The sequence below is a fragment of the Onychostruthus taczanowskii genome, unplaced genomic scaffold (genome assembly GCF_017590055.1).
Source record: "Onychostruthus taczanowskii isolate IOZ18803 unplaced genomic scaffold, ASM1759005v1 scaffold60, whole genome shotgun sequence".
Classification (NCBI taxonomy): domain Eukaryota; kingdom Metazoa; phylum Chordata; class Aves; order Passeriformes; family Passeridae; genus Onychostruthus; species Onychostruthus taczanowskii.
Window position 1 is genome coordinate 1441876 of NW_024503680.1, and position 72089 is coordinate 1513964.

The window sequence follows — 72089 nt, forward strand, 5'->3', positions numbered from 1 at the left end:
CATAGAGCTGAATACAGGTGGCAGAAGAGGAAACTCTTACACCTGCAGTTTGTAAGGACCTGTTCCTGTCAGAAATCTCTCTGCTCTTCCGTTCCTTCCACTGATAGCATTCTTCATGCTGATGAAGAGTTGCATAAATCCCTCCTAGTTCTCTTCCGTATTTTCAGGTAATTTCAGCTCTGCTGGAACTTTTCTGCTGCTCCCATCTTCCATTTGGGATCTTTTCCTTAATTTCTCTTCACACCTGCTGATGTGCACTATTCAATATTCTCTCAGGGTCCCAAACACTTGAAGCATATTGTCTGTATGCACTGTCACATGTGCAACTGCTTCTGTTTAAAGGAGCATGAATTTCCTCAGCATGTCATGCTCCAAATCCCTGTTTCTGAGAGCCTTTCTTACTTACAGTCCCCAGTGCTGTAGTTACTGCCTTTAATAATTGTCTTTCTCCATTTTTATGTTGGGGAGTTCTTTTTAAGGCTCTCCTGGGGGGAACAAAAAGGCCATAAACTTCTTTAGTCTCAGGGTCATTTCAGATCAGGTACAAATTTTGTAGGCACCAGACTGGTGCCTTATTGCTCCATCTGCAGAAATTCACTGAGGTAATGGGTATAGCTCAGCCTGAGATCCTCCTGAGATCAGCTGAATGTCCTACAAAGCTCTGTGACACTGCCAGGAGGAGCTGGGAATTTGCCATGGGGTGGCAAAGCTGCCCAAGCTGCCCTGCATCCATCCCCTCTGGGCTGCCTTGCTGCAGGAACAGCCCCAGCAGCTTCCCTGGGCTCTGCTGGGATTGCTGTCATTCCAGAGGCTGGGATAGTGACAGGAGGTGGGAGGTGCTGGTGACCACCTGGCTGCCCAGGGGCACCGACCCCCGTGCTCCCTGCCCAGTGCAGCTCCCAGGGAGGGGCTTTGCTCCCTGTGAGCTCTCCATGGAGCAAGAACGGCACCGGGCACTGCTGTGGCTGGGATCCCCTGATGGAACCCAGATTATTTACTCCATAACTTCTGGAGGCCACAGGGCTGGTGAATCCAGGCTATGAGTGAGCTGAGAGAATCACAGAAACACTGAATCGTTTGGGTCGAAAGGGACCTTAAAGCTGAACCAGTTCCTCCTCCTGCCACGGTCAGGAACACCTTCCACTATCCCAGGGTGCTCCAAGCCCTGTCCAGCCTGGCCTTGGACACTTCCAGGGGTGGAGACAAACCACTCATTGCATTTCAGTTGCCCTCTTTGTGCCTTTAACAAAGCCTCATCCTTGGAAATAGCTTCCTCCCCTGAATCCTCACAAAGCTCTGGTTGAGAGCAGAGCTGGAGACCCAGACAGTCTCTTGCCTTGCTCTGCATGGGCTTGGGAGTAATGGAATGAGTCATCAGCTGGGAGCTTAAAATTATGATGTGTGGCACCGCTTGTGAAAACCTAAAGAGATTAATATTAAAAAAAAAAAAAAGGATCCAGTTCACTCAGTGCTGTAATGAAGAGGTATTATACACACCAGGCACCTGTGTGAAGGTATCCCTGTAACAATCTATTACCATTTGAATGCAGACAGATTAAATACACACTAGAAACTGAGCACTGGGGAATTTATAATGTTTTCTCCAGGATTGCGCCATGAGAGAAAAGAAGCAGCAAGGAAAAATGTAAAAAAACCCCAAAATGCTTAAAAGGGTATTGCTGCCCTATATTTTGTGTCTCCCTGCTGCTCTCAGCACTAGGGATTTTTGTGTAAAAACCAAAATACTTATGCCAGTAGGAGCTGGGTCCACAGTCTTCATTGCACACGCAGGGACTGGTTCTAATGATCCTTAATGAAGATGCTCCCAAATGAATTTTCAAAGCCTCAGCTTTCTAAAAATCCTTATCCATGTCACTGATGGTCATGTTTTGTTGGAAACAGCATTCAGAAGGGAGTTCTGTAACAAATAAATTCCTGCCAAACTCCAAGAAACCAATACTTCACACACAAAGTCATCTTAGTACACGCTTTCAAGCAAGTACTTCACTTGCATTTTCCTTCCCATCATTGCTGATAAATAAAATAATGTTACTTTTATCTGCTGCCTTTGTGAAGTGCTGCACATGTTATTTGTGCAAGGAGAATGCCAATGAACTCATTCTTTTCTCCTTTACTTTCATGAGAATAAAGCTCAATTTCTCAATAGAGGCAGCATCAGATTTCCAGTTGCTAGACGAGGCAAACCAGAATTTGTTTGTTTTTTAATTTTTTACTTGAAATATAGCAGAGCTGAGTTTTCTAACACCAAGCAACAAAGCTTTTGGGATAAACCAGTGACCTAAGGAAGTGCTGTCATTGCTCAGGTGCCCTGCAGACCCCCACAGTCCCACTACTACCCCACATATAGATGTACCAAAGCATCCTGCAGCTCAGGATAGGTTTTATTGGTGGTTCTTTATGTTCTGCTTTTGTTGATGTTGTGCCTGACCCACTAGAAGGTATTTCAAAGGAAGCTCTTAGTGTCTTTAATGTGTTTGCTCTATTTGATGCTCCTTTGACTGCCAAATTATAAGAGGGTCTTCTTTGGAACACAAAAAAAATTTTGTCACATCTCTGTTTTACGTCTTAGAAACTGTGGATGCCGATCCAAGCTGAACTGTGGCACTAGGTGAGGCAGAACCTTGGGATCACAGCTATTTCTTGGCCCTTTCTACACCTGTGGTTTTGTTTATACCCCCTTGTCTTGAGTTCTCTTTGTACAGCAGAGTTTTATCAGGATATCCCCAAGCTCTCCTGCAGATTTGTTTTGTTGCTTTATTTTCATCAAGAAAAATGGGTGGGTGAAGAGGGAGGATGTTGATTTCTCCTGCATTCAAGCTGGCAAAGAAAAGCAGAAAGGATCTGAAACCTAAGGAAATTGCACCACTAATCATATTTTCGTAAAGCCGTCCTCTGTAGCATTACAGTCACAGAGTATATTTATAATTTGGTTTATATGAGCAACAGTTTAAGTTAAGGGAAATTGGTTTCCTTTTCAAAATGTCATGTTTCTCATTTCGTTGCCGAATCTTGGGCTGCTCTGAGCTCATATCAGACTTTAAATAATTCAAAACCACACTCCATAATTAAAACGCCGTAAATCCTCATTAATCAATTTAGTGGCTTTGATTTGTTCTAAAACACATTAAAATCAAGCTGAAAGCTCACTAAAATTCTGGGTAGCACATACACAAGTGCAAAGCAAAGGAAAGATAAATCCACCACTACAGGAAGGCTGCGCAGTGGTGGGATTGGACTTGGAATTTTTTGTGCTCTGTCCTGACTAACCCTGGGTTAAAGGCTTCAGTTCTCAGCTTTGTAGGGTTTGTTTTGCTTTGGAATTGAGCTTTTCTTTCTGGAATATTTAATGCTTTCTCTAGCACTCACAGTGTCCAAGCACTCTCCTGACTCCTCAAACTTCCCCATGGACCATATTTTATTCCCTATTTCAATCAAAACCTTTGTCTTGATGGGTGAGGGCTCAGGGACTCTTTGTTGGGTGGAAATGGATTCAGTTCTGCCACAGTTCACAGATGTGAGATAGATATTTTGGACATTCCTCACTGTGAGAGCCAGAAACAAATCAGTGATTAACACAAGAATCTTGCACAGCCTTGTGACATTTGGTCTGGGGTTTGGACTTGTCCCATTAGTAATTATAAGAATGTGATAAAATCACAACATATGAGAAGACATGGAGACAAAATCTGTTGATTCATGGATCAAAAATTCAGAGTTTCACAGTGCACTGTTGGTCAGCTGCCCCTTCCTTAAACCTGCTTTATGTGAAATCAAAATAGGCGGGTTTACAGTGTTACAGAAGTCCCTGCTGGGGCTATATCCAGCTACTGGTAATGGTATTTAGATTTATTCAACCAGAATAGTTGCCTTCAGATCTCCATAAGCGTTAGAGTAAGGGAAAATAAATTAAAATTAAACCAAAGAGAAATGAAATAGGAAAGAACTGACCCCTGGGCCCCAGGAAGATATTTGCTCACTGCAGGCCTCGTTGCAGAGGCAGGTACAGTAACAAACTGGTTGCATTAGAAACAGCAAATAAAGGTGCCACCCTAGAGGGAACAAACATTAGTATTTCAGTAAGGATATCTCCAGAAAAAAAATTACATTGGGACTTTTTTTTTGTTCAGAGTTTTCACGCTTATTGTTAGTGCAGGTAGAGCCAAAGCCAATAATTACACCTTATGTAAAGATTTAATGCCTTTGCTAGAAATTTAACATCAAGAAAATGTGGTAAGGGAGAAGCAGGTTGTTGAGGATGAACGCTATTAATACAACACTTCACAGAAGAGAAAAATGAAGTTTCTTGGAAAGGGAGGGAGATCAGGGTCCTTATATGTTTCTATTAAAGAGTGATAAAGCCCTGCTCTCCCAGGTTGTGGGACGTTGGCAGGCTCCTTGCATATAGATTTCCCTTTTCCTGCCAGCACTCAGCTGGATGAAAGCCCAGCAGTGCATTCTGTTAAGGAGCTTATTCATACAATTAAGTTTAATTGTCAGCAGTTTTGATACTTCAAAGTAAAATGAAACCTGGCTCGCTTTCTGCAACTTAGATTCACCTGCAGCCTGGGAGAATTCTGATGGCATTAAAATTAGAGTCTTGCATTGCTCAAATACCAGCCTGCTGCAGGGATGAATTCTGAACAAACAGGTTGTTTCCTCCCAGGCCTGGGGAACAGAGCAGCAGGTTCTCAACAGAGTCTATTTATTTTTCTTAAGCAACATTTTCTCAGGTACTGGAGCACAGGGAGTGTGTCCTTCCTGCTCGTGTTGGCTGTGTGGTCCTTCCCCAGCTCTGTGGGCTTCAGGACAGGTTTTTGAAAGACATACACACCGTATTTTATCTTTTCCTTAGGCTAAAGGATGTGACATTCTGCCATTACCACCAGACTCATCACAACGTGCTAATGAGCCTGAACCTCAGTGCTGCCCCAGTGCTAGAACAGAAAATTTAAGGAATGCTCTACTTCTGCTGTTGCTTCCTCTGACACTTGACCTTCCTGATCTTTGACTCAAGAATTCTTGTGCTTTGTTTCTCTCTCATCCCTGGCCAGGTTGGACAGGGCTTGGAGCAACCTGGACTAGTAAAAGATGCCCCTGTCCATGGCAGGGGGGTGGAACAAGGTGGTCTTTAAAGTCCTTTTCAATCCAAATGATTTGGGCATTCTGTGTTTCTGTGATTCATTTTAAATCAGGATCAGTGTCTGTGGTTCTCCAGTGTCAGTTTTTGGTTTAGGAATCTTGCTTGTGCACATTCTGAGCTGCCTGGGATGAGGATTTTACACAGTTAAAAACAACCCTGGCTCCCACACCAAAACAGGTGGGTGTGGTGACACCATCTAAGCTTTACTTTCATGGAAGCATCAGGGAATTCATTATCTATCCTGGCCTGGGTGGTAGGGAGAGGCTGTGACCATGACTGGGCTGTTTGGCCTGGAAGATAAAAGCTGAGTTAGGTGTTCTTTATTTGAACACTGATTTGAACCAAAATGCACTTTCTGTGCATGAGTGCCCAGCCCCAGGCTGGAGCCATGGATGGTGAGGGGCACAGAACAGTGGCAGAGGGTTTGTCAGTTTTATGATTGGGATACTCTCACAGAAAGCAGGATTATTTGGGTAAAATTGCTGCCTTAAATCAGTGCAAAGGAGGATTTGAGCCTGAAATTCTGTAATTTTGGTTGAGGCTTTTAACATTTGGTATGTAAGACCGGGAGAAATGCATTCTACTTTCCCTCCTTCTTTGTAAATGGTGGCAAGGTCCTCTGCTAGCTCCACCATTCTCCTTCTATTTTTCCTTCACCTTTTAAAGTACCCAAAATCAAAACATTGCATTTTGTTTCATTTAAATCAGTTGCACATATTCATACAAATTGCTTTAAATGCTGTCTCCAGGTGATCTTAATGGACTGCTCCTTTTCCCCCAGATCTCTCATTATAATCACCTATCACAGCAGTGATCATTTACTTGTTCTTTACTCAACATTGACAGGAATACTTCAACGAGCAAGAGTTTGGTGCACAGCCCAAGTCACGTTTCTGTGACATGAGCAGTGATTTGCAGAAGCAGGATAGCCACAACAAATCACATTTTGCAATTCATGGAAATTGTGACATTACTTAATTAGCTGCTGCCACAAACACCAAAACCTCTGTCCTCTTTTAGAAACCAAATTACACGAGAAAGAATTTCATCCGAGCTTTACCTGTCTGTTACAGTACTGCTGGATCATTAGAGAGAGTAATTAAACATCAAGCAGAAATAATTATTATAATTATAGGACATTTGAGATTTCATTTGCTTTCATGAAATATGAGTTACATAAACTAATTCCTTTTGTAAGATCCTCTCATAATAGCATTGAATGTCCAAACAGCTCCAGTCCTTGCCTGCTGATTTTGGCAGCACTATTGGGCCAACCTTATAGTAGCTATTAAAAACTCAAAAATTACCAACTATTATGATACCAGGATAGCCAAATGGCCTCTGTGTAGTTAGAAAATAGCAAATTACCATAGTAATTGTACTTGTTCTTTCTGTTCCTGCTTTCAGAGTGAGAAACGCTGGGAATAGTCCAATATTTTCTCTACCACACTGATTACAACAGAAAATGTTCAGTTCCTGATGGCAACAGCCACTGCTATTTTTTTTATTATTTTATTCTATAATTTGTTTACAGCTGGATTTTGGTGGTGTGGTGACTTTGTGAGGGTACTGAGCTAATTCAACACCCAAGCCCTGCAGCATCATCTCCTCTGCATCCTCAGGTGCAGCTTGCTCTCAGACTCCAGCTGAGCTGTGTTCACTCCAGGATTTTGGTTGAGGCAATCTAAAGCAACACCAGGGAAATTATGGTGAAGGTTTGCTTCCTGGTGAAGGTTTTGAGAGAAGTGAGCTGGCTCCTAGTGAAGTGCAGGGCAGCTTCTTGAGGGACTCTCAGGAGTGTGTTCTTCTGCAGCTAATCACGAGGTTGCTCTGACACATTAGACTAGTTTGAAAGCAAACCAGTGAGAGATTCCAAGTCAGAACTACAATTTAATAGGAAAATCAAAATAAAGGCAGACAGATACTGGCTTAAAGTGACAGTCAGGATACAACCTGGCACCCTGTTGGTTAGGGTGGTGGTAGCAGTCCCATTAAGTGGTGGCTGCAGTCCTGTTGGAGTGATGGATGTGGTTCTGTTGGAGCAGGGATCCTGGAGAAGGGCTGGGTCTTCCTCTGAAAGTCCAGTGTTGGTTATGGAGCTTTTGCCCTCTGGGAATGCAGTGGGCAAAGGCTGCTGTGCTGTTCCAGGCTCAGATTGTATCCAGGTAGGAATGCTTGGCTCCTCCCCTGGGCAGAGCATCTCCCAATGGGATGATGGAATTTGATCAGCCCTGCAGGGACACTCCCTGGCCATGAACAGAAGATATTCCTAGGGGGAGTTATCAGGGATGGGTCATGGAGGAGATAAAGAACACTGCCCCAGCTGTTCTTAACACCTTGTGAAGATGGTGACAGAATATATACTTTTGGTTACACCTTACATTGAGACCTAAGACACATGTGTACAGAAAAATATAGATTTTGCCAAAAGACTGCATTAGGTCTGGACACTCACACTTACACCTGTTACTTGCCTCTCTATTTACCTCATACACCAGGTGATAATGTGCTGGACAAGGTATCTCATTCACAGAGCCCTGCCCTATAAAGGCACTCCTGGTGCAGTAGCAAGGGGTGTGTGTAGTTACAAAAAGTGGAAGAAGTCACACAAATATCAAAACTACTATTTTAATGCTATCTTATAATTGAATTTCTCCATGAAAGGGAATGTGTCAGATTAGTGGGGCAATGTAAATGATATAAATTAACCCAGAGAGATTGTATTTATGAAAAAAGTTTAAAATAGGGCTGTGTCTTGGTAAAATAAATGCTTTGGACCTACATTCAGAGCACTTGCAAGCAGACATTGCTATTATTTCTTTTAAACTCCCTTCCATCAGCTTGTGGTTGGCAAGTACTTTACATGCAGGGTACAGGGAGAAGGACACAGGCTTGAAAAAATGGCCAGAAAACACCACCAGCAACGGGGCAAAGTGACTTTATGTTGTTTAATTTCTGCTAGACACATTAGCAGCAAATGTCCCCAGACTCTGCAGGATTTCCTTCCTAATTTGAAGCAGCAGAGCAGAGCTCCAGGGCAGGGGTGAAGGTGTCTCCCTGTGAGCTGTGGCAAACTGGGCAGGGCTGGGCAGTGCCAGCTGGGGATGGAGGAGGTTTTCTCTTCCCTCTTCCCCCTGACCCATGAGCATGGATACCTGGAATGCATTTTCAGTTTGAGCCAGCCTTCCTACCTCTTCCCTTTTTTCCTTTTCGTGACCGAAACTCAAACCAGCCATGGCCACCCCACGGAGCTGCTCCAGCCAGGATTTGCACCAGCTGCCCTTTCAAATGGAAATAAGTACAGAGTGGCCTGTGAATACAGACTTCTTGAAAAGGTTCCAGGATTACATTAAAGTGAGCAATTTGGGCACAGAAGACCAAAAAGAAAGTCATAGCCAAAGTTTACCCAGGTTTCCAGGGAGCAACCTAATAAAGAAGAATGAATAATACCCAACGAGAGGCTATGACTCCTATTAATTCATTTGTTTGCTCGGCTCCCGGAGAGGTTCCTGCCACATTATCCTGCAAAGGAGGCTCAGGTGGCTTTTTATTTGCTTATTTAAACACCTTCCCCACCTTGTGCCAAGTCCCGGTGGGTTGTGAATATTCCAGGCTGATTCTGCTACTGTTATTCCCTGGAGTGTCTGAGTTTATTCAGTTCTCCATGGGATTATCAGGCAAGGAAGGAGAAAACAAAAAGATCCATTGTCTACAGGTAGGAGAAGAGACACATTTAAAATAAGTCCAGCTTCTCCACAAAAGTATTTCGCTAAATGTATTCCTTTTCCTCACACAATGGAACAGAAATTAGAAATCATCATAGAAAAACCAAATTAATGCAACAAGTTACTGTTAATGCATAAACTTGGCAGCCTGTTTGTCTTGTTTCCTCTATTCAGTTTCAAATGTACGTAATTAATTATTGCGTTTAATCTTTGTTCTCCTTCCAGTCTGCAGCATCAAACCAGCGCTTGATGGTGTCAAAGCTCATGTCACCCTGAGAAAAAAAATATATGGGACCTTGCTGTACAGCTTCTAGGACTCTTTGGAATAGCAATTAAGATGTAAATGGAAAGGAATTAATTGATATAAGTAAGTTATTATAATCACCATCGATTATGTATAATCAAAATTAGTGTCTACACGAGCTATTGATTGCCACTTGCTTTTGTAAGTGTAATTGTAGCATGAATTGTCTGTGCATGGCTGGGCCTTTCATTGTTGTAAATATCCAGGCAAAGCAAGAGATTAAATTCTGTACAAGCTCTAAAGCACCTGCACTAAGTGTGAAACCTTTGCTTTCATTCGTTGCCATGAAGATTTCAATAGAGTATGAAGGAATATTTTTCGGTTCCCTCAATTGGATTACAGGTGTCACATTTGTGTAAGGATAACAATCTCTAGCTGTAGCTAGAGGTAGCTTTAATACCAGACCCAAACCAGTCTGCAGTCTCTCAGGCCAAATCTGGCGCTGTCCACCAGCCTGGGCTGCTACAGAAGAATTCAATTCTGCAAAACACATGGGCAATGACATATGCAAAATGTAACTTCTTGCATAAATTCTCCAATTTGACCACAGGATTTGTCCAATACCTAATACAGTAGGATTTCAGTCCCAGTAAATTTGGAAGTGCTTCAAGTGCAAAATCACTGCATTTCATTGTTGCTTATGGCACATTTTGGCAGCTGTGATCAGTATTGAGCGTTTTCAGTCACGTTACTTGAAAATCTGACTCCCTGTCTCATCTGGGGTGTTTATGCCATAAGGAAAACAAAGACCTTATTGTGCTGATTCACCCCTTTGAAGGCAATACCAAGAATTCTGATATAAATAGCACAATACAGTAGGTGATCACAATGGTTGATTAGAAAAGTTACCTAATTACACTTTTTTCCCCCCCTAATTTGTCATTTAAAATCTGCTTCTGCTTTTCTTGCTTTGCACACAGTATGGGGCCTTTACTTTCCCTTTGCAAACTCCATGCAGAGGATGGGAAGAGGTGGGGGCTGGCAGTTTTAGGTGAGTTTTCAGTATCAGACTATAATCTGGAATTATTTCAGTGTGACCAAAGGCTCCAGAATTCCATGGCTGAGCTGCTCCACTTCACCCAACCACTGAGCCACATTCTGCAGTGAGAAAATTAGGAGCAAATATCATGATTCCAGACAGGTAATATCACTCTCAGATGGCTTATTAGCCACACTAGAAGATAATTTTGTAACCTTTTATCTTCAGTATCGGTTTTCAAATGACAGCTGAAGTTCACTGGAGAGGCAAGGCAAGGAAATCTGCCCAGCTACTGTGGGTGCTGCCTGCTCTGTGCATGGGAAATTTCATTCTCCTGCTCCACCACAGCTCAATCCTCCTGCTTAATTTCAATAAAACAAACTTTAGATATTTATTTTCTTTGATGATGTTGCTCTTATCCGTAGCTATTACCAGAGTGGCAATCATTTAAGCTGGAAAGGGATGGACATTTGTTTTTAACATTTTTTAGGGTGCTGGTTCCTGTCAGTCCAAGCTGGACTGAGCTTCACAAGCAAAGAACAAATGTAGGTTGTCTGAGAAGGGTTTCCAAAGCTGTTTCTTCACCCTCATCAGCAAATTTAGAAAGAAATTTGAACCGAATGTGCTCAGCTCTGGGAGTTGCCATGGTTGCAACACAGACGATCTAAATGTGGGAGATTATATAATCAGACAGAATGACTATTTATACAAAGAGTTTAATTTAAACAAAAAAAGGGAGAGAAAAGCAAATGTGCTGTACAATACCTGACTCTGTCCCTACGGCAGAGCTGCAGGAGCACCAAGGTGTTAAATCCCAGTGCTCACACTCCCCTTCTTGGCAAGGTGTTTGTGATGTGCACGAAATCTAAAATAAAAACAAGAAAAGCATGAAGCAGAAAGTAGTGTAGATTACAAAGATCCATCCAGGCCAGAAGGTAGCTGTTTATTACACCTGGGTCAAAGGCAGTATCTTCTTTATGGAAAGTCCTGTAAAGATTTAAAGCACAGTGGTGTGGATCTCCTCCTTTGGAAGGATTATTCTGTGTAATTCTGTAAATCAGAGGGACTGATTTATCTTCCCTAGAAGTGATTAAACATATGGGAGCAGATTCTGTGGCTCATAAGATGTTACCTATACATGGTCATGTAATTCTTTCTGGTTCAGCTCTTGTGCTGCTCCCTCAAGGCTGCTTCCTTACAATTCCCTCTCCTGCACATCCCGGGTTCATCCCCACATCAGAGACTGGCTGGAGTGGGATTTCCCCCCTATAGATTTTCCCTTTAAACAGGTGCTTGGGGGTCTATAAAAATGCTGGAGCTCAGTGTGGATCTCCCCACAGCGTGCTGTTACCCGCAGTGTGGTGAGGAGCAAGGTGATAATCAACATTCCCTGCAGACAAAGTGGGCAAAGAGCTGCAGCCCAGCTGTGAGCAGGGTTGTTTTCCTGGAGCTCAGTCTCACCTTTGCTGCTTACAGATTAGACAGATCTGAACAGATTGCTTTCATATTTTAGCATTGTAGGACAAATGCTCCCACAAGATCCCCTTTAATGCCCACTGATGGGAGGCTGGAAGGAGTGGGTATTTATAAAATAACTTTTTGGAGTGGGGGAACTTTCTGCCCAGTGACAGCAAATGCTGAAGCAACCAAACCAAGCTGATTCTGCATTCTGGCATCAATCAGCTGAGCCATTAGTCTTTACAGTGGGTGTTTCTCCTCCCTGCCTTTTACTTTCTGGTATGATAAACTTTCCATGGAAGTATAGTTCTGCTCAAATGACAATGAGAAATGGGCTGGGGAACTGCAGGGAGCAAGGACAGAAGAAAATCTCTATTGCAGACACAAAAATGTTAAGGTTGCACAAGTAAATCCATTTAGAGGAGAGAGATATATACAGCAGAACCCATCTGTCCATCAGACCATGGAGGAAAGGGCAGATCTTGTTTCATCTTCTACTGATTTTCCAGGTTTTTTAATTACTTTGTAGTATAGTGTGGACATACAAAGACTGGGGTTTGAGTATGAATGAACTCTTTTCAGTTTTAGGGGAGCTGGTAGCTGGCACTTGATCCCAAAACCCAGTGCTGGGGCTGACATAACTTCCCATGATGGGGAGTGCTGAGCTCTGGCTTGCAGAGGGAGGGTTGAGCTCCCCATGGGTGCAGGGCAGGTCTGTCCTGCAGGGCTCTCTGGGGAGATGGCTCTGAGGGGAACACGCAGTCCTGCAAGGAAAACAAAACTGCTGTCAGGCAGTTTTCTCTCATGCCCTGAGCTGTTGTGGAAGCTGGATCTTGTCTCACTGCTGGGAGAGACCTTGGGTGGCTGCAGAGTACAGAACTCCACACAGTCCCTTTGGTAGGACACCCTGCTTTTTTCTCTTGAAATCTCATAGTGTGTGCCTCTTGCCATTGTAGGACTCACCTCTTCTATCTTCCAGAGTGAAAAAAGGCTTGCATATGTTGGCCCACTTCTGGGAAATTCTTTATTTTCATTTTAGAGGAGTAGAAAGAGAAACCTTATATTTATAAATCAAGCAGGGAAGGCAGATTCTGCTCTGTGTTTCTAAGCTGAAAGCAAGGTGTGAGAGAGGCCTTGCAGCAGCCTGGAGCAGGTTCCTGCTGCTCTGCTATAAATCTCAGCAAACAGGGATGCTGCAGCCAGAGCTCTGCTTTTGCACAGCTTGTTGTCACTAGAAAATATGAGGATTTTTCAAAGGTGATTAATGCTGCTCTCCCACACCCTGAGGAGCCACCACTCACTGTCTGCAAGACTTGTTCCAAAGGAGGGGATAGGTGAGAGCTGGAGGAGGTTATCAGGGGAACAGGACACCAGCACCTTCCCACGGTCAGAGAACTGGAGGTGTGCAGAACTCGTGTCCAGGTTAGACATCTGCTGCTTTCATCTCCTAAGAGATGGGACTCTTAGCTGAGAGCTTTAAACACTGCTGCTGCAGGCAGACTGCTCTGTCCACCCTTCTGCCACCACCATGGGTCACAATAAATGTGAGAATTGGGCTTTCAGAGAGGTGGGAAGGTTGTGGGAAGCATTTCCCATTCACTTTTGTCTCTTGGGCTTCTTAACTCTCAGTCTGGACACAATCAAAGGAGAATGCCCTTGCTGAATGTGATCTGTGATCACAGTCTGCATGGGGTGGTTTTGTGTTGCTGTGTCTTGTGCACACCCTGAGCACAGACAGCCCCTGCTTCCTGCAAACCCTGTCTTACAGGAGGATGACTCTGGTGCTGCTCCCCTGCCTTCCAATCTCCCCTGAGCAGCAGCTATGGCTCTAGAAAGAGGAAAGGACAGATGAGACAGTTTTGAAACTCAGGGAGGCTTGTAAGCTTGTTCCATCTCCTGTTCAGATCCCCATGGCCCAGTCTTTGACAAGTGGTGGGATGGTCAATTTGGGGGTTTCCCCCTCTGAGCTTCAGAGTCCTTTTGCATCTTCCTGGACTGAGTGAGTCCGGTTCCCTAGGGAGGAGTGGGTGCTTTTCCAGGCTGATTCACCTCTCTGCTGTGTTAGCACCCTAAAAATAATTATTTCTTTCCCTTGACTTCGAGGTGGCTCACAGAAATGGAGACATTTATTTTTGGGCAAAGAGTCCTACCGTGATGGATCAACAGGTCCCTGAATCTGATGTGTGATTGTCAGAAATTTACACAGAGATCCCAGGTTCAGTCATTTGAAGGTGTTTTGGTTAGTTTTGTATTGAGAGCTAAGACAGTATGCCTGGCATTGATTTAATTTCAGACATTCTTTTTCATTGGGAATCTTCCCTCCAAGCTGTCATGTTTATTTCACCACTCCCCAAATCCTATTCACTTATACATGTTTCCTTAGTGGCATTTCTGGGATGACATGGGATTGTACCAAGGTCTTAAGAGGTCTTTTTTCATCTAGCCTTTTATCTTTCTAAAGCTCCATGTTATCTGAGAAGTGCTTCAAACTGAATCTCACTGTCCTCTCATGTCTTCTAAGTAAAAAGTATGAAATAAGCCTAGTCCAAATCTCTGGGGGGATTTTTTTCTGATTGACAAGTCCTTGCAAATATGTCCTGGGACCTGTCTGTTCTGCCTAATAAATCATCATTAACTCTCAGCAGATGAAGAGAGATTCTCATCATCTGACAGGGTATCAATTCACTTGCCTTAATGTATGGAAGGTTTTAGGTCTCTCCCCCAGCGGTCTCCAAGAGAGGCTTTCTGTCAAGTGAAAAAATGGGATTTGGGCAGCAGAACTGAGCTGCCAGGTTTGCCAGTGATGGACGAGGCAGGTGGGAATGAGGCTCTTTCCTCCTCTGCTTTATTGATCCTGTGGCTCTGGCCGGTGTAGCAAAGTTTCTACAGCACTAAACCAAGCAGGCAATGAAGAAGGGGGAGATGATGGCCTGAAGTTGGAGTCACAGCCTGGATGCCCCTGGGGAGAGCTTTTGGGAGCACATCAGCAATGCCACCTCTAACTTGGGCCAGTGCATGACTCACAGGACAGAAAGTTAGTCTGGCACCACCCCACTGATGGCAGCACCACGCGGAAAGCAGTTTTCTATTTTCTTGATCATCATGTTAATTAGGCACATCGACAAAGAGCTCTGCACAGGCAAATCAAGAAACCAATATATGGCAGGCAAGCCATGGATTCAGTGCTCAGTGTTGGCCAAACCTTCCCATGCTGGAATTGAGAGGCTTGCTCTGGTGGAAGGGATGTGCTTCACCTTATCTGCCATTCTCTCCTGGACTTCCTCACTTCTGCTGTCCGAAATGTTCAAATAAACCCCCCAAAGCCCCAACCCAACACATTATCCTCCTCTGCCTTGGCCATTATTCTGAGGGAGACTTTTTTACATGCTAATAAATTAAAAGTAATCTCCCAAATGTGCTGGGACCTTATAAAATAACAAAAACCAGAATAGTTACAAAGTGCACAAATTCCTGCTAACATTAAATACAATCCAGTATTTCACTAAGGCCTTCGTTTTCTTTCCTTATCTTCCTCTTTCTTAAGTATTTGTAGATTAAAAAAAAATACTGCTATGTATAGCTGCAGTTTATATTCTTTTGCATTTTTCCACATAAATACCAAGATTTAAAAAAAAAGAGAAAGATTTAAGGATTTTTCAACTTAATCTTTTCCCTGCAAGAGCTCAGCTATAAAGAAACACACCAGACAGAAGTGTTTTAATGCACTCAGAGAAGTGGCAATACTGAAATCTCTGCAGTTTTTAGTCATTCTGTTTGAATACCAGGATCCTGCTTAGAAAAATAAAGCAGTTTATTGTCTGTTTGTTGGCTGAGTTGCTATGGCAGAGAGTTCAGTGTGAGTGGCTCTGTGGGGAGGCAAACACCTTCTGGTATCTGGGATGGGGCTGTGGCCCTGGAGGAACACGACAGAGTTTGTGCTGCCCATCAAAGGAGATGTGCAGGGGATATTCCAAAAGAGTCCAGGAGATTCCCAGCATTCCAATATCCCAGCAGAATGTTAGTGCTCCCAGGTCCACCATAAGAGGACCAGGGAAGTCAGATAAACATGCTGAGGTTGTTGAAATGAACTGTCTGGAATCAAGTAGACACAAGTCTGTGTCTTTGCCCAGCTGGGGGAAGAAGTTGGGGTGGGGAACAAAATTCCAAAGAAACACATAGCAGATGCCACCAACCAGCTGAAGGAAAGTGGAAGAAAGGAAAATTATTATGGTTGAGGCTGTTATGAAAACAGTCTGAGTGTCCAGATAAAGGAATCTACTGAAAAGTAAAAATCCCAGAATAGTTTGGATTGGAAGGGACCTTAAAGACCATCTCAATCCAAACATCTGTCATGGCCAGAGAGAATTTTCACCAGAGAAGGTTTCTCCAAGCCCTGTCCAACCTGTTCTTGAAATAAATTGTTTTGTTCTGTTAATCACTAAAGTTTGTGCCATAGATTGCAAACAAGGTTAAAATATCTCTCAAATATTTCCATTCTGAATATGCAGCTATTTGAGTAGTCATCCTCTTAAGACTGTCCTAGAGGTAAATCAGGTTCTTTTTAATGCACAACTTGCTTTTCTGTCTTCTCTATTCCACAGGAAAGCTGAGCTTTTGAGTCTGTTCTCCTTCCCAGCCTTGACTCTATAAAAAAAGAAGATAATTTTTATTGTCTGGTCCAACTTTTCAAGCTTTTGACAAGGCTTTTGAAAACAGCTACTTGAAATCTGTGCTAACACAGAAATTAATAGTAAAACACCTATACCCCCCAAAATTTTGCCCAGTGTTTATGTTGTGAGAGCATAGCTACGTAAAGGTGGCATCTGGGGAGCTGCCTCTGGAGATTGAAGGAAAAATGAGGGTTGGGGCATGGAGCAAAAGACCAAAGCAATGTGCAGCAAGCGGCCACCAACCAGCAGAAGATGAAGGAAGGAAAATTCAGCTACTCATGTGGTTTAGGCTGTGCTAGAAAGAGCCTGGGTGCCCAGATAAAGGAGACATCAATGGACAGTTAAAATAAGCAGTAGAATCAGCCATCACTAAAGCATCAGTGTCAAGAGTCACCAAACAAAGAGCAGAATCCTTTTCTTTCTTATGTCTGGCAAGCAAAGGAGGTGTTGGCTTATAAAAAGGAAATTTCTTAGAGTGCCTTCCAGCACTCAGCCCTGAACCACTCAGTGCTTGGCACTCCTGCAGCACCTCTCACCTGGGGAAACATTGAGTGAGAGAACTTGTAAGACTTCTGTGGTGAGAGGTAAATCACATTATCCTGGACATCATGAACGTGCCCCTCTTGTTGAATGGACTCCGAGCTGCTGGAGTGCCAGAGGACTGGGGTTTATTCAACTCCTCAGTCGGAAAAAGCAGAAGGAAACAACCCTGTGGAATAGAAAGTCAGGAGTTCTGCTGCTTTTTTATATTTTTATTATGGCATGTGTCATAAATTTACAAAGGGTTCCCAACAGCACAAACACTGTCAGGCTGGTTACAGCATCACGGTTTGTTTATGGCTTGGTTAACTTCACACACACATAAAAATCTACCACTGTTGTGTGGAATCCATAGCAGAAACTGACATTAGTTGCCTCATGAACTTTGGTTTATTGTGATCCTAAATTAGGCCTCTTTCTGTAGGTAAGGAATATTCAGTAATTTGCAGTGTTCTGGAAGAGGTTAACCAAGTGTTGGTGTCTCAGTGCAAGCAGGGGCTGTGTTTTCTCATGGCCTGTTACTGAAACACTGCATGTATTACCTTTCTCTTGATAGCAGCTTCAGAAAACCTGGCCAGCTTCCAGAGCAGTACCTTTTTTTCATCACTGTCAGCTTCTGTCAGTTCATCTCTCAGTCATAAAATTTTTAAAACAAAGTCTACTGTCTGTTGTCTAATATTCCTTCCATTAGCCATGCCCTGCACTTTCATTGCAGGCATCTGACATTAACTTTTGGCACAGATAGTGTTTCACAAATCTAAAATACCGTGCTGACACTACCTGACCCTCTGAGCACGCTTAGGAAATTGCCATAACTATCTCTATTTTATAGAAAAGCTTGAAAGGAGCCTCAGACAGAAGTGATACCACAATTTTTGTTCAGGGACGGTAATTTAGGTGTCTTGTTAGTTGTGCTCTCAGCACTTCAGCCTGAATTTCACTGCTGTTAAATAATCAACTCTAACAGGATATGTGTGTAGTTTATTCTCCTGGAAACAAGGCATTGTGAGCAGGATGCCCTAAAAGGATGTGCACACAATAGAAATTTTGCCCCTTTAAAAACTGAAGTTTCTGTCTTGAACAATAGGCAAGGACTTAAGGAGCCTTGCAGATCTTCTGCAGGAATTTCAATGTGCTTACAACTTCTTTATTATCTGGCCTTCATATCTTTTATTTTTTTCCCCCTGTCCTTCATCTGTGCTGTTTTCCTGCAGTAATTTCACGACCTTCTGTTGAGGTATGATGTGTCCCAGCTAGTGGAGGTCTTGTTCCTTGGTATTGACTGTGCTGCATTATTGGAAACCTGTGGTTCAGTTTATAACCCATCATATTGTCCCTGGCTCTCTCCAGAGGAATAGTGCTTCTGATTAATTTTATTAGTGGGTTTATTTCAGTTCAAAATGAGGCGTGGGTTTCCAAGTGACAGAAAATAGTCCTTTTCTTAGAGTATAACAATGTAGTTCAGAAAGGTATTATCCAGAGAAAATGAGAAGATTTTAAAGGTTTCTTTAAAGGGAGAAAATTTCAGGCTTGATTAAAAACAGAACTAAAGGGGGAAAGAAAGGTTCAGCAGTAATTTCAAAACAGGAGTTGCAAAGATTTCTTCCATGGGTGACTGCTGTAGTCTATTACCCTCACAGCAACACAGTGCTGAACACTGGGTGGCAAAAATTTCATTAGACTAGGCGCTAGTGCACAAAATTTAGAAATTTCTGGATAAAAGAGAGGGACTGACTGAGGAACTAAACCTTAATACAAGAATAAAAGGGAGGAACCACAAGTTGTGTGTCAGTCTCTGGATCCAAGGGCACTAAATGAAGTGGATTTCATGACCTTTTTATGAGTAAGATTATTTGTTTTAATTTCTTCCCCTTGCCTTGCAAATATCTGATGCAATTGATAGGAAATGACCACTTCTGGAATTCTATCTTGTTCTCCCAAGACAGGCAGCATTCTTCCTCCACTGAGGACCACATTCTTCACAAAACGTTTCCTCATTTTTATTCCAGCTTCCTACCTTTACAGCCGAGCTCCTTTCTCACCTGTGAATCATCTGCCTTGCCTCTTGATACCAGAAGTGAAGTGAATACTACATTTTGCTTAAATTCAATGATCTTCTCTCCCAGCCCATCTCTTTTTAAAGCATTCATCAAGCAAATTATGGAGTCTCGAGAGAATGAAGCCTTCCTGTTCAACTCTTTCCTCCCATTTAAAGCAGTGAAGGCAGGGAGCAGAAATTAATGTAACTTTTGTCTCTGTCTTGACTTGAGAGCTCTTAAAACAGAGCATTTCCTTTTATCAAAAGCTCTCTCCAAGGTGGTGCTCACTTATTCAGAGCCTCTGTGCATTCATCTTCCCCCATGCTTCATTAATCACACAGAGGGGGTTTGTTGTGGAGGATCCTGGCTGAAATTCCACCTGTGTTCTGGTTTAAACTGGGGGTTAATGGTTTCATACCTCTGTAGAACAAGCCCCTGCAGGGCAGGGAGTGCTCTGGGAGGACTGGGAGCACTGGGAGGACTGGGATCTCAGCCCATGGTTGTTGACTCTACTCACCCCTTCACAATGGGGCTTTCCAGTTGAATTTTTCAGGGTTAGAAAGTCCAGCATTGTTTGATTCTAATGTCCTTTATTGTACCAACAGCAGTGACTTACTTTTCCTGGCTGACATTTATACACTTTAGTAAATGAATGCTTGCACTGCCTGGTTCATGGTTATGCATTTGTTGACAGCTACATGTTTGACTTCATTTTTATGAGTTATTTACAAGGGCTGAGTTAATTACAATTGCTTTTTACCCAGTTTGCATAGAGGGTATGCACAATTCATGTGAAATATTTCAGATATCTGTGATTTTTTTTCTGAAATGATAAGGCTGAAGTATTGCAGAACATTAAGACCAAACAAGTAACTCCTTTCCCCAGGAGCTCTAATTTAGAATAAGCTTCCAGCCCAGCACTTACAAATCAAATAAAGATTTGTTGTGACAGTATTTTGTACTTCCAGGTGTCTTTATATTCCTGGTATGCCCATTCCCCCTGTATAAGATATTCAAATTTTCATCCTTTACGTAAAAGCAATTTCATTTTACGTCACTTATTGTTGCACAGAGTAAATCTATAGAGGTAGGTGGTTTTTAGCAAATTTATTTATCCTGTAAGTCTCCTTGGCAGATCATTGGTGAGCCAACATGTCAAGACACACCTTGAAAAGCAGAAGGAGTAATTGAGAAAAGGAGAGGAAGATAAATGGGTTCAGAGTTGGTCATAGTTTAAAAATGTTTGAAAGCATTGAAAGGAAGAAGGAAAGGCTGATGGAATTCCAGAGCTGGCACAAAGATGGGCCTTGCTCCCCCTTACCCCACTACCCATGGAAGGGAGTAATGCAAATCTTCAGTGCTGAAAAATTACTTTGAATCAGTCCCAAATAAGGAGAAGTCTGATCTCATCAGGAGACATTCTGTGTTCTCATTTCTTCTGATTTTAATTTTTTAGGATCCAGAATGCAAACCTTAACACAGGCTAACAGACAGAAACCCCATCTGTGAACTCCAGTTGAATTGGGAGTCATTGGGAGTGGCCCAATTATTTTCCTTGAAAAGAGGGCTGAAATAAGAGTGTCAGCATGGCCCTCACAGTATTGCACACTAACTAGTTACACAAACATTTGGGATTTGAATTAATAATAGACCCCAGGCTCCTTAATCCCATGGCAACAATCAGCCTTAAGGATCTTATAACCTGTCATTACAGATATGGGAAAAAGAAAAAGTAGTTAAAGAATGGAAGATGTTAGGTATGAAGTAAGGTTTTAATTTTAACAATATTCCTTAATCCTTTTTCCTTTAGCTATTTCTAAGGACAAGTCAGGTTTGGATACTTTCAGGTGGTGCAAAAAAAAAAAAAATTAGGAGAAGAGAGCCATTAATAGAGATAAAGGAGCTGATGTTACTGCTGCTGCAATTGTTCCTGTTGAAATCTAATTCTAATGCCTGAGGTAAAAAAAAAAAAAAAAAAAAAAAAAAAAAAAAAAAACCCGGAAACCCCCCCCCAGGGCAAAGAAAAAAACCCGAGACACTCACACCAGGAGCAATAAGAGATTAGCAAAGAAAAGATGCATCCTCTGTCTTTTGTGGGACAGATTGTTCCTGGCAGTTACACTTGTAGAGAAGCAGAGAGAGCCTGTGATCTGATCAGCTTCTCCAGCACTGACTGGGGCTACTGAAACTTTGCTTTTAGCTTCACTTCCAGGAGAAAACACAGCCGTGCTGCAAAGAGATAGTGAAGTCTTGCCTGGCTGACCCTGTGTTTTTTGTTCTAATAGAAGAAGAAAACAGAGGAGGAGAATAGAAAACATAAGTACATCTTTGAGGAGTACAAATTATTGAAGCCTTGTTTTCTACAGATGTGTGTCCGTGGCTGACTGGATTTCCTGCCTGAGAAAATCACAGTGGAAATTCTTATTCCCCTTATCTTGGGGCTCTCAGCAACCTGGTCTAGTGGGAAGTTTCCCTGCCTATGGCAGGGGGGTGGAATAAGATTTAAGGTCCCTTCCAACCCAAACCATTCTGTGATCTACAGCTACTGCCTACCATTTCTAGGGGCATTATTGTGTTTGTATTTCTCCTTGCCTCTCTCCCAGCTGCCCATCCTCAGCACACTCGTGAGGATCCAGTTGTCTCTGAGCTTTCCACTGTCAGTTCTGCTCAAGACAGAGCTGCAGGCTGAGGAGCTGTGTGTGAGGTGAAGGGATGAGAAAGACAGCAGGATCACATGAGCCTTGTTTCCATAGTAAATGAGGCTGAGAAGGTGGAGGAAGAAAGAGGAGCCATATGGCAAGTGGTGATGGCAGGAACCAGAGCTCTCTTCTGAGGGTGGCTTCAGGGTTTAGTCATGTATTGGAGCCAGAGATATAATTCCTCTCAATCATCCAAGATGCTTTAGAGGATCACGTGGAGTTGCAAGAGCATCAGGGATCCAGGAAATGATAAGATTTTTTAAGGTAAACACAGTTCTTCTTCTTCATGTCCTTTTATCCAATGTCACAATAGTTGGCTGCGTTCCCTTTTAGTTTATTTATTTGTTTATTCATTTTATTTGACAGAATACCCAAATTCTAATGGCTCACATTGTTTTTCAGGCCATTTTTTCCCTTCTGCTAGGCCAGGTTTCTTCCACCCAACCTGGCAGGAGCCTCTGTTGGGGGCTCAGCCACGCAGTTGCTCCTCAGACCCCACACATCTCTTAGAGCTGGCAGTTTCCACCTGATCTGTAATTCCTGACTCCTCTACATCCAACCCCAGCATCAGCTCAGACTATGGGGCACCATGGAGCTGCTGCCAATTAATAGGACAAGTGGAAAGGACAGGAACTGATGCACAGCAAGTTCTACCTAAGTAAGAGGAAAACCTTCTTTGCTGTGAGCTCTGGAAGAGATTTTCCAGAGGATGTGGAGTCTCCCTTGATGCCTTGGGTTTTAGCTTTGATATTTTCCAGATTCTCTCCTGCCTGGTGTGTAACTCTGAAACTTCCTATTAGGTGTTAGCAGGTTCTCTTCACAGGGTAGTTAAAGACAAAGCGATCCCTTCCCAGCTGGAGAATCAAGGACAACCTTTACCCAAAGAACAAAAAGAATGCCAAGAGAAGGGGGCAAGCCGGGGGGCTGAGACTTCATCATCTGGAACTGCAATTGGACAACTGAACACATTATGTAGATGAACCAAAACTGATAGAAGTGTAAAAGCTCCTGACCAGGATCCATCTTAAATTCAGGCTGGGTGCAGCCCTGGCCAGGCTCTTGTGCTGCCCAAGGTGTGTCCTTTTAAGGCCTTTCAGTAAATACCTATTTTGTCATTTAGCTCTGTCTAGTCTCTGTTCCAGATCAGCCTCTTAAGGCCTCACCCTCACTGGAGATATTCCTGACCCATCTGGTCTAGTCCTGTGCCATGTGCTCTGAGCAGGGAGTTTGGCCTAAGTGACCCTCTGAGGTCCCTTCCAAGCTGAACCATGCTGGGATTCTGCAATCCTGGGGTGGAATAATTCAATGGCAGATGTCCTACATCTTCCTCACGTGCTTGGAAGACCATCAGCCTGGGAGATGTGCTCTTGGTAGGACAGGAAATGTCCCCAGCAGTGGCGACAGTGCCACTGCGGGTCCTTCAAAGCAGCTGCACGTGATCCTCGTGCCAGAAATTGTGCCACAGCCTCTGGATGGCTGATTGAATGCAACTTGTTTGCCTCTGCCTGTCTCCTTCCCTCGTGCTCTGAATGATTCACTGTCAGAGCGAGGATGAAAGAAAGCAGAGCACAAAGGCACCTTTATCTGCATCCCTGCTCTCCGCGGAGCGCGGCCGTGCAGGGACCGAGCTCCGTGCTGCGGCCTTGAAGATGCTGCTGGAAATTAGGGGCACTTCTGCACCTTGTGCCAGGTCAAATGCAAGCTGTCCCTGCCCCGTGGGCTGTGCTCAGCCCCTGGGCTGCAGGGCAGAGAGGGAGGGCGAGGCTGTCCTTTGCCAAAGTGGCAAAGAGTGAATTAACACAGCAGGTGACGTTTGGTTGCTTTTAAGAAATTGTCAAACATAATGGCAGTTACCTGCCTGTTTTCTTGAGGGATTTGTACTGAACAAGGGGAAGAGCTGCTAACAGGATCCCAGGGTTGAGGAGAGATTTGAGAGGAAGGATCAGAAGAATTAAATATGTGACATGTAGCGAGGAAAGATGATAATGAATGGGTATATCTGCCTGTGCTGCTCAGTGCCAGCCACTTGAATGAATTTATTTAGGGAACAGAAGCAAAATAGCTGAATTGCTGTGGTCCTCCATCCAGAAACATCCTTTTTTTCCCCCTCAAAAATGTCAGTTAGCTTAAGGAAAACCTTCTTTCCAGTCACATGGGGCTGAATTGTTCCTATAGGCACACTTTTGGGATGATCCAATAGCCATTCAAATCAATGGAAACCCTTTCTTGGATCAAGATTTTAAATCCAGCTGTTTGAGGAGCAAGGGATGTGATAGAGCTCTGTATATTTTGGAGGCTGTAAATGCTGAGGTGAGAGGAAGGGATTATTTCATGTAGCACAAAGAGATCTATTTAAGCACAGAGTTGCACTAAAATAGGAATTTTTATATGAGCCATAAGAGTGTCAGATGGCTCAGATAATAATAATATCACATAAAATAAAGTAATTGTATTGTATAAAGGTTGTCAGTTTATTTGCAACACATCTAGTCATAAAGCTGATCATTTTCTGTTAAATTAAAGTTGCACAACTTGCCTCTGAGCAAGAAATAAAGGCCTGGTGCTCTTTATTCCATTTTTGTAATTTGGCTTGCTCTGTTTATTGGATTTTTTTTAAGTCATTAATTGAAAGACAGAGGGCCAGACATAGACTCACTCAAATCCAGTCCATTTCAAGTGAAAAAGTGAAGTCAGCCTTGGAATATTGCTTTTAAAAAAGCACTTGGATGATGGGAGAGTGTCTCTATGAAGGCAAAATGAGCATCAGGACTTGGCAGGGTTAAACCAGGCAGGACAGAGCAGCAGGAAAATGTTGCAGTGAGTGCACTCAGGAGCATAGACTGGAACCTAATGGGGCTCTTACCTTGCCTGGAAACCACTTGTGGCAGAAAACTCTCTGTTGCAGAAAAGCGTGGGGTAGGAAAAATTAGGATGGAAGCTCAGATTTTTATGAAGAGTGCCAAAGTGGTTCCAATTCTGTATTCTCAGCAGCAAGTCTTGTACATCTTCCATCACAGGGTATCAGTTTGGTGGCCTGCATTAAGTGGCACAGCAAATAGCACTCATATTTTATTTACTCTCTGGAATGGGACATATATAATTGTCAAAACTCATCATAAAACCCCTTTTTTCTGGTCCTTGATAAATGAGTTTTAAACTCCAACCCTTCAGAGCAGTGAGTAAGGAAGATGAAGTAGTAAAGCAGAGAAGATACTTATTGCCAAATGGATTAGGAATTTGAGAACTCCCTCTATATAGGCTATAAGTCCCAAATCAGATTTGATAAATCAAGTGATATTAGAAGAGATCTTCAGGGCTCAGTAGACTTAAATATTGCAAGGAACTATTACTGTCATATCCATCTCAACACACAACAGTGCTGTATATTAAATGGCAATGGATCAGCCTCCCTCTGCCTCTTACATATTCCAAAGACAATAGATCAGTAACTTAATTAAATAAATAAAAAAAAAAGCAGTCCAAGTGGAGCTGCATGAAGGACGATTTCTGGCTATTAATTTTTTTGCACATTACTTGTGTGCAGCAAAATATGCTTCCCCTCCATGGGGGCAGCACAGCCACAGCTGGATATACCAGAGACATGGCTCAGATCTCTCAGACTTGAATGTGATTTTCAATTTTTTATTAAACTTATTCCAGCTAGCAATGAAAGCAGGGTTAGAGAGTGGCCTCCACCTCTCACATGTTTGGACAGCACAGTCAGGGAATCTACACTAGACCTTTAATCCCTTCTGCTCCAGAGCCACATTCCAGCTCTGTCCAGAGCCATGGTGAGCTATTGCAAAATCAGGCGAGCCCCGAGGCAGGAAATGATTGGCATCTGATTCCAAGGCTTTGGAATGCTGAACACCCATTTTATTAAAACTATATTATATCACATTATACTATACTATAATTATACTACAAAGAATACTAAAGGACACCAAGGAAAACTCGGGACCATCCCTTGACTGTCAGGACACAGCTGGGACCTGATAGGTAATTAACATAAACAATTCCACCAGAATCCAATCAAGCAATCACCTTGGGTAAACAATCTCCAGAACACATTCCATATGGGCACAAACACAGGAGCAGCAAATGAGATAAGAATTGTTTTGGTCATTCTCTCTGCTTCTCTCACAGCTTCTCTCTGTTCAGAGGGCATGTGAATACCACAGTGAAGATCTTGCTGAGAGACCAACTCCTTTTGCTGGTGGAGAGTCCCTTCAGGTCCAGGTCAGTTCAACAATGGCACAGGTGCTGTGTAAGGAGTCCCTGGGTTTTGACATGCTGTACCAAAAGGACAAACCCTGGGAAAATGACTCAGTTGAGGTACCAAGGTGCTGCTTCAGCACACTCAGTTTACAACACACAGCCCCAGTTTAACACGCTCTGGGGAAGACTCTGGAGCAGTAGGGAAGGCACGTTTGTTCTCACCTGGTTTAGTGTCTGGTGCTTCATGGAAATAAAACCAGTGGCATAAATCTGCTGTGCTTCGTGCCAGCCTGTCAGCTCCATGGCTGTGCAGGCTGGAGGCAGCAGCTGATCAGGGGAACAAAGGGTGCCTCCATGGGATCCACCTGTGGCAGGACATCCCCCCTAGCACAGCAGAGCTCACCTGCTCTGTCCGTCAGCTGCTGCTGCTCAGGACATTCTCCCCTCACGTGAACCCATGAGATAACCCAGGCCAGCTCACTGGTCCCACTGGTAAGTTCCCCCCTGGCTATTTCTCCGGTGCCAGGGGTGGAATTCCCAATAAACAACTGGCCATGAGAACGAGATGTGGGGAAATAAGCTGGAGTTCTTGACTGAGAGACACTACTTTTACAAACTATAAAAGCTACACAAACTTTCACAAAGGCAGAAGCCTCCTACACACATCCAGGAAACATGTAGGATTTCTCCTGCAGAGTTTGGGCACAAATTCCATGGATACTTTCCTGGGAATTGAGTGAAAGAATTCTATGTATACTCCATCAGTTTGGTGGTAAATTACATTGAATCCTGGTCTATGTTATTTCTTCACTAGCTGTAATATAGGTATCTTTATTTTCTGTAATTTTGCAACTTTATTTTATCTACGAGTAGATAAAATTTTTGTTTAATTCTGTGTAGTGAGTAGTCTGTTCAAAGTCTTACGTCTGTTAAATTTGTCTAATCAATAAATAATTCATTTTGCAATAGACCTAGTCAGCCATTATTAAGAACTTGTGAATGAGAGCAATCTGGGGCACAGGCTGCCTCAAACAGAGCTGCTGCCAAAAATCTGAGTCAAGTTTTGCCCAAGCTCTCGCCTCCATTTTTAACACCACATCCCTGCACTCCTCCTGCCCTCAGCTCCCACGTGCCCTCACTCCTGGGGAGCTCCTGGAGAGCCCAGGAATGTCATTCAGCTGCTGGGGATGGCACGAGCCAGCACAGAGACAGAGCTGGGCTGAGCACCTGCCACGTGCCTGGGGCTCCTCTTCCATGGAAGCACTTCCATGTGGTATTGAGGGGAACCCCCAAGGCAGGGAGCAATGCTGCATCTGACTCCATGGATATTAGAAGGCTAATTAATTACTTTATTATACTATATTATTCTATATTATATTACATTACATCTAAACTGAATCTGCCAAGCACTCAACCCTGCACACAACTGCACAGAATCTCGTGACTGTCCCGACAGTCTGACACACACACACACACTCTTGTCCCTGATAGCCAAGGAAACAAAACCCCATCACTTTGGATAAACAATCTCCATATTGCATTCTACACTGGCACAACACTAGCACAGCAAATAAGAATGTTTTTCCTTTCTCTGAGGTTCAGATTTTCTCTGTGAAATGTGGCTGCACTTCCACAAGGTAGATGTTCCTTCCCAGCCACCAGGCTTCTTCCAGAAAATTTTAAATCAAATGCAAAAGTCCTTTAGAGCAAGAAAAGGGAAATGGGTAATTTTGAGGACATTCATGAGGTTTGTAGAGTAGTTTCTTGGAGCAGTTCTCTGCAGGTGTCCACATTTCTTGGTAGGCAGTTTGGTGCTCTAAATGTCAGCTTGGGTACCCACAGCGTGCTGAAGTTGTGGCTGTTAGTACCATTCAATTGTCTGTGTCTTCACAGCCAGTTCACTTTTTGCTTTAACTGGGGCCTGACAGCTCCAGTCCTGCTAACTCCTGTACAGATATCAAAATAACAGTACTTATCCCTGATAAACTGAGGATTTATTTCACATCCACTTTTTTTTTTTCCTTCCAGCCTCCCATGAAGTGTAAAAGTGGCTGCTAGGGAGTCAGCTCAAAAAAAGAGCGGTAAAAGCACTTTCATTGACTTGCTCTATAACCTACCTTAAAAGGCTGGGTTGAATTCCACAGACAGAATATTTCTCCCTGGTAATTATGGCCATTTTCCATTATTATCACAATCTGGATCCATTTAATAGAAGATATTCTCTTTAGTAATTCCTTTCTATGCTATTTGCCAGTGCATGTGCATTGCCAGCACCTATTTTTGCATGTCCAGGTTATGGAATGACAAGCAGAGATTGGCCAGGTGCAAAATAGGTGTGTGTGTAAAGAGATGAATTACTAAGATTTGGAAAGGAACCCTCTATAAAATCATCTAAGATAGGGAAATGGTGGTGTGATGTCCAATATAATTGAGCAGTAGGGATGGAAGGGCTTGTCAGAGGATGAGGCTCCAAAGGAAGGGAATTCTGTCCAATTGGACAGGCACCCTTGGCTCTGAAAATCAGGCCTGGACGTGTACAAATGTGTAGATTTGATGAGCCTATTTAAAGGGAAACTAATTAGAAGTATAGACAATCCACCTTTCTTAAATGGAATTATTGTAGTCTCTGATCCATAAATCTGACATTTATACACATTTATATGCTATTGCTTAATGAATACCTGATTAAGGAATACAGCTGCCAAGTGAATTAATTTGTTGTTAATCAAATGATCCCATAAAGACAGATCATCAGACCTATTAGAATATATTCATTTGGCAGATAAATCTGCTTGCTGCAGCCTGTTAGTGCAATGTGTAATGCAAATCAAATTGTTCTTTAGAGCTAAACCTTCATCTTTGCCAGAATAAAAAAGACTTTGCACTGAGCAGATGAGATGAAATCCTATATTTTTATGGAGGGTGTGAAAGCCCTTGGCATTATGTCTTGTATTGAAAGTAAATTTCACCCTAATTGAACACTAAAGACTAAGGAATGCTTAAGTCTGTGCACTGAAGATTTTACTGTGGTATATAATTGCCTCTCTCTTTTGTTGCTGTATCTAATTCAGCAGTATAAATTACCAGCTTAATTTTTGTCTTATTGTGTGATGTACTTATACTATTATTTTGTACTACCAAGAATTAGCAACTGGCATTTGTGTTTATAGATCCTTTCATCCAGGGAAAATCTAATAACAACATTGGTCTAAATATTACATTAAAGGGCTGAAGCATGTTGGAGATGAAAAGATAGCCTGAGGTAACTGTGAAATGGCCACAGTGTTTACAGGGATCTGTCAAAACACTACAGTGACTCTCAGCAGCTTTGCAATGGTGGCACATTTTTGAATGCAGATTTGAAGTGCTGTTTGCAGGACTGGGTTTCATGCTGAACCACGAAAAGTGTATTTATGTTTCAGATATGAAAGGAAGGCAGACATGGGGCCTCTAGTCCGTGCTGAGAGCTGCACCCTCCTCCATCAGGCACTGATTCCATCGCAGTCGGCTTGAGGAGTTCAGTCTGTGGTTTCCCCTCATGAGGAACCTGCTGATGCCTTTCCTCCAGTCCCTTGCCAAGGCTGGGCAATATTTTGAAGAGAAATGCTGCACCTCTGCACAGCTGAAGTGTTAAGGGCAGGTTTATATCCAGCACAACCCTTTTTACCCTGATCAACATGCAAAACTCCTGGCTGCCTTGCATAAAACATTAAATCAGGCACTTGCTCCATTTTTCTACCTCCAAACAAGTTTTACTGCCCCAGCTACTTCTCCTCTTCAGCCTACTTTTCACCTGAGGAATATTTGCTGGTGACAGTAAATATAATAGTTCATGTTCAGTCAAAATTATTCCTATTAGGTCTATTAGTATCTGTGAAGGAATAAGGGACATGAGCAAAAAGTTCAAGAAGAAGGGGCAAACTTTTGAGAGGTTCTGGTTTGAACCAGACTTGGTCCAGACTGTAGATGGGAAGAACAAGTCATTTCCCCTTATTATTTTGCTTCCTCTGGCTGTGGAGAAGTTGCTGGGAAAGTGGAAAAAGCTTGGAGAAGAGCAGAGGAGGCTGGGCTGCAGTTTCCTCCCAGGCCACTACCAAAGGAGCTGGACTGAGGCAAGGCAGAGGCAAGAGGAGACAGAGTGTCCAGGGAAAGGCTGTCCTCATCCTGGAGATAACTCCAGAGCAAAGAGAAGGAAAGCACCACTGCTGCCCCTTGTTTGCTGGTCTGCTCCTGGCACTGAACAGTTTCCCACTCTATCTACTGTGCAAGATTGAATGCCAAAATCTAATCTGGTGCCTTATTAATTGCATTTATCATGTACTTTGACCATCTCACATGAAAGTTACCCATTAATTTGTCTCTGATGCCTTGACTTGCTCTTAAGAAACCTTTGGAGCTGCTTCAGAAAATGTTTTTCAAGAAAGATACTCTGGGTAATTTCTCCTTAAAACCCAATTAAATCTCCTCAGACTGCTCCAAGCATTGCCAATGTAAGTGTATGGAATGCAGGTCAATCTACTTGTTTGTGCTGGGAACGTTTCCCTGGGCATGGACTGGTCAGTGGGCCAACACAACCAGTCAGGAATGCAGAGCTTGAGCCAAATAATCCAAAAGATGCAACAAAGAAAACTAAGACTGAAGTGTATTGGATATTTGTCTTTTATTTGCATTGTCATCCTTGCATACAGATGTGTACAGATGTGTGCATTTCAGTGCTCAGAGCTGCTCCTGGTGGGTTCCTGCTTTTGGTGGGGAGCTAGGTGGCCAGAAAGGTGTGGATGCTCCATCCCTGGCAGTGCCCAAGGCCAGGTTGGGCAGGGCTTGAAGCACCCTGGGACAGTGGAAGGTGTCCCTGCCCATGGCAGGGGGTGGGATCAGATGAGATTTAAGGTTCCTTCCAACCCAAACCATTCCACTATTCCATAATTCTATGATTTCTTACTCTACTCCAAGCAAACTCCATGTCCATAACTAAGCAGCTTTCCAGTATGATTAATGGGCCAGATGAAAGCCTCAGATATTCCCTTTTTTCCTAACATACAGTGTATTCTTCTTTCCTCTAGTATGAGTTCAGAAGGAGTCTTGGTGTTTTTTATTCTGGAATTTGTACAGAAGCTTATCTTCACTGTGAGAAGTTTCAAGTGAAGTTTCAACTGAGATTTTTGCACTCATCAGCATTTCTCAGGTTTGTCTTGAATAACTGAAATGTTGCTGAGAACAACAAATATTGGTTTTGACAGAGTCCCAGAAGTTTTGCACACAGTGGAATCCACACTTATGTCTCAGTTGTGTCAAAAGGTCATTTTAAATTATTTTTTGACATGCTTTTTGAAGTTGACAAAACAAACTGAGCACATAGAGGCTGAGCAGTAAGAAATTTGGAAATCCGTATTGAGAAGCAACAAATGTGTACAGACCTAGAAAGAAACAAGGATTCACCTGAAAGTAGTGAGATACAATGGGACAAGGGGACAAGTGTGATTTTTTTTTTCCTTTCTATTTTGCTGGTTGCATATCAGGAGGGAGAAATTGGCTAAAAATACCTATACAATTGAGAACAGATAGTAGAGGAAAGATTAAGCAGTGATTTTAAGCATGCTGTCTGAAGAATCAGGTTGTGCATATGCTTAGGGTATGCACAGCTCTGTGATCCCACATCACTCCCATCCATCTCCCTTCCTGTTTGTTCCCTTCCTTTGTGTCATCCAGAGCTAAATGGCAGGAAATCTGTGAAAAGGTCTATCTGCCTTGCAACCATATAGCAACCAAAGCAAAGGGTTTCAATAGTGACAAGTTTCTGAATAGTGCTGTAATAGAAGCTCAGCCCTCCTTCTCCCTGTCCCATAGTCAATATGCATAGAGATGAGCACTGCAGCTCTTCACCAAAGCACACACATTCTGACAGGGTTGATACTCCAATTTTCTGTTTCATTTCAGTGCTTCTCAGAGGTTCCTTTGTGCTGAGCAGGGCTATTGTAGTTGTTGGGAAATGTCCCAACGAAGGCAGGAATAATGCATCCAACTCCATGTTCTCAGAAGGCTAATTTATTACTTTGTAATATTATATTATATTAAAGAATACTAAACTATACTAAAGAATACAGAAAGGATATTTACAGAATGCTAAAAGATAATAATGAAAATGGTGACTCTCTCCAGCGTCCCGACACAGCTTGGCCCTGGCTGGCCAAAGAGTGAAAACAACTCACAGCAGAACCCAGTGAAACAATCACCTGTGGGTAAACAATCCCCAAACACATTCCACATGAGCACAACAGAGGAGAAGCAAATGAGATAAGAATTGTTTTCCTTTTTCTCTGAGGCTTCTCAGCTTCCCAGGAGAAAAATCCTGGGCAAAGGGATTTTTCAGAGAATGTGAATGCCACACAGGGCAGAGATTTGTAGCAGCTGGTGCAGGTCCTGGCTGGGCAGAGTGGGTGCTCTGCTTCATTTAGCCAAGCTCCTCGTCCCCATCCATCCCACCCCAAGGTCACAGCAGTGCTGTCCCTTGCTCTCTCCCATGGAGAGGAAGGTTGTGTGGAAAGGCCTCTGAAACTGCACCAGCAGCAAGTTGGAGTGGATGATTGAATCCACAGTGATGGTAATCGTAGATTTAGCCAAGTGACTGGAATTAATGCACCATCTGAACAGCTCTGTGAGGTCTGCCTTGATGTTCCTCATTTCAAATGAATCTCTCCAGACCTGAAGGCTGTTTGGAAACAGCTGATGGTGCCCATAATGAGGATTCCAATCTTCAAGTCTCCAAACTGAAATTAGACATATGTCCTGACATGTTGACATTAATTTGAGCTGTTATAGCTATAATGGGTTTATTTGACTGGCATTTTTAATAGAATTTCAAGGGAGACAGGCTTTGCTTCATGAGTCAGGTTGGAGAAAGGCCATGAGCAGCCATAATTTCAAAGGTTAATTTGAAAATGCTTTTCTCAACAGGACTTTTCTGAATTGCAAGGTTACTTGAAAATGTGGTATCATAATAGCTGGCGCTATGGCTGGAAAAAAACAGGCTGGGGAATTTCCAGTGGGAATTTCCAGGTATCAGTTTTCAATTCCATCTTGACTCAAAGGGAAAGGCAATAATAAACAAATGCAATAGAATAAAAGTGATAGATTTTATTTCCTGTATACAATATTGATGTACAGACCACAAAGCCAGCACCAAACTTCAGGTTTCTACTAAAACTTGTAAGTGTTGACTGGAATGAACTGGCTGAGTGTGTTAACCCCACACAGTGGGGCTCAGTTCCTGCTTTATGTGATTTTTTAAACCCATGAAGTAGTTGGGTGGGGCTCCGAGCATCCAGGAGGTGCCCATGGCAGGGGGCTGGATGTGGGTGATCTCTAAGGTCACTTCCAGCCCAACACAGGATGTGGCTCTGTGGTGCTTCTGAGGTGACAGGCCATGGTGGCCCTTGTCCCCTGCAGGAAGCAGGGCTGGGGGCTGAGTAGAGATGGTGATGAGGGGCTTTTGGAGGCCATGGAGGAGGGCCAGAGGTGTGGTACCATGGGTACACATGGTCCCATGAGCTGCACCTCAGTCCCACAGCTCCATCACAAGCCACCTCAGCTTCCCCAGGGCAATCACTTCCAAACACCAGCTGCTTTTGGCAAAACTGCAAATGAGAGGCAAATTCAGGCATGAACGTGGCTGAGTTCAAGCTCTGTGTTTGAACTGAGGTGAGATGGAGACATTTTCTGGACTGTGATGCTCTGGGGCTGGCGAATAATTGGTCACTTGAGACGTAGTGTTTTAGTGATTTAATGAGCAGCACCAGGGGAGGAGAAGACAACCCATCAGGGAGAGAGAGCTCTTGTTCTGACAGTTTCCTTTGGGCAGAACAGTTTTGCCTCCTCCCCAAACCCCCCTCACCACTGCAGGGACCCCCATAGTGATGGTGAGCCCCTCTGCTGCCTCACACCCCACAGAATGTCCCACAATGAGCCACAGCTGAGCCAAAACTATTTGCTTTATTAGATCTCATTGAAATCTCACAGTCTTTCTAGGGCCATTCTGTGGAGGGGCTGTCTGCTACCATTAAAAGAAACTCAATTTAGGAGAATGCTGGTTTTGAAGGGTAAAATGTCACTGATGGCAGATTTTTTAACTCAGTGCAATTTAGCAGATATTCGATACTTTTATTTCCTTCTGCTGACTTTATACAGTGGAACAGGAGGCAATTTGCAGAGATTAAACAATATTCTGCTCACAAATTAAAATCAATAACTTATTTATAGGGCTGCTGATGCTCCCAGAACAAAACAGGCCTGCCAAGAGGCTGTGAAAGTCCTGAATCAAATGTCATATATCTCCAGCCCATCTACACAGCTGGCTGTCTGTGAGTGCAGATATAACACAACCCACCCAGCCATTCCAGCACTTGATAATCACAGTACATAAATAAATATCATTCCTGAACCAAGCAGTGCTGGTGGCTGCTTTCAGATCTATACACTGCCTGGTTATTTCTCCCATATATCATTGATAAATTTAATATTATTCAGTGGGATTTTTCAGGAATCCATCTCTTTTCATGAAAGGGGGCTGGCCAGATGCTACACTGGGTTTTAAATTTCTGTGGATGCTCAAAAGAGCAAATCACACCGTGATAAAGGAAGCATGACAGAAGATCAAAGCTCTATAATTATTTTATTCCTTTCAGCAAACCACATTCATGTGACTTGACACTAAGTCCCTAATTCATTACTTTTGCATGTCTTTCTGGTGACCACTCCTCTTCCTTGGGGTGTTTTGGCTCAGAGTGGTCTTTGTTGGGTCACTGGCACCTCTGGGAGTCTTCACCACAAACCTCCTGGGGCTCTGATCTCTGAAGGCAAATCATTACATCAGAATTGTTTGGAACAATTTTGTCTCTGAGCTGTGACAGGAATACCTTGGAAAGGGGAACTGTGTCTTCAGAGAAGCTGTTTCAAATGAGAATCATATATTGAGGTGATGCTTTAGATGGGCTTGATGAGATTTTTATACCTGGGTCTGCAAAATCTCGTATTTCTTAAAGAAAGAAATCTATGCTTTTATTGGCCTGAAGAAGTGATAAGTGCTTGAGCATGCAGGCTGTTCTGGGATATAAAAGTCCAAGATTTTAGACTTCTTCTCTCTCTTTCAGTCTGGAAACCCCGTAGCCAAAACTTTTTGTGAGTTGTAGCTGAAGTAGATACATATCCAGGTTCTTGTGCATCAGGACTTTGCCTTTTATTCCCTTTATCTCTGACTATATGAGACCTTTGGGTTTGCATGTCTGTTCTGAGAGTGGTAAAACAGAGTAATTTTCCCATCCTGTTTCCTTCAGATTCCTGCAGGTTTCTGCCCTTTCCTTTCCACCCCTGTCTTGGTGCACTGGGCAGCCCTGGCACCTTCTCCTTTAGCAGCAGCAGGGCAGGGATGCAGAAATCTCCCTGCTCCTGCTGAGAAAATCGAGGCAAAGGGAATGGGAGGAGAGATGGAAATAGATGCGACACAAATTGTCATTTTGCAAAATGACTTTTTACACGAGCACTGCTCTGAATGCCCAGTGACATTGTACAGATGATTCTTGGCCTCTTAAATAACAGTTTTCCCCATATTTATTGCTCTCGAGCTGTGCCTGACAGCTTTATTGCATGCAGGCTGGCACATTATGAAAAGAAAAGTAAATAGGTCTGTGCAATCATGGCTGCAGTATTCCTGTTTAAGGGGAAAACAACTCTTTGGTTTTACATGTTTGAAAAGAGGAGACAGCTCTCCCTCAGTGTTTTATGGCAGCTCCCCCTCTCGCCTCCCCCTTCTACCTTAAACAGTCTGGGTTTGTTTTGCTTGTATAATTAGGCAATAGCAGCTGATTGGCTTGGAATCCATGGCATTCTATCATTCTGAGAGCTGCCTCAATTGATGGACAAGAGAGGCAACAGTCTGTTTGCAAAGGCTCCAAAGGGGCCTGCCTGAGCCATGCACACAGGAAAGTGCATTAGTGCAGCTTTTTTAGAATTCTTTGAGAGCAGATATCCTGCTAAGGCACTTGAACTCTATTATGATGTCAAGCTTCTGCTATTTTCTATTATCCTTAGAAAGACAGCAGAAGAAATCCCCTATATAGTTTCATGAAAGAGAATCTATCATTTGAGAATAATTGTGCCCACAGCCCTTAATGTGCTGTTGAACCTGTACAAATTAAAAGAACCATTATCAAAGTCAGTGCAGTATTTATACACTCAACCATCTCTTTGCTAAATAACTGCAATAATGATTCACAGCAGCAGTGCTGAAAATGTGTTTTACTGACTTGTTTCCTTCCTGCAAGAAAAGATACAGCTATCTTCTTCTATCAGCCAAGATTTGGATTTAATGGCTTGCCCTCTTTCCTCCCAGCCTTCTCTGTCTGGTCAGTTAAGAGCCGAAACTCTTATTTCCCATATATCCCACCCTATTTTTGCCCTCAATTGCTTGCCATTATCTCCTGCTGGGAACATTTTCTGCATAAAGTTGCTTGGTACAGTTGGCAGTGTGAGGCACCCCAAGGATGGATGTACGTGAGGATGCTAAAAAACCCAGGGAGGAAATATCCCACAGAGCCAGGAGTTTTTTTCACTGATTTAATTGAGACTTAGAGACTTCACTGGTTGCCTGTAAAGCTGTGCTTGCTAGTTCACCCATACCCATACTCTTTCCAGCAAAGTAGTTTAAATTTTCTGCGGTAACTCCTGTGGAATAGAGCTGAATAATTCCATGAGTGCTGATTCAGATTAGAAATTAGGAAGAAATTCTTCCCTGTGAGGGTGGGCAGGCCCTGGCACAGGGTGCCCAGGGAAGCTGTGGCTGCCCCTGCATCCCTGGAAGTGTCCAAGGCCAGGTTGGAGCTGGTCAGTGGACAGGGCTTGGAACTGGGTGATTTTTAAAGTCTCTTCCAACCCAAACCATTCCGTACTTCTATGACTCTGTGATATTCGCAAACAAGACATAAACTAATGTACCCATGCATTTGTTCACAGCCAGATCAATTTGCCACCATACTTCAAAACATTTCCTTCTTTTTGTAGTGGAAAGCGAAATGGGGTTTCCTTGGTGCCTAAGCCCTACCACAAGTGTTTCAGTGTCCCTGCAGCCTTGTTTTCAGTCCCTCTGGTTTGGTGACAGGGCAGCGAAGGTGGCTCAGGAGGGGCAGGCTGAGGCTCTCCTGGGGAGGATCCCCTGGTGCCTGACCAGAGCTGAACTCAGGGTGCTTCAGCCTCAGCTGAGCTGCTGGGGGATGCATTTCCTCACCCTGACTCCCTCTTTTAATGTGTGATTTAGGAACTAATGGGAGCTTGTCACACTGGGTGAGGTGGTCGAAAGTCTTGAAGGGTTGAGTGTAGGGAGGGATCAGCGCTGGACAGAAGGATCACAGGAACTTGTTTGCTGTCACTACAGGACATGAAATAACAAGGACACGCAGCTCTCCCGAGGTAAAAAAAAGCACTTTTAATTTCTGACTCCAACATTTATAAATTTCCAAAAGTGACAGTGGATTGGAGGGTGAAAGTGCCACCTCTCCAATGATAGACAAACCAACAGTCCATCAAGTTTCTCTTCCTCATAAAAGAATGCAAACCAATAGGCTATTTGCAGAAAGTGTGTGAGAAAGTTCATTACAAGAATGTAAACATCAGAAGGCTTAGAAAAACCTAAAAAATCAGGGTGACAGTTTGCTTAAGCACCTCTCCTGAAAACAGGACAACTGAAAACTCCTGAAAACTCCTCTTCTCCCTTTCATTCTCCTTGCTCTTCTACCTGCTGTGCAGCCACCCAGGAGCTGAAATGAGACAAGGAATGAAATGTGTGTTTGAATGAAAATTTCTGTGGTCACTGGAGTGCCACAGGTCACTGTGGTTCCCACCTTCAAAGACTGCTCATGTCTCTATCAAAAAGCAGTTTATTTGTCTCTCAGAAGGTACTTTTAGCACCAAATGAGGCAGCAGAGCCATGCAGGCTGTGCTGGGAAAGGGGCTGCAGGGCTCTGCTGGCTGCTGTGCCTCGGAGCAGGGACAGAGCTCTGATGGAGAGAGATGTGCAGGAAGATTAAATTGCCTTGGGAGAAGCTGTGCCTGGCCTGGCTGGGGCTCTCAGGCTCATTTTCATAAATACCAGATTTATTGTGACATTACAGTGAGTATTTTTTCTCTTGCCTGAGATGGGGGAATGAACCAAAGAGCAGCACTTGGCTAAACAGGTTCTTTCCACTCAGCTGTGTAAAAGGTGTCTGCCTTTTACACTTGTAAATATGACAGAGAAAATGGTGTCATCAGCTTGTAATAAAGTATTCCAGTCTCAGATTGCCATCTGTCAACGATATTTTAGCTCATTTTCTTTCAGGGAAGAAAGTGAGCTTGTTTTCTTTAATCTCCTGATAAAATTTTAGTTATTTACAGCATTGGATTTTCCTAAAAAAAAAGATTATGCTGCAGCCAAGGGAATTATTTGACCAAATAGGGGTTTTTTTTGCCTTTGTTTCACTGCATTAGTTTATTTCAAAGGAGGAAAGAAAAGCATAGCTGGTGCTTTGTGGAGGCTGCTAAAAGTTTTTTACTTGCCAACTCTTCTGTCTCTAAAAAAAAAAAACAAAAAAAAAAAAAAAAAAAACCACAACAAACCCATGATACAGAATTATCAGCCTCACACCCTTTAGAAGTTATAAAACCCAGACAACCCAGGACTGATTTTTTTAAAAAGTTAGTTTTTACACCATATTTTCATGCTTTTATTTGCTCTCTGCTTTGAGCTTCAGCTCACTGAAAATGCTCTATCATTGGGATGCCACCAGGATGGAAACTTTCTGAGGGAAATCAGAGCTTTGCTATCACCTCCAAGAACAGAGACTCCAAACAAACCCCTGAGCAGGTACCAGTAATGGTCCCAGCTTTGGGAGAGATGCCAGGAGCAGGAGTGGAGAAACGAAAAGCAGCTATGGGGAAGAAGAGGGATCCTATTTTGCCTTCTGATGGTCAGGGATGCCTCAGCGATTGACAAGGGGGGTGTGAGTAAATAAAAAAATGTGGAGTGGGCACATTCCTGTCCATCATTTCCAAGCCCTTCTCAAGGAGGGTGATCCTCACCCCACACACACAACCTGCATTTAGCCAGCTGAGGCAGGAGCAGGAATTCAGCATTTTAATTAAACTCCAGGGACTCTGGTGAGATCAAATCCCATCTCCTGGAAGGAGGCAGGGAATGCACCTGGGGGCAGCCACGTGCAGCTACTGATGTGCAGATTTGAAAACTGGGAAACAGTTCCCATTGGAATTACTCTTTCCTAAATATTGCAAATTCCATTTACTAAAGCAGCTGGTGTTGGAAAGAACCTAAAGAACTGGCTCTAAAGCCCATTATTCTTTTCACTACCAGCTAATGAATTTTCCCTCTGCCCTTCTCCATCAGTTTTCTTTTAGTAAGACTTTTTTTTCATATTACTTTCAGCTATCTCTGGTGTTGGAGCTTTGATATCTCGTTAGTACAATCTGTAAATACGACTCTGCAGACATTGCTCAAGGGCAGACTTTGACCCTGAGCACTCCAGCAGCTCCTGCTTTAGAAAACACATCTACAAAGAGCTGCTTAAAGCTGGGGCTGAGGGCTGGGGCTGCAGCAAAGAGTTAAATGTGAGAAGTGAGAAGTGGAATGTGATGGTGGCCAAGTTTATCCCCGTCACACACAGTTGTTTTGGCATAAAAATACTCTATTATGTCAAAGTGTTGCCAACTCTTGCAGTTTAATACGGTTCACACGTTGTATTTGTTTGGGCTTTTTCCCTTAAAGTCCTGGTTCCTGGAGTTCTGCCAGCACAAGAAATTCAGCTTTTTTCCCCCTAAAAGTAAGTTTCTACTTCATGGTGAAGAACAAAGCCTTGAAAAGATGATTTAAATTCATTTCAGCAACTCAGAAAAGCAGAAGATAAATAACTGAACACATATTATTTTTCTGAAAGATAATACCTCATGTTTTTGTGAGGGCTGACTCGTGACTTTTAAATACCGGTGGCTGGCAGCACTGTTGTTGTAATTTATTACTAAGTTTGATTCTTTTTGGGTTTTGTTGTTGTAATCAGTCATATCTCTGTCTACGTACTATATACATTCCAAAATAAATGCATGTAACTCCCATGTTTGTGCTGCAGGAAGGGGTTTCTGTTTACCTGATGTGAGAGCTATATAGTTCGTGGAATAATTAACACTGGAAAAGGTCAACCACATCCAAACTTTGGCCAAGTTCTACGGTGTTCACTGAACCATACTGTGAAGTGCCACATCTGCTTGTTTTTTGAACAATTCTGGGGACTGTGACTCCACCACTTCCCTGGGCAGCTTGTTCCAAATTTTCACCACTTTTTCACTGAAGAAATTGTTCCTAATACCCAGCTTGAGTCTCCCCTAATGCAGCGAGGCTGTTTCCTCTTGTCCTTTTGCTTGGGAGAAGAGACAGGTCTCCCTTCTGGCTCCAACCTCCCTTCAGGTGATTGTAGAGGTGATAAGGACCCCCTGAGCCTCCTTTTCTCCAGGGTGAACAACCCCAATTCCCTCAACTGCTCCTCATAGCTCTTATGCTCCATAATAAATCCAGATATATCCAGATATGCAGTCCAGACACAGTCTGAATTTCAGGAAGAAGAAAAAGCCAGCACACTGTGAATTTCAAGAAGAAGAAAAAAACAGCAGTTTTAATTTGAGAGTGGTGTCTCTGTAAGTGTGTGGAAAATACGTGACACCCAGCAAACATCTTCCTCCTCCTCACATCAAGCTGATCTACTTCACACTTATCAAGGGGGGTTTTTTGCCCTCCTCATACTAATTTAAAGATTTACCTCATTGGGAGTTGGGGATGTGCTCGTGCAGAAGGGATGCCATCTTTGGCACAACACCAAGGGCTGATGAACAGCTCTGGAAAAAAGAGGCAGAGCCCCTCAGTCCCAACATCTGCCTCCAGGACTGGGTGTTTTTACACTTTTTTAAAAATTAAATGACCTTGTAAAGTCAGGTTTTGTCTAAAGGAGGTGCCTCCATCATAAAACCTAAATCTTGACATCCTCAGTTCCAGGCCAGGTTGGACGGGGCTTGGAGCAACCCAGTCTAGTGGAAGGTTCCCTGCTCATGGCAGGGAGTGGAATGAGATGAACTTTAAGGTCCTTTCCCACCCAAACCTGTCTTGGATTCTAAGATTATGGGGTTGCAACAGCCTTAACTGCCCCAATCCACAGCCAGCCATTCCAGAGGGAAGATGCTCCAGGGGTCTCAGGTTTGGGAAACCCTCCCTGCTCAGCCTCCACTCCTGGTGCCATCCTGGCTAAAAAGGCACCCAGACATGAGAGTTAGTACAAGAAAAATAGCATTCAGTCTTGGCTTTCTTTTTCTCAGCTTCTCCTTCCTTCAGCCCCAGGAACTTCTCTCCTCCCCATAAAAACTCCCATACAAACCCATATGTATGATAGGCATATTTATTTACTGATGCTACTGCAAAGCAGGACATTCTATAATAAAATATATTTCTGAAAATTGCATTCTGAGCAGGATGTTTAACACAGAGTCTCTTCCCTTCTGAAAACACAGAATTTCCTGTGTGAGTGAATCTCTTGCTCAGTTCAACATTTAGCGAGGGCTTGATTTCAGCAAAGCCTTGGTGTTGCAGCAAAAATCTACTCGGGACTCTATTCAGTGGGCAAAATCTATTCAGGAAGCACAAGACAATGAATAGAAATAGTAACATCTTACCCCCAAATGTGCTGAACAATCAGGGCAAAGCAGCATTTTACCTGACTGAGAACTTTCTGTGAGTGGCCACAGGGAGAATAAAATGGCTACAGAAAGTCCCTTGGCCCAGGATATTTCACCCTGCCCATCCCAGCAGTTCCATTTTCAGGTGGGACCAGGCTGGGAAATGGCCTTGGAGTGTGTCTTACAGACCCACTCTGCAATTAGCCTCTTGTGTTTTATAACCACACAGCTCTCAGTCACCCCTTCCAGTTTCAGGGCTCCTTCCTGAAGCCCAACTCCAATATTTGCCTGGCTTTCAAGTCTCCTGAGAGTCCCCCCTTTCCAATCCTGCTGGCACATGATCCATCAGCTCTCCACGTGCTCCTCAAACAGGGAGCTGGTCCAGTGCTAATAAACACCCTGCCAGAGCCAGGAGAGGCTGTTTGAATGCCTGCAGAAATAATATTGGAAATTTGATTTACAGTTTTCAGAGCCTCCTAAGGATTGCGTCTCAAAATTAAGAAGGGAAAACTTATTTTTAACATCTTGGAGGATGAATAGAAGGCAGTGAGTGCTTGCTTTTGCTGCTTAACTTACACCTTTGCTCCTCTCTGTCTAAACATAGGCTTGGTACTTCATTATTTCAGCCTGGAAAATTCCTGAAGGTGGACTAGTTGGAAAAATCTGGGGTAACATTTAGTTTAAGCTTTCAGACTGAAAGGTATTTACGTTGATTTCATCCTACACAATTAACACACTTTTCTCTGATGCTCTTCCTTTGTTTTGGTAAAACTCCACAAATTTAACCTGTCTGCATGTAAAATTTGGGGCCAATAAAGAATTATTTCAATTAAGTAATTTCCTCATTTTCCCATTAGAGGCATTTGGTTTTTGTTGTCTTTTTCTTAGGATTTATTTTCATGTAAACATCTCGATTAAAAAATGTTATGTAATGTCAGTCCTGAAAGGTTAAACAGAATTATGTTACTTTGCATTTTAGTTCAAGAGACCCCCTTGCATGAACCAGAGCTGGTTCCCTACATCAGACACCCAGCTGGAAAATCAATGTACAGGCTGCACAACATAAATATTTGCACTTTAGGTGTTTTCTATGAGGGTTTTATTTTTAAGAAATGTTAAAAATTTTAAGAGTCTTAAGGACTGTTAGTCTTCTGGTGTTGGTTATTCTGTAAGAGCATAAAAACAGAGACTCAGGCCCTTTATTTGTCTGATAGGATCTCTAATACATGTGTGAATACTGAAGGTAAGTAACTGTGTCGAGCTCCATTCGAAGAGAAATTCATTGCTGCAGCAAAGGTTTTCCATCATATTGCTGTGATTTGATAATTTCAGTGCTGCTGGTCAGGGAGTCTGAGGTAAAAGCTCAGAGAATTATCAGCTAATAGCTCCTGAAGGCCTGCAGCTGATATTAAACTTGAACTTTTATGAAACTGGATTTTCTGCTACAAAGAGGCAAAAAGCACATTGAAGCTGGGCTAAATGAGAAAACATTTTTTCCTCTTTGCATGGGGAGGAGGTGATTCACTGCTCCCACACTTGCCCTGCCAGACCCTGGGCCAGCAACAAGCAGCGTTTGGCCAGTCCAGATTGCAGAGCTGGTGCTGTGTAAAGCGAGGAGAGGGGAGACCCCTGTGCTTGGCTTCTTGACTTGTGGATGCTACCAGAGAATCCCAGAATTATTTGCACTGCAGAAAACCTTAAAAGATCTTGTTCCACCCTGCCATGGGTGAACAGCATAGAATGAATTCCAGAATGGTTTGGGTTGGAAGGGACATTAAATCTCATCCCATTCCAACCACTGCCATGGCAGGGACACCTTCCACTGTCCCAGGCTGCTCCAAGCCCCATCCAGCCTGGCCTTGGGCACTGCCAGGGATCCAGGAGCAGCCACAGCTTCTCTGGGTGTCAGGGTGGCTGAATAGAAAAAGTTCTGGAAAAAACGTGGGCCAGAGTTAAAATTAGTAATGGTGTACCCACAATGGCTGAGGGGAAAAGAAATTCTTGCAACACACAGAGCCTTGATTCAAGGTTTGTGGATGTGAATGAGAGGTTTGTCACTTTCAGTAGGCTCAAGGGCAGACCTTGTAATAATAAACAATTTAATAAAGAAATCATAATTGGGCAAGCCTCAAGAAATAAAGGGTGTAAGGAAATATTCTCTAAGTAAAAAGCTGATGGTTTATAACTGCACTGGCACATTCTTGCACTGAGCAGACAGTGGGAACAGAGAGAGCTACTCCAGTCACTGTCTTGTGGGGTACATAGAACCATAGGATTATGTGAGTTGGAAGGGACATTAAAACTCATCCCATTCCACCCCCTGCCATGGGCAAGGACCTTCCACTGTCCCAGGCTGCTCCAAGCCCTGTCCAGCCTGGCCTTGGGCACTGCCAGGGATCCAGGGGCAGCCACAGCTGCTCTGGGCACCCTGTGCCAGGGCCTGCCCACCCTCACAGGGAAGAATTCTCTGGCTGTAAATCAAACCTAAATTTCACCTCTTTCAGTTTGAACCCATTCCCCTGTCCTGTCCCAGCAGCTCCTGGTGCAGGGTCCCTCTCCAGCCTCCTTGGAAAGCTGCTCTGAGACCTCCACAAAACCTTCTCTTCTCCAGGCTTGATATCGAGACAAAGAAAAAGTGACATTCTTGCTATCTTTTAGGCAAACCTGAATTTCTGAGAACCCACCCCAAACCAGGTGAGAAATGCCTCTGAAATAATAATGGATATTTTGACTGACCTTTTTTGATATATCTGTGGTATATGAAAAGCTGCTTCATGAAAGTATCCCACTGCAAACTCAATTATTTCAGTGCCACAGTTGTGTCCACTGGCATTTTGTGCTCTCTTTGTGGCTGGCATGAGGATTATAAATCACACCCCGCACAACCCTCTAATCACTCACATTTTCCAGAAGAGCTCCCAGCCAGCTAAATGAATGGTGACCAAGCTTTTAGCCTGCTCAGCCTGCAGGTAGGTGTTGGAGTGAGAGAGTTTTAGTGCAGAATGAGCAAATCTGGACCAGCTGCTTGCAGACCCTCCACCTCACCCTGTCCTATGGGGACTCCCAGGTCCTGGAAGTGGGGAGTGACCCTGAATTCGCAGTATCCTGCTCCCAGGAGGCAAGGCTTCAAGGAGTAAATTTAGATGGCAAAGTGTGGGCATTCTGGGAGCAGGGTCAAAAAATATGATGTAATAAAATATGAATATGAAATAAAATATGAATAAAATAAAATATTACTATAAAATAAAGTATGAATAAAATAAAATATTACAATATAAATATATTACTATAAAATATTGCTATAGATAAATTATATTTATAAAATATTACTATTAAACAAAATATTATATAATATTTATAAATTATCATGTGTTTGTCCACTGTGTTTGAAATACAATTAAAAGCACAGTCAGGAAATCCCCACAGTGCCATGAACCAAGAGGCATCTGAGGACTGGAAAAGACCTGGTTTGTCAGTCTCCAGAGCAGAGAAAGGAGGAGGAAACCTCACAGGTTTGCTCCCTTCTGAAAGGTCGGTGTGAATAAAAAGGGACAGTCTGTGAGTGAGGGCAAAGCTTTGTAGACAGAAGCAAAGGCCTCTATTATCCATTTATGTCCCAGTTAATGTGGTTGTGTAAAAAAGCCTGGTGAGATGTTAATTAAGCACAGAGACCTTTAGAGTGAGATGATGTTTCAGGATGCAGCCCTTTCACAGGGTGTCCATTATCCCACAGCATTTGGGATGTTTTCTGTTAGAAATCTCAGTTAACCAAAGCAGTTTGAGGGAGGGCTGGTTGCAGCAATGTCATGGCACATCTCTCTTGTGGTTTACAGTTAATCTCCTAATTGCTCCCAGTCAGAACAGAGAAACTCAGAAGCTTTCAGTTGTGGTTAGAAAAAATATTGGATTATATAAAAGACAAATTAGGCTCATATTTTTTCCTAATTTGTAAGCTTTTTTCTAAGTTTTTCTGATTGCTATGAAAAAAGAAAAAGAAAAAGAAAAAAACCAATCCTCTTGCTGTCTTGCTTGTGTTTTTGAAGAGTGCCCAGGTGGGATTAAAGGACCAGCTGGGCAGGGCTGGGGGAGGCAGTTTGCAGGGTGCAGGGTGGGAATTGAATTCAGGTGCGAGCAGGGAGCCAGGTGTTTGTGATTTGGAAATAATAAATTCTCAGGGAGAGGTGGGGACTGTGGATTTTGTTGTGTTGAAGGAGCTCTGGAAGAAAGATTCCCCTGGTTAGGTAGGGGAAGTTGGTTGGGAAGTAGCTGAAAATATTTAAAATTCAGGGTTTAGTTTGATGTTTTGTGCCTTGCTGCTGTAGAAAAGTTAATTAGTCCATGCTGCTGAAACCTGACTCTTTCAGCTCAAAGGCTGGTTTAGTTTTTTGTGGTGCCCTGCTCTAAGGGAGATGTTTGGCTCAAAGCCCTGAGGATTCCTGATCCTGTGGAGCCCTCCCTACCTTTGATGTAGGCTTGTGGGCATGTACCTGGTGGTATTTGCCCTTCTATACTTTGGATTTTATCAAAAGGAATGAGTGCTGAAAGGAAACTAAGTATAATTTAACTTACTCCAGGTCATCTTGATTAATTAAAGAGAAAATCTAGCCTGCAGCAGAGTCCAGTGGGGTCTAAAGCACAGAGAACAAGGTAAGAAATATATTTAAAAATAACATCTCTTGGTCATCATAAGGTTGCTGTTCTTAAGTGAAATCTTTTTGTCTAGCTCCCCAAACAAATCCTGCCACTTTCTGGGGAATTTGGAGGGTTTGAAGCTGCTGGGGCCAATGGTGCTTCCCTGTTTTGGTGCTTGGGTTTTTGGCTGGGGTTTGGGTTTTTTCCTGTGGGCTGCTCTTAGGGCAGAGGGTGCTCCTTGGACAAAGGGGGTGATGTTCTGCACAGGGTGGGCTGAGGAGTGTGGCTGCTGGAGAATGTGCTGAGCTGAGGCTCAAAAAAGGCTTTGCCAGGAGATGTGGGGACTGGGTAGGGCTGGCAGCAACACAGAAACTTCTCAACCTGGGCTTTCCATGGACGGGGGTTGGAACTGGCTGATCTTTAAGGTCCCACCCAAACCATTCTGAGATTGTCTCATAAAAGCAAACCTGCAAAGACCTTGGTGGGGGTGGGGGGGAGGAAGAAGAAAAGAGGTGTATTTCAAAATCTTCTCTTAGTTCTGCTGTCTTTGTTTCGTCTCTTTTACATTTGTGTCTATGTAGTGTTTGCTCAAAGAAAAATTGTTGTTTTTCTTTTAAACTTCAATCCTCTCAGGGGATCTAGGTGCATCTACCTGAAAGCTGAGCCTCACCACAAATCCTACCATGTCTGTTTTGTTGGGAAGGTGATTCTGAGCCTTGTTAGTCATAAAAAAAATACAAAAATATCGAAGTTATCCTTTGAACTCATGTTTTGACTTGAGGGATTTCTTCTTCCTTCTAAGCCTGCTTGCAGGTTTTTTCTTCATTTCTGATGATCTTTCTAGTAATGAGAATGCAAGTTACTCAAAAGGGTTTATAAAGGTTGACAGTGAATTATCATTGGTCCATTGGGTGTTTAAATTGCAAATATTATACTCCAAATCAAGCTTTAGAAGCAAGCTCTTCTTGAAAGATTTATGGCTACAGTCACAGAGGGTGTGATAAATTTAACATGGAATCCAAAGCTGTATCAGTCATGAGTTTCCTTACTGGATTCCTCCTTGTTTTGGTTGTGATAGCTGCTCCCTGTTCTTGAGTCCTCAGCAAATGTGTGAGTGCATGACCCTGGCAGGAAAAGCCTTTGGGATGCTGTGGGAGTCATCACCTGATACAGGAAGAGAGAAAAATGATGTTTGTGTGTCTGAGGCTCTGCTGGTGGCAGCAGCTCTCCTCTGTGCCCATCCAAAGGGGGAGAAGAAGAAAAGGATGAAGTCAGCAGCAAGCTCCAACCTTGAGAGATCAGTAAGGTTGGAAAAGACACCCAGGATCATAAAGTCCAACCTCTTAATGGTGCCCTTTACATGTGCTCCCAGTTACACTTATGGCAGCAAAACCAGAGAAAAAACTAAACCCACTTCCAACTAATGCAAGCTCTGTTATCAGCTGTGTGGGTGGCAATTTATTCTTACTACAAACTGCTGTGCTTTTGGGGCATTTTCTGCAGGAGCTGGTTGAATTTGCTAAGTGTTCCTCACCTGGAATTCATTGCTCATTGTAATTTTCTTGATTCTGTGGTGTCAGGGGCTGATTTGCTGCAGCTGAAACTTATTACACACCCCATCCAAATCCTGAACCACCTAAAATCCCACCTACCCTGAGTAAGTTGCTCAGTAGAGATACATTTCTTATGTTCCATTATTCATACAGACCAAAAGTAATCAAAGTTACCTTTCTATCCCTTTGGTTTTGTGCATTTTGAGGTGTCATTTACAGCACATCTCTGGTGCTCTGCTCCTCTCTGAAATAATTAGGAGATTATTTTGGTCAATATGACTGAATGATGATTTAGTGCTTTTCAATGGTGAGCTGTGTTAGTGACTCTTTAAGGATTAGAGGCTTAATGAAATGCACACATCAGGGTGGTGATTTAATCTTTTTCTCATAAAAATCTTCACAACAAGATAATAAACCATAAGAATAAAAATCATTTTGACAAACCTGTCTAGCTTTCAGGCTGTGAAAAGTCTGAGTTAATTACCTAAGGGCCCCTTCTGTTATACTGAGGATTATTGAAAGGGCATCTTCCAGAAAAGGTGTAAAGTTCCCAGGTAGGCAATAGCAGTTCAAGACTGGGAATGGAGGGCAAGAAATCTCCTTTCCTTCCCTACCAAGGCATGGATTCTCAAATGTATCCCTGTGTGTGTTTGCCAGCAAGTGATGTAAAATTTTCCGGTGTTTAATTTTAAAAGAAATCCTCAAATGTTGTACTGGAAGGAATCTCTTTATGAATCAAGTAGTTTTTCAAAATTTAACAGGACAGCTGCTCATTAGCAATTGTCTGGGCTGGCAGTTCTTGTTTTTTGAGAGAGTCTTGTCTCATTTGTTGGTCAAGTTTCTCTCCCTGGGTTCTCAAGCTGAACTTCTCCAAGGCTGGTAGAGCAGTGGAAGGTTTGAGTTTGGCAGCTGCCCGAAGGCCAGGGTGAAAGGTTTGGTGTCTCAGTCCTGCTTGCAGCAGACAGAGGTTTTTTTGTCCTGGGAATGTGTTTTTATCTTTGTGCCTGCACTGGGAGCCCTTTTTTCTTCTCTCTCTCGAGTGGGGGACACAGCTAAATGATGAACATCCCCCTTGGAAGGAACCGACTCCTGAATGGTGCTGGAGAAGTGTGGCATTCACATTCTCTGGAAAAATCCCTTTGCCCAGGATTTTTCTCCTGGGAAGCTGAGAAGCCTCAGAGAAAAGGAAAACAATTCTTATCTCATTTGCTTCTCCTGTGTTTTGCTCACATGTGGAATGTGTTTGGAGATGTTTACCCACAGGTGATTTTTTCACTGGGTTCTGCTGTGAGTTGTTTTCACTCTTTGGCCAACCAGGGCCAAGCTGGGTCGGGACTCTGGAGAGAGTCACCAGTTTTCAGTATTATCTTTTTAGCATTCTGTCTGTAGCCCTTCTGTATTCTTTAGTGTACTATTCTTTAATATAATATCATAAAGTAATAAATTATCCTTCTGAGAACATAGTCAGATTGATCATTCTTACCTTCGTTGGGGCATTCCCTGGAAATACAATAGAGAAGGAATTTCCAACACCACAAAAAGAAATAGAGTTACTCATCTATAACTTGAAAAAAGTTTCTGAACTTAGGCAGGAGCTCGTGTGCTGATCCTGCAAGCTGTGCTGTCCCACTCCTGGCTTTTCCCCTTCTCTCTCATCCCCCCTTTTATTTGGTGTAGAGGGAGTTGGGTGCTGTTAGAGTTGGTCTCTCATTTCCATAAGAAGTGGTAGCAGATCCTTCAGAAATGGCTGGAGACCTTGCACCCGTGAGGTCCTACCTGGGTTTGGAAGCATAGAAAAAAAAGGTATTCCAGTAGAAAGGTAAATGCTGCATTGTGAGTAGCAAACGGGAATTGAAATGTAACAAATTTTCAATTTCTTAGAAATAGACTTGAAAAAAAGAGGAAGAGAATAAAGTTGAGGGTTTTTTTCTCATTAAATAATGTTCTGTGCTTTTCATATTGTCCCCTCCTTCCTTTGATAGTTTTTTGAGAGCCAAGGAATTGCTTTGTAAATGGTTACAAAGTGGAAAATGCCCCTTAAATTGGAAGATTTTTGCCAGAAGTAATACAGCCCAGTGGTTTAGGGTGAGCACAGTAAGCTTCCATAGTTCTATCTCTTTTGTCTAGCTCTTGTTCTCCCCCTCCCCAGCTCTAAAACTTTGGGGTGGCTCAGGGAGCAGCATCTCCTTTGTTTGATTTAAATAACTGCTCAGGGAGGAACAGAACCTGCATAGGGGAAATCTCATTTATCAGTGCACTGCTTCTAAACTTGGACTTCTAAGACAGATGTGAGGAGGATGAACAAGACTCCAGGGAGGTTGAAATGTATTTTCTTAGGGATAATGGCAAGTCTTCCTAGAGAACTCTCTCTTGTTTCTGTAGACTGCATGCCCTCGAGCTGCTATCCTGACACCTCTCTCCATATTTCTGTCTTCCTGGTAATCAAAGCTGAAATGATTCTCAGAATTACTACATTTAAATGAACTGCTTGCTGGTACTGTGATTCAAGGGTGATTTTAAAAAAAAAAAAGCTAGTAATTTTGAGCTTGAAATCTATTCTGGGCTGGAGTGTAATACAGAATAATCTGCTGGCTATCCAAGTAAATTCTTGTTCATTATTTGAACATTTACTTGGCTTTGATACTGTGGCTAAAACGAAGATAATCAGATTTTGAAATCTGATTTAGAAAAGGCAAAATATTTTTTGGTATCATTTGAAAGCAGACAGAACATGAATAAACCCCTTTTATCAGGGTTCTGTACCAAAGCAAAAAACCTTAGAAGCTGTTTTTCAACTCTGCTGCCATAAGAAGCAAATGCCACTGCTTGTTTAATGTTTTCTTACTAATGAACCCAAATGTTGTGACCTGGGTCTGTGAATGTGCTTGATTTGTAATCAACTTCATCTGACAAGCTGTACTGCTGCCTTTTTTGCTGTTTATTTTTGAGGGGATGTGATGCTTGAAATGGTTCTTTTCATCTTTGAGATGCTCCCAGCAACTGTGTGTGCTCTGCTAACAAGGCACACTGCCCCTGCCTTTGTGTGCTGACTGCCAGTGCTGCCAGCTTGATGGATGGAATAGAGCAGCTACCTCCAAGCAGTGCTCTGAGCCCAAATCCGTGGCTTGGGTGGGAATGGAAGGGTTGCATGGATGAGATCTGATGAATAGGCAGGGTGAGAAGGATGCTGAAGTGATGCTGTATGGTCTGGGAAGGGTAGGGAGGAGAGGAATGGAGATGACATTTTTTTACATTTCTGGTATGACCAATAGCCCAATGAAGCTGCTGGTAATGAGGAAAATCCTGATCTTAGTGTGGGTTGGTTACCAGGAGTGGGTAATCACCTGCTGCTTCAGTCTCAGGTTGCTGGAGAAGGAAATAATGACAAACAGAAATGAACTTTTCCTCAGTATGTCTGGCAATAAAAGCTGTTCCCTCTTCAGAAGTGCAGCAACCCCAGACATCAGGAGATGAAAGTGCAGACCTGTGAAGGATCTTGAGAGCAGTGCCTGACTGACAGGCTGCACTGGGGGATGTTTCAAGTTTGGTTTCAGGTGAGCAGGCAAGGGGAGACTGAGGCTCTGTGTGCAGAGGAGTTTATTTAAAGAGTAGCAGCACAAATCTCATTACGGGGTGAGCTGCAGGACAGACCCATCCGTGGCATTAATAATGAAAATTCAGAGGTGATCGCTGGCAGAAAGCAACTTTGTGCCACAAGAACTGCTGAAATTCATAGCAGAAGCAAAAAAAATCTTGAGAAAGGCTTATGAATAGACAGAGAGAATTTAATAAGCTAAAAGTGCCCCTTAAAAGGTGCTTGAGTTCCTAAGGGGAGTTTGCAGTGTCATAAGATTTTAGTGATCATTTCCCACCAACCTGTGAAGCTGTAAGTGGACCAGTGCTATAAATACCTCCAAATTGGACACTTGTAAAAGCCAAAACTTTGCATTTTCAAATTAATGCAAATAAGATGGAAGTGAAAAGAAAACAAAGCGGTTTGCCTTGGAAGAAGGTGGACTCCTGTGAAAGGGGAGTTATAAAGTGTTGATATGGGGAAATCCCTTGCTGAAATGAGGTAATGCACTTTCCAGGGCTGCAGAGCAGAGCTAAACACCCTGGTGAGTGTAGGGCTGTGTGTGCCAGCAGAGGATAAGCCACAGCTGGTCCCTGTGGAGAGGATTTAGCAATGACAAAAGAAGCAAATTGCTGAGTCTGATGGTCCTGGGCCAAAGACAAAGTCTGGTGACAAGAAACTAAAACTACTTTGGGGGAAAGTTTACAAACAGGTTGCAGCCAAATGCCAGGGCTTTAGGAACCCTTGACTTCCAGCCAGGCATTTATGAAGGAAGTTTGTTGTATTTAGCCACCACTTAATAGCTAAGGTACAGATCCACAGGGGGGGTTCAAGGTAAATCCTAGAAAGGAGGATTGCTCCATATCTGCAGAGAATGCTGAGAGTTAGGGATGTCTCAAATTGAGGACAGAGTGTCTTAGCAGAAGAGTTTGCTGAATGAATGATTGATGGATGATTGATAGATGTGACTTGGCATGTAGGGATGAGTAGGAATGTGCCCCTGTTGATGGAGGGACTAAGTTATTTTGTCTGCTTAAAAAGGTAAAAAGCCCAGAAGTTTCTCTCCTCAATTTGGTACAAAGACACCTCATAGGACCTTGGGGCTTCACCTCAGACCTGGGGCTGTCCATTGACAGAGACCAAGAGGTCCCACCTCGATAATTCACTAGTAAAAGAAGAGAACAAAGGAAATAATAGCTTTTGTGGGGTGTTGTAGCAGGAGCAAGAACCTCTTGCCCCTGGCTTGTTTTTTGTTCTGTAAGAGCTTTGTTATTTTGCCTTTTATTAAACTTTCTTCTGTTTCCAACAGTACCCCAGAAGCCATCCTGCTGACTTTGTGCCATTCAGGGTAGCTGGGCTATCCCAGGTGTGATAGGTTCTCTAAGAGCTCATAAGACCTGACTTGAGGAAAAACCTATCAGGGATGGTAGAACCATGAGTGAATTCTTCATTTGAGGTGGTTCCTCTGCTCTGTGCAGGCATGATTTGCTGTTTGTGCTGTGCATTAGTGTGAGTGTGGCAGGGGGAAGGATCTGATGGTCAGCTGAATGCCTCCCATGTGAACAGCAGGACAGGGATAATCAAGGTTAAATGCTATGAATAAGGTGGCTTATCCTGGGGGAAGCCTGGACTTTTCTGAGTTGAGCAAAATTTGTTGAAAGACACATTTTTGTAGTGAGGATTGACAGGCTTTCCATACTGACGAAAATAAACCTGAACACTTGTCAGTGTTGGAAAAGGTGTTTCAAAATGTGGTTTTTTGCTGCCTCTTTTCCTCCTGGAGCCAGCTGTGAGATGTTGGAGATGGGGAAGGATGTGTTTGGTAAGAAAACGATGAGTAGTGGATGTGTTACCCTAAGTGCCAGTGTCCTACAGGTTTGTCAGGCACAGCTATGCTGTAATTCCAGATTTCTGCTCCATTTTCAACAGGTTCTGTGCCCACTCCTTGCTGGGTGGTGCCTCATGTTGAGCAAAGAGGATTTGCCCAAAATCTGAAGTTTTAATGGTCCCTGGAAATGTTGGGGCAGTTCTTTGTCAGCATCAAAATGATGCCAAACAAGATCTCGGGTGAAGCAGCTTCCTTTTTCTCCTGGAAAGTAAAATTTATTGGCAAATAGTCAACTTTCTGTATATCCATCAAGGTCAGCGCCCACAGAGGAACAGGGTGTCTCCTGGCTCTCACAATAAACACGTTTTTCTTTTGTTTTAATTTATATGCCAGTAATTCTCATCTGGAAAGCTTTTTATTCTTCTATCAGAAATTGTACAGATAACAAAGAACAGCTTCAACAACTTCATTTCTTAAAAAGCCTAAAATGCATGAAAAAACAAAGCTTTTTTTAATTAAAAGAAAACTAACATGAAAATGAAAATGGAAGAATCAAATGGCCTGTGAAATTAAATGAGAGGAAGTTTGAGAGGAGGAGGTGCCTGACCAAAGAACACAACCAACCTAGCACGTCTCAATGTTTTTAATGTGGTACAGAGTTCCCACAAATAATTTGGAGGAGGTGTCACTGAGGTTTTATTGTCACCCCATCCCTTGAAAGAGGGTTGTACTGAGAATTTTGTTATGTTTGGGAAAGGCACTAACCCTCCACACATGGCTTTGCCCTTGCTGTGTGCTCCAGTACTTTGTCTGATATGGAGAAGGCTTTTTCCTGTGCATTCCCTTCTTTCAGCGCAATGACTGAAAAAGTTTTGTGCATTGATTGATTTCTCTGCTCTGAGATATTGATTTGGTTTGTGGAAAATGGTCAAATAAAATCAAGTAGTGTTTGGTACAGACTGAAAACCATCTTTTCCAGGCTCTTAGTGATTAGATCACACTGGGCTTTTTTCTTTGCACATCCTGCTCAGGCTGGCACTAAAAGCCCTTGTGACAGTTTGGTTGCAAGACCACAGTAAATAGCAGTTGTGTTTCTGAAGGTCTTTAAAACAAACAAAAATCTTCCTGTTCAACAAATAAGGTGACCTAACCCTTTGTTCATCCCACCTCTAACAGGTGACACTGACATTTTTCAGGCAAATTTAACTCAGTGTCCCAGATATTAATGGCTGTGAATTTATTTTTTGTTCCTTCTACCAAAAAACTCCTCAAAGCAACAACAAAAAAAACTCTCCCAAAACAAAACCAAAAAAATCTCAAAATAAGACACAACCTGTCCCCAACTGACCCCTTGTACTTTTATTTTAGCTGTGAAGCTGGTTGCTGTCATCACTGGAGATCAGAATTTTGATAAGAATTGCTGACCAGACAGACAAATGGTATTAATGCCTTTCAGTTTATTAAATTGAATTTGGCAACTTAAAAAAAAAATCCACAAAACCTGAAGAAGTCAAACTGAAACTGAAACCTTGTTCAGCCTGACAGAAGGGAAGTTTAAATTTGATATACAGAAGGGGCATTGCTCCCTGTGAGGGTGGGCAGGCCCTGGCACAGGTGCCCAGAGCAGCTGGGGCTGCCCCTGGGTCCCTGGCAGTGCCCAAGGCCAGGCTGGACAGGGCTTGGAGCAGCCTGGGACAGTGGAAGGTGTCCCTGCCATGGCAGGGAGTGGGACTGGGTGAGCTTTAAGTTTCCTTCCAGCCCAAACCATCCCATGGTTCTGTGATTCTGTCTCTGGACACCTCTGAGGGCTACAAGCATTCTAAACACAGGTGTGGCAAAATTTTCTTGCCCAGGAACATGGACATAAAACCCTCCTGACAGAGATACACCAAGAGCCTTTTTGGAGGCAACTTCTGGGGTGTGTAAGCCCCAAGAGAAGCTGGGCAGTGACACCCAGGGAGGGAGGGCTGGCAGCTCCAGGGGATACATGGGGAGGCACTTGGGACTTGTCTGCAGAGAGCACCAGGTGAGGAGTGAAGCAGCACTTGGCTCCTGAAGGGCACTGCAGGACAAGGGTGAAATGGAGAATAATATTTTCATCTGGTGGTCAAAACACTGAGAAGAGCAAAAGCTCACACTGGAGGAGTCTTTTGCCTCTGAGGAGTGGAGGGAAGGTTTAAATAACTTTGTTTGTTGATGGCAGCTGTGCCCTCTGTGCTGGGGGCCACTTCCTCAGAGCAGAGCACACAGAGTGCACTGAGCAGCCCTTGGACCCTGCCCTTCCCCACCTGAAGGCTTTGGAGTGCCTGTGATCCCCTCAATGCTGCTCCACAGGAGCCTTGGACAGCGAGGGCTCTTAACCTTGTGGCACCTGATGGTTGCAGGTGATGTTCCTGCCACTCCAATCCCGTTTATTTTATGCCTGCCCATTTGGAGCGAGGAGTTGCAGACATTGTGTCAGACATGAATGGTTCTTCTGCAGCTCTGTTGCTTCTATGTGCTGCTATTGTAAGGGAACATCTTCAGGGGATTAAAGATTTATTATAGGAACAGTTGACTTAGCTCTCACTATAACATTAAATGTTCTTATTCTGTGTTCTGTGAAATAATTTGCTGCCTTTTGTTGTCTGCTAAAATTATTTCAAAAACTTGGCAGAAGAAACAGACACAACTTCAAAATAACTCAAAGTAGCAAGAATTTTTTTTAAATTAAAAGAGGAGAAAACAGGTATGGGAGAAGCTTATTATTTAACACTTTGCTGCAATGATGAATTGCCTGGTTCTGATGTTTTTATTGCTGTTCATGTGACATCAGCTTGCTTCCTGAAGTCATCAGGTGAAAGAAAAATGAGGGTTCCTTGTGCCTCACATTGTAATCTCTGCTTCACGTAGTATAAACAACTTTGGTCAATGCATTAGCATAGAAAAAAGGAATTAGTTTTAAAGCAAGGCTATGTTTAATTTGGAAGTTTTAGTCCTGAATGCTTCTCTGTGGAGCAGAGCAGTTTCTCAGTTTTGAGCGTGAATGTCAGCGTTCAGCACATGGTGCTGCCTCAACTCTATCAGAAAACAATTGTTTTATTCAGCACTGCTGTAGGAATGCTTGAGTTTCTCTGGGTAAAAGGTGGAGGGATGCAGATGCAATCCAAATAGGGAATTCTTGCTAAATGTGGTTGCTTAGTTTTGTCCTAACAACAGGAAAATTGCTAATGCCAGTGTCCTTGGTGCTTCAATCACTCTTCAGATCCAAGGAGCTCGTGGAAAGAGAAACAGGAGTTATTACATCAGACAGAAATATACATCAGAAAAATATCAGTGCTGGGGAGAAACCCCTGGTGAGCTGCTGGGCTGGATGGGCTGGAAAAAGAGTTGTGTGTTCACCTCTTATGCCCCATCAAGGCAAAAAGGAGCACAGGAATAACAATGTTCAGCTGGTTATTCCCATCTCAAAACATTCCCTTGTAAAAATGCTGCCTCTGAACAGCCATAAATGCTGAGATTTTTCCTGGGTAGTTGGTTCTGCTCTGGCTCCCTGTGGCTGCACTTTGATCTGCTCCTGGATCAGGTGTGGTGTATTAGGAGGCAATTTCCCAGCCCTGATTTTTCAGGGTTACCATTCTGTGGTTTGTTTTATTGGGTTTTTTAAGTCTGCAGGAGCAGGACTTTAATACTGTCACAGCAGTTTTTGGGTGAGCTAAACCATATTTGCAGAGCATGCTTAGGTTTTTTTTCAACTTAATTATTTTAAAAAATTATTTATTAGCACAGCTTCCCTAAGGCAGAATGCGAGGTAGGTCAGTTACTTCATATGTGTATTAAGGTACCTTGGGAGCTACAGGTTGGGCAGGAGCTCCTCACTACATTTTGGCATCTGCTGCCACTTTGCCCTTCTGGTGTGGGAGGTGCAGGGACTGCAAGAGGAACCCCTGTGGCAAATGCAGCCATGTGCTCTGGAGTGCCTTCTGACTTTATCTGATAACTCATTTTCTCCTGGATCCTTTGCTTCACCCCAGGCTGTGGAATTAAATGGATTGATGGGTGCCAACAGACTGGGCTGTAGGTCTGTCCATACCTGTGCTGAAAAAATGGGACAGGTAGAAAACATCAGAAAATCTAGGTGGGAGAGCACTAAATAAGCCATTTGAGTGCTTCTGGTAGGGCTGTTGAGATAGATAAAGCTCTACTTTGTGCAAGTATCTCTTGGTGCATTTTCTCATTGTAGGGCTCTTCTAAGTATTGCTAAAGTGCTGTTTCCCTGCTATAAATTTCTGGAGTGAAAACCAGAGAAGCAGGCAGAGCCACCTCTCCAAGAGACCCTGTAATTACATTTTTGACGACTCAAGGCTGGTGTTTGTCTTTTTGTTTGATGCTGGCAGGAGCTGTGTAGCAAAAAGCCTTTTGAAGTTAATACCTAATTAAGATGGATGGGGAAGGTCACAGCCCCTGGTAGTGCTGCTGGTTCAGGCTGCTGGCTGCCTCAGGAAGGCATCAGCAGGGAGATTTACTGGGAGCCATTCTGTGCATCCAGGTTGGGAAATGTTATTTTTAAAAATCAATGGGAAGTAGTTCTGCACACAGACAGAGAGGGGCTTTTGTCAGATGGGGGAACCAAGGTATTTAACTCCTTTCATGTCAGAACATCCTTGATTGAACACAATGGGAGAGGGGTTTGATCCACATGGAGGAACTGGAAGTGTTGGGGCTCCAGTCTCTGGGGTGGGATGTAGGTGCACTCAGGGTTTGGTTGTCAGGCTGGAAATGGAGTTTTGGCTGCTGTGTGATCTGTAGCACAGCTGCAGCCCTGCTGGTCCTCATGGCAGTACCACACTGCATTTAAGTACAGGATGTGAGCACCAAAATAAGAATTTGGGATGTATTCTTAAGCGTGTTCCCAATCCTGAGCTGATGCTGGTGTTTCAATGTAGGAGCATACAGTGAAAAACCAAGAAAAACCCAAAAAGAAAATGAACCTCAGACGCATTGCACAGGTAAAGGGAAACATGGCAAAGTTTGGATGACGCTAAACTAGTTCACACTTTTCAGAGCCCAGCTCTGTTCATTGTGCTCTGTAGATTTGGGACTCTGAGAGAGATACTGAGATTATTTGATCTGTCTTACAATAACAACAAGTGAACAAGACAGCCAGACCATTTCCTAAAGGGGTGACGTGTTTTGTGTGACTAAAGCAGACATGGGCTAATGAGTGCCTGAGTTAAGGGAATTCCCACTGCTGCCAGATTGGATGTAGAAAAGCAAATTAAAATGTAGCCTGTTTAAGTCTGCTGTGTGCACCTCTGAGTTTTGGAGAGCAAAAGTCTACCCAGCCTTCTTTCTGACTGGAGTCCCAGCTTGGTTATGTTTGCAACCTTACTGCTCTTTATTTGCTGCCTCTGCTCAGGCAGCTGAAGGCTTTTCGAGCCCCAGATGAGGTGTTGTTGCTAAATTACAGAAATCTGGCCTGATGGTGGAGAGCTAGAAGGAGGTGGTGCTGTTAGGTAAGCCATAATTTAGTGTATTCACACAGGCCCCAGTAAATGTTTTGCCCCACTTGAAAATTCAGGATATCTGGTGAGAAAAGACTGTTGGATAATAACAATACAGAAACGAGCTTCGTTGTGGATAATTTCTGCCAGCTGGAAATGAGGCCTTGTTGATGCTTGCTGAAGAATAAAAGCACTTTTCAGCAGAGCTCTGCTAACCCAGATTCAAGCCCCCTTTGCACAGGGTGGCTTGGTCATGCCAGAGGGATGGGAGACATATCTAGGTCTGGTGGTGGGTGGGGTGGCACGTTAGATCAGAGAGAAACCCCCCAAACTTCTCCAGAGAGCTCCATTTGTTCCAGCTACAGCCTTATTTCTTCGTGTCGGTTTGTTATTGCTGCCTCCCACACGTTCCTTAGCACATTGGCCCTGCCATGGTCTCTCCTGCTGCTTCACAGAGCTGGAAAAATATCTCCTCGTGCCTGCAGTCAGAGTATGAGGTTGAACGGGGGGGATTTGGAGGTGTCTTTATGGAAGATGGCTGGTTTAACTGTGTGAAGGTGCGTGGGGATTATAATTGGGCTTTATACCAGCTCAGGTAGCTCAGAATGGGTGTTTTCTGCAGATAATTTCGATTAAATTTACTTTATCTCATTGTCCAAGGAAAAGGTTACTACAGCAAAAAGCCAAGATTTGTTTATTGTATATATTTCTCATTAAATGCTAATGAAGAAGCCCTTCAGTAGCTCTGAAAGAAAAAAAAAAATGGGAAAAAGGTGATAGTAAAAATGGTTCAATATTGTTTTAAGTATGCTATTACTAATTTTTGAGGAACTCCAGCTACGATTAAATTAGTCCCTTTGTTTTACTTAGTCCAGCAGCACCATGGATTAATTATGGGAAGAAAAATTGCTATTTGGCTGTGCTAGAAGATATTATTAAATATCTAGATCAGTAGACCACCAGAGCAGAAATAAGTGGAGAGTAAAAATCAGAGTGTTTCAATAGGGATGCACCTTTTCTTTAGTTTTCTGAGGCTCCATTTAGGAATGGGAGCTCAGCCTCAAATGACACAGGGAGAAGATCCCTGGTCTAATGGCATTAATGGTTTGGTGTGTTTAAAAGTCTGTGCCACAGGCCAGTGGCACTTTGGAAACATTTTAAAGGAACTATTTACAGTAGATCTGAGGATTTCCTCCTGTTTGAAGTCCTGGAAAACAGTGCTGAGGGTTCCTGTGCACGCCTGGTTTTTGCTGAGCAGACCACCTTGCTTGGCATCAGTGCTGCAGATGAGTGGGAGGGGATGCCTGTGGGGACCTGGGGAGAATATTGCATATATTGCCCTGTGTGCTCATCTGGGGATGCTGCCAGGAGCCTGGGGAGGAGGAGGAGAACCTTGGGGATCAGCACCCAGGGAATATGTTGGTTTCTGATAGCTGCTTTGGGGCATGGATCATTGTTGCCTCCATCTGCTGCACTGAATGCTCAGCTCTTGCCCTATATTTCTTCCTCCCTTTACCCACGAGTGCTGCTGATTCATTTGGAGAACACGGAGCCACACGTACGTCAGCACTTAGGAAAGGCAGTGGGAGTGTTTGCTGAGATTGCTTTGGACGTTTAACCTCCCAGGTGAAGCTGTTGGCAGCTTGCAGAAGAGTGAGAGCACCTCCTCTGGCCCATGGTCCTTCTCCTTTTCCACCTTCCATGCTCACACACTACTCCTGTGTCTATTCACCCAGTGCATTCCTTAGGTCCTGAGATAATTGCTCTGCCCCTGCTGTATTAATTCCTATTGGAAATTAATCTCATATGAGTGATGGGTATTGGAAGTGGATATTAAATGTTTGGTGCTGAGCTCTGCAGTGCTTCAGAGGAGTGATGTCTGCCAGGGTGCTGTGATGTGAACTTTGCAGGGTGTATCTGAGTGAATGGTGAAGTGGGGAGAATTGTTTGTTTATTCTGAGATGAGTCAGGATGTGATAGGGTCAGGCCACCAGAGAAATGTCTGGGGGTGACTGAGAACATGTAGGAATAAAGTAGGCTGTGAAGAAGAAACAGAACAAGGAGGTTCTTAAGGGCTAAGGAACAGAAGAATTTAAGGGGGAAGACAGAATGGGAGTTGAAAAGTGTGTGAGGAAGAAGAGTGGAGGAAAGTGTTTTGGAGCAAAAATAACATTTGCTAAATTGCTTAAGAATTAAAATTAGGTGGAGTGACTGAAGAAGCTGCTGTAAAACTAAGCAGTCATGAAATTGAGGAAGTAGTTACCACAAATATCACACAAAGACAGCCATGGAGGGCTTGAGGACTTGGGAAGATGTTATTTGGCAAGAATTTTCCTTAAATTTAATCATGTGTGTAATATTTCCCACAGGAGTGATGAAATCTTTATGTTCCCTGGCTGAGGAGTCCCTTGAGGACTTTGGCATGGTAGTCCCTGGTGAGGGATGAGGCAGAGCTCTGGCTCAGAGCTCCCCGGAGCCCTGATGTGTGTCAGAGCTTCCCGGGGAGCTGGGCTTGGGGGCAGGAGGAGCTGTGGGGCTGAGGCTGTTTGTGTCTCCTCCTGCTGCCACGGACTTCGGGGTGGCTGGAGGAGAGTTCCTGAAGTTTTCAGCCTGCTGTAAAAGAAGTTGTTCTTTTTCATCTGGTCCAGTGTAGTTGTCCAATGGCCTCGTGTTGAGCAATGGGATAACTTGAGCTTGGGGTCATCATTCTTGATACTCACCTTGCCTTTAGAGCCCTTCCCTGTTTTAAACTGTTATTATTAATCACGTTATTCCTTGGGATATTTGTCACCTCTATGTAGTCTTTTGCTTTGCAGTTTATAGTTTAAGCAGAAATGTTGTTTCTGCATTTGGTCAGAGGATACCACATTGTCACAATCCTCTGCCTAACACCCCTACAACCAGGCATAAATGAGATGTGAATTGCTGATATTTATGAGTGTGCTACACTACAAAGTGCTTTATAGCCTTTCTGTCATATGTTTCAAATTATTCCACTTCAACCAAACAAATTGTCCCAGCTTAATTTCCAAGAAATCATTGTCAAAATTGCTGAACCAGTTTAATTCTAAAGCACATATTTATACTGAGCTGCACAAAGCACACCGCCAAGTGAGATTACAAATGGCAGAGAGGAGAGTTTAATCAGAAATGAGATTAAATTTGAAAATGTAGAGTGTTAGTGATTGCTGCTGAGGCTCAGACAGGGTGTAAAGCCATAGATTTTTCTTAGCAGGGCTCAGAATAGCACACTTGAGGAAGCTGAGGAGCACATATGCCCTGGTGCTGACAGCGGGAGAACAGAGCTGGCCTCAGAGCAGGGGCTGGGAGCAGGGTGCTGCAATGTTGTGTTGTGAAATGAGGTGGAAGTGGGAGGAAGGAAACCCAAGTGGGCATGGGGCACAGGAAGTAAATGAGTTGGTGTGAGCTGGTGTGACCTGCCTGGCCCCAGCATCTCTGAGGGGCTGGGAGCACAAACCCTGAGAGGAACCACTAAGGGAGCTGGGGGTGCTCACCTGGAGAAAAGGAGACTCAGGGGTGCCCTCCTCACTCTGCACAGCTCCTGAAAGGTGCCTGTGCTCAGCTGGGGCTGGGCTCTGTCTCCAGGCAGCACTGACACAGCCAGAGCACACAGCCTGCAGCTGCACCAAGGGAAATACAGGTTGGATATTGGGAAAAAGTTTTTATAGAAAGAGTGATAAAGTTCTGGCATGGCTGCCCGGGGAGGGGGTGCAGTCCCCATCCCTGGGTGTGTTTAACAAAGCCTGGATGTGGCACTGGGTGCCAGGGTTTAGTTGGGGTGTTGGGGCTGGGTTGGACTCAATGATCTTGAAGGTCTCTTCCAACCCAGTGATTCTGTTCTCCTCTGGCTGGTGACGGCAGCTGCTTTCTTGAGTTTTTGGGCAATCATGTGGAGGTTTTTGCCAGCTGGAGTTAGAGAGGAGGTTTCTAAGGTGGCATTTCCCCATGGATGCAGTGTCTCCCCTGTGCTGTGGCAGTGAATGCCATGGTGCTGATTGATACCAGAGATCAGTTTAAAATGTTGCCCACCCCAGCCTGCTCCAGGGTGGCCTTTTTGTGCCATTCCTTGTTGCATTATAGCTGGATGGAGTGTCCCTGATCTGAACTATAAACCACTTGTACAAATATGTTATGTTTGTATGCAGAGCTGCTGTCCTGCACATCCAAGCCCGGGTTCTCTCTATGAAGGAGCACTGGTTGGTGTGTGGAGGAGCAGGAGAAGACACAGTGTTGTCTGAATCTGTTTTTCCGGAAAATATACACTTGGCACAACTTGCCTCTTTTTGTGTTGCAGGATGAATGTTTCATGCTGATCATTTCAGCTGTAGGAAGAATTCTGAACCTCAAAATGGGATGTTTTGCCTTGGGGATAGTTTTTTTTTTTAATTTAAACAGTTTGGTGATTTTTTTTTTTCAAGTCATCCCTTGAGCACTCCTAAATAGGAATGGTACAAACCTGCTGTTGTTGCCACATTCCCCCTACAGAAATCTGAACAAAATCCCCTAACTGAGAACTGAGCAGATCCCTGCCCCCCAACACTTGGAGATTATGTGCTGTTTTATAATCACTACAGGGAGAAGCAAGGTATAGCAGCAGCTTCTTTTATTACAGATGAGCCAGGATGTGCTCAGTAATCTCCCAGGCCTGTATTAAATCTGGGCCACCTCTCCAAATTGCAGGTTGATGGGAAGTGCAGCCCAGGAGCAGCGTTCATGTTTTGATGTGTAACGCAGATTACAGCAGCTGCTGCTGCTAAGATGCTTGTGTTCCCTGCACTCTGATGTGCACATCTTCAGGCCACCAAGGGGGTCCTGATTGTCCTTATTTATTTTTTATAAAGCACTAATGAGACAATTTAAGCCTTGCACTTCTGTGACCAGTTATTTCTCAGCTCTGTCTGTACTACCTTCTGTTTATCCTTGTAGCTCTTTAGTTTTGTGTTTCCTTCTAAAATTTATTCAATGGATAATTCTGTCTTGCTCATCCATATTTTAGTGTACAACAGAGTTTAAATTGGAGGTGGTGGTTGGGTTTAAAATCTTATGACTCTTTTTTAAGGGATCTAAGTGGCACCAAGGACTGCTGGCTGTTTGTGGTGCATACTTGCTTTGAGGGGAGAACGGAGATGGATCTATTCTTTGGTGGACAATGTCTTAATGGAAAACTGACCCCAAAGTGCCAAATGGGACCAGGACAGAAATGGCATAAATCACAGAACAGACCTTGATGACTTACCTGGATTAATACATTAGGGATGAGAAATGCTGTGCCTCTGTCTAAGGACTGATTGTGAATAATCCACCTAAGGAACAGCCTACCTACCTTAAGTTTTGGCACTCAAAACTGTGCTGCTTTTGAATTATCTCTGAAGCTGACTTTATATACATTGCATAAAGGTATTTGTCCTGGGAATGGGTTGGAACATCCCAGGAACTGGGAGAAAGGCTCTAGCTCCTCTTCATGCTTGTTTGGTCCCTTGAAGGATGTGGTGCTGCAGGTGGGATTGCATGTGCTGTTGCTGTGGCTGTGTTTAAAGAACTAGAAAACTGTGGAGTCTGGAAGCCAGGTTGTCAGCAGGTCTGGCTGCTCGTGCTGCAGAGGTGCCCATAATGGTGTGCTTAATTGGTTAAGAAAAGGTCGGGAATGTGTTATAATTCAAGAATCTCAATGTTTTGCATGGAGGTAGGACTGGTTTTCTGAAATGTCTCTCTTTTGCAAGTATTGTGTGAGCTGATAGTCTAAATTTGTAAAAAATCACAAAGCAAAAGCCCCACAAAACTTTCTCCTAACTAACTCATTTCATATTCTGATTTTATGTCATTTAGTTCTGTGTCAATCAGCCACAAATTAGATTGTGCAGCTGCTATCAAGGGCAAGTGTTGTGTTTTGGTCTTTAAAATGCTGGACAAGCACTTTAAAAACCTTTACTGAATTTCAAATATGGCCATGGCAAAATTGGACTGAGGATTATATTGTCACTTCTCCCTAATATAGAATTATTAAAGCATATAAAGAGAGGAGCAGAGCTGGAGGCCAATACATCATGTGATAGACTTTGTGTCAGGCCACTGAGGGAATGCTGCTCACGGAGGACGGGGCAGAAGTTTCCCTCCCAAGGAAACAAATTGGACAAAGTGGCAGAAAACTGGGCAGGCATTAAAGAGTGGCCTCCAATTAGGGCAGAGGTTTGGTGGCTCCCAGCAAAGGGAGCTGGCAGGCAGAGCACAGCACCAGCCCTGGGAAAGGGAGGGCTGTGCTGATGAAATGAAAACTTTTTGCTGTGGAGAAATCCATAAGCATCCCAGAGGGACCCATTAGGGCAGTAAACAGTGGCTGTGTCCTGCACTGGGAGGCTGTGGGGAGTGGGGGATGGATAACACACGGGGTATGAAGGTGCTTTACAGTCTGTCCTTAAGTGTAATGATTGTTGCAGTGCCAGAATGCTGTGCATAAAATAGGCTCTGATGTACTGAATGCATTTTCTGCGTAGCTCTTAAGAGGTGGCTTTGTCTGTGTATAACTAGAAAATGAAAATGTCAAGAAACATTTCAAGTGCCATTGCTACTTAGGGAAATTATTAGCTTTGCATTGACTGAAAGGGGAGTTCTTCACCTGCCTGAGCCTGGATCCTCTCCTTGGGTTTATGTGGAGCCTTCCAGGAGCTACAGAGCAGCGAGGTACACATTAGTGTGTAACCTGAGCTGGGGCTGTTACACCAGGAGTGAGCCCGAGTCACGGCTGTGTAGTGCCAGTACAGATGGAAGGGTCTGAAAGAGCTGGGCTGCACGTGGGTGAGCACAGCCATCAAAGCACAGCTTTTTGTTGTGCTGCAAGCATCTTAGGAAGGACACTTATTCAATTATTTTCTATCCCTCCACTCTCCCCTGGAGCAGGGATACAAAAGGAAACAAAGACTGAAGAGTGAGACTGTAATTTCGTGGCATTACAAGGACACTTACTTTGTTCAATTCTTTGCTTTTTTTCTCCTCAATATTGTTTCACACTACTTTTATTTCGAGTTGGTGCTTCAGCTCCTTGCAGATTGCACCCCTGAAAGGGTGACCTGGGTGAATTGTGTGTAGTATGAGTTAAATATGGCAATCATCAAGCAGCAAACTCTGCAAAGAGATGAAAAACTTTGCCTGTGCACATTAGGTTTATGAAAAGTCTACACAAATAAAATAGCACTTGGATCTGAAGAGCTTTATTAATATTGGAGAAATTATCCTTATTCCATGCACAGGAACTGGTGACCGAGACAACAGCAGCCTGACAGCTGCTGGGGAGGCTGTGTGTGACCAAGCCAAGCTGGTCCTGTGGTCAGGAAACTGAATGTGTGGGGACTGATTTGAAGCCCCCAGAGGAAGCTGTTACAATTTTCAGCCTGTAAAGCAGTGTGACAGTGGGTTCTTCTGCCTTGAAAGGAAATGGTGCCAAGCAGATCCTGTTGAGTTCTGAACTCATAGCCCCACCAAGGGTGCTGTTTAAAAATGAGTCCATCTGACCAAGCAGCAAACATGAGGGCAGCCAACTTGGTGTGAGTTACCACCTGCATCCTATGGAGAGATGTGGGTTTGTGGTGGAAGATTCTTGCTGGCTTCTGTCAGCCAGCCAGGAGTGGATTATTCTGGAGGAGCAAGAGACAGACCCTGGGCTTTGTCAGCTGCAGGGCTGTTTTTCTCTGGTTGGCAGCCAGCAACTTGCTGTGCTACTATTCTGTTCCTCAGACAAATTAAACTGCAGTGATGAGGAGAAAGAAGTGGCAGCAGCACTGGAAGAAGATGCCCCTCAGATTCACATTTGCTTGGTGAGCCAGAAGATCCTGCAGAGTCTTCTGGGGATGGAAGTGGCAGTGCTTAGCTCTGCTGTGACATGAGATGCATTCCCTCCCTTCTGAGATGACTGAAGTGGGAGCTGGGCTGTGTGCCAGACCTGTAGCCTGTGGCATTGGGCTGAAGAGATAAGAATTCACAGAAATGTAGAGCACCATAAAGTGTACAAGAAAAATTGAAATGACAAAGTTCTTACAGGAGAACTTCCATAACTGGAAGCGTTTCAAACTGTTCCATCCTCCCTGATAACTGCAGGCAGCTTTCATGCTCCCTTCTTATCTTCTCCTGCCATGTATGCAAGTATCAGAAATGTTTGTTGGAAAAACTTCCCTTGGTTGGGTTTTCTGTTCTGTGTGAAATCCTTACAGCCAAACTGAGTGTGCACATGGGTGTTATCCCCCAGAGGTTTGAGCACTGATGTCTGCTGTCTCCATATCTCCAACACTGGTTGTAAATGGAGCGAGGTTTGGTGTTTACAGGCACCCACAGTCCAGGCAAGCCATGGTCAGTGTGCATCCACAAAAGCCACACAGTTGGTCTAAAAACCAAAATATTGCTTGTTTGCAAATGCCTGATGCAGAGTTTTGCATATGCAAAGTGTTTTTGAAGGCATTCTCTCCTGCTAAAGAACAGCTTGGGTGCTGAAATACAGCTACTACTGCATTGGCAGGGTTTTCTGATGTATGAGGAAAACTTAAGATGAGCTGGGAAAACATCATTTGCCTCCTGTGATCCTCCCCCATGCTTGCTTTTCAAGGAATTGTTCGGTCTTGTAGTGACCTGAGCATTTTGGGGAAGGAAGTGGCACAGAGAGGCCTTTAATCCTTCAGTGGGGCCCTTGTGACTTCAGCAGGGATGAGGATTTAGGATTTCACTGGTACCCAGCATGAGGGATGGTGTTGCTTGGCTGTGTTACTGTGGAACTCATGGTGCTCATGAGCCAAACTTGTAGATTTGTACTCTTTAAAAGCCATCAGTTGCTCCCCTTTGCCAATGGATAAATTATTTGACTTCTTAGGCCATTAAAAATTATCTTAGTGTCATTTGTCACAATTTCAAAAGAGCACTGCTAATCACCAGGCCATTCCTTCAAAATTAACCTGTCTAAACAGAAGGGATGAGCAAGGTGTGATCTTGGCCCCATCACCATATAGCATAATTCTCATTTCTTCCTCCCATTCCTAGAAAGCAGGATTTTGTTGTTCACAACCAGAATTTGGGGATGCTTTGCTGGAACATAATCAAATTCCTGACAATCATTTTACTATGTTTTTTCTTGTTGTTGATGCTGTGGGTAGGATTAGAGGAGCTCAGGAGTAAACGTGCCTGTACCTGTGTGTGTCTGCTCTCCATCCCTCCTCGTGCGCCTCTGCTAGCAGAAGAAAAGGGAAAGGATAAAGTATAAATTTGCCAAATCAGGCTGATCTGATGAGTGTCATCAGGCTGACAGAGCTCTTCAGGACAATTCAATAGGTGGAATGGATTCAGTAAATTTTCCAAGCCCTGTAGTTCAGCATGCATTCCACCTTGGGCATTGTGGCACTGCCAGCTGGGGGAAGCCTGAGCAGCTCTGCAATTCTCATTCCATGGTGGTGGCATTTGCATTCCCAGGTGTAAGTGGTGCTATCTGTTAGAACCACAATGCAATTTTTTGTTTTTATGCCATAATTGGAATAAATCTAACCCTCATAAAGACTTCTGCATTACACATAGCCTGTTTTCTATAATGTACGCATGCACACTGGAGTGTGTTTTTCCTTTGCACTGCAGGATGTTACAGGACTTTGACTTATTTAAGTCTCCAGCAGTAGAAAAATCACACCAGGTTCATTAGGAGAGGCCATAAATATTTTTTTTTGCAGTGGGGGTGCAAAGGGGATGAGGAGGAATGGGAGAGTGAAACAACATTGACATTTATGAGTGAATGGATGGTAATGAATGTTGTAGCAAGAGCCAGAGTGATACTTTTCTTACTGGCATTCAGTGATGCTTTGAAGACAGCAGGAAGCTTTGCTTTGAATCCCAAGCATATCAAAATTAGATAACTTTAATTTTATTTTTTTTGCCTCCAAATATACCTTATCCTCGGGCAGTTTTTATTAAAGATGCTAATTGCCCAGACCCTGACTAATGCAGGCTGCACTGTGCCACTGGATTATTCTCCTCTGTGCCTTCTGAAATAAGGCAAGGCAAAAATTAAAGCAGGAGCTGTAAGTACCCTTTTAGTGCTTTAATACTGCAAATGCCATTGCAAGTGGAGTTTAGCCTGAAGCCAGGGCACTGATGGGCATCTTGCACAGAGCTCTATTCCCTATTAGCACATCTGAACCGAGTGTGGTGGACACAATATCCTTTATCAAGGAGTTGCTGCAAGTTTTTATTCTGTCTCTAATATATGTGGAGTTGCACACTGAATTTTACAGACGTGTATCTGTATGTGTGAACTGGGTCACAATATCCTGGCATCATTGATCGATCAGCTTTATTAATCACTTAATTAATGGCAGAATATTCATGGGGTGGGATAGCTGTCCTGCAGCTGATGGCTGTGTGTTTGTGCCCTTCACATTTGTGGGGGTGATGCCTCCACCCCATCCTACAGCCAGCAGCTGCTTGGCCCTGTTAGTGTTGCATCTGGGATAAAAGGGACTTGAAAGTCTCAGTGACAGCCTGCTGCACGCTTCCTCCTTTGTTGCTTTAAGGCAGCCTTCAGTTTTTCCTTTTAATTTTCTTGCATAAATCGAATGTCTTAAAATATCAACACTTCCTAATGACTTTTTTTCCTCAAACCGAGCCTTATTTCCCTCTAACCATTTTAAAAAATCCTCATACTTGTCAGATTTATCTCTTTCAAGTATTTAGATGCCTCTTTAATAGATTAACTGTTTGACCATTTTCTTTTATGCTTCCTTTATTGGTGAGGAAAGAAACTATAGATTTTTTTCCAGGCAAGAATAAGTCTATGGGGCAGCAGTGTTTATACTGGATGAGAGCCTGGGAATCTTAACTGCTTTCTTCACAGACTGTAAGCACAACTAACTTAATGTCTCTTTATGGATTACATTGAATTGTAACTCTTCAGTGTTCCTGATGCTTATTTAGATGACTTTTTTTTTTAAGGATGCTGAATGATTCTGTGTACCATGCATGGTATATTTTCATTGTCCTTATAATTTATATTTTAATGTACTTTTGCTTTTTATAAGCTCTGCCAGTTTAACTGATGACTTATCTTGCAGCTTTTTATAGGGGGAGAATAATTAAAGATGCAGCAGCTCTGGTGGAGCCCAGAGTCTTGCCCACATTCCACAGAGTTTTTTCTTCCTGGATTCACCCAGCGTTGCCATTTTATTGTTGTACCCCCTGAATCTTGTACTTGCTGGCTATTTCTTTGTTGGCATGGGGGTGACCTGGGAGAAGCAATCTGTGTGCAGTGGTTTGCTGGGTTTTCCAGAAGGAGCAGGTGGCTCTGGAAGGAGCCTGCTTGCCCTGGCTGGTGGGACTGTGCGAATCCATCGCTGGGTTCAGTCAGATTAGCCTCGGCTCAAGTGGGAGCCCAGGAAGTCAGCAAAAGTTAGGGCGGCTGGGCTTTATCCCAGAATAATTGCCTGCCTCATCATCCTCTAATTCAATAGTTTACCGAACATCTTTCAAGTTTCAGGGCAAGAGAAGCAGTTTTAAAGGAGTGTCCCTCAACTCGCTGAGCTCAGGCACAGCTCTGGCTACAGGAAGGTTTGGAATGAGTGCTTTCATTCACAGCACCTTAGCTCTTGGTGCAGAGAGTGGTGAGTGTGTCTGAAATGCAAATTTTCAGAGGAAATGGGATCACTCGGGTATTGACCAAGGTGTAAATTTGCTTCCTAGAGCAATTGGAAGTGTAAGTTGGCTTTTCTAAGTCAATTACTGTTAATTTGGGTGGCTTAAATGGCTAATGGCAAGCAGAACTTTTTGTACCCCTGGTGAGGTGAGTAGCTGTTGAAAGAGTACTGGATTTTTATGGGGTTTTAAAAAGAATTCAGAAATACTATTTTTTTTTTCTTGCCTGTGCACTAAGTGTACCATATTCAAGTCTAAGTGGCTGAGCTGCCACAGGGACTGCTCTCATATTTGCCACTAATTTGCCAGTTATTTTAAATTCTATATCCTGTAACCTCTTGCAGTAGCAGTGCCTGTGATAACAGGCATGTTAAACTGTGTTTTAGAGATGCATCTGAAATACTCTGTGGATCTGGAGAGCTCTACAAAGCAGCTGGAAACCAAATTGTTCCTCACTGGTGATTCCAGCTCTGTTGAAAGCAGGGGCCTTACAGGTGCAAGCTCAGGTGTTTTCACGTTGTTTTTAGAGTCTTTAGGAATGAATAAAGTCTCTGCAGGTCAGTGCTGGCATTCTGGGAACTTTCTTCAGCAATACAAACTGCAGGGTCTCGCTGACATTAACGACATTGCTCCTACCTGGAACTTGGTTTGTGCAGCATCCCAGCTGAAGGCTGAGAGAGAGAGGGGAAGGAATGATTGATCCAGGCTCAGTTCTGGTGAGAGGAGCTTGTGTCCTACCAAAATGTGTTCTTAGAATTGCAATCTCTTTCCTCAGTCCCGGTTTGAATAGAGGGAATTTGGAGAACACAAAGGTACGTGAGTAGCTATCTCTGTGCTTATTCACTGCAATTTATCTTGAGCCTTTCAGATGAAAGATGCTATGAAAGACTCAAAATACCCTGTAAAATAAAACAAGACCTGCTTGGAAGGTGTAACACACCTAAGTGAGTTAACATCTGCTCCCTGGGCTCAGCTGAAGCCTCCAGGACAGAGCCTGAGCTCCCAGAAAGCTGAGCTGGGTGAGGGGAAGCAGAGCTGTGCGGGCTCTGCAGTGAGCCAGGTGAGCGCGGATGTGAAAAACGCCAATCACTTGTTTTCAGAGTTTTAAAAGTTTAATAGTAATAAAATGGTTATAAAAATACTAATATAATTAGAGTAATAAAAATTTGGACAATTAGGATTAGGACAATGTGAGACAATAAAAACAAAGAGTTACGGATAGTCTGGGTACCTCTTTCTGGGCAAAATAAGCCCAAAAAAGGACCCACGTTAACAGAGGATTAACCCTTAAAAGCAATAACCTGTTGCATATTCATACAACTCATACATGATGCATAAATTCTATTCAAACAAAGGATTCTGTCTGGTCAGTGTCAACTTCTTCCTCTTAATCCTGATGGCATCTTCAGGGCTGAGCAAGGCAGGAAGAAGTTTGTTTCTTCTGATAAAGAACCATAATTTCTTTTTCTCTGAAAGATTTAGGTGTCCTGTGGCTTCTATCTCGGTGTGAGTCCTCTCTTAAAAAAAAGTATCTTACATAGCAGTTTCTATCATAACATTGTTATAACCTAAAACTATATTTAACACACTACTTAAGAAAATGAATACAGCATAACTTTCTAACAAAACACATATAATATTCATTTTAATATTTGCAAAAAGCCACTCAAAAAATACGCATTTTTTTCACAGCTGAGGAGTGAGCTTTTATGTTCTGATTGCTCTTTATCAGCTGCCATTTCTGGGGAGCCTTCCCACTGGGCTGGTATTAGCTGTATGAAATATGTCTTCAGGAAGGTGTAG